Here is a 69870-nt window from a genome sequence, read left to right on the forward strand (position 1 = left end):
CTATGGGCCTTCTTTTTTGCTTCACCGGGGAAAACTTCCCATCCAAGCTGAGCTTGTGAGTTGCTATTTCCGGTGATATACCTGTCATATCTATATGCGACCATGCAAAGCAATTGGCGTTAGCTCGAAGAAACTCAATTAATTTGCGCCTGAGCTCCGGGGTAAGCCCCGTGCCCAGGTTTACCTTTATGTCCGGTAGGTACTCGAACAGGATGATCTGCTCCAGCTCCTCTACGGTTGACTTGGTTGCATCCGAGTCATCCGGCATGACGAATGATTTGGGTACCTCGAGATCATCCTCTTCATGCACTAGATCCGACCCGGTATACTTTGATTGCTATTGGGGGACCTCCCCTCCGGTTACATCCTTTTCCTCATGAGCCGGCTCCTTAGGCCGAGGCGTCGCTTCCTCTACCGCGAACATTTCCCTTGCTGTGGGCTGCTCACCTTGGATGGTTTTCACCCCCTCCGGGGTGGGGAATTTCAGCAATTGATGCAGTGTTGAGGGCACCGCCCTCATGCTATGTATCCAGGGTCTCTCCAATAGTGCATTATATTTCATGTCCCCTTCGATCACATAGAACACCGTTTGTTGAATGGTGCCATCCACGTTCACGGGCAACGAGATCTCCCCCTTCGTGGTTTCGCTCGCCATATTGAACCCGCTGAGTACCCGAGCCACCGGTACGATCCGATCGAGCAGTCCTAGCTGTTCGACCACTCTCCATCGGATGATATTGGCTGAGCCACCTGGGTCAATCAGAATACGTTTAACCTTAGTTTTAAAGATAAGTACAGAAATTACCAATGCATCATTGTGCGGTTGGATGATGCCCTTTGCGTCTTCGTCGTTGAAGAAAATAGAGCCCCCGGTTGAGTGATCTCGGATGCGCTTTTCACGAACAATAGAAACTTTTGTCTGTTTCATTATCGGCCCCCGAGGGGCGTCAATACCCCCAACTATCATGTTGATTGTATGCTGGGGTTCGACCGGCTCGGCCCTTTGATGAGCTTCTCTTTCCTTGTAATGACTTTTGGCTCGCTCGCTCAGCAGATCTCGGAGGTGACCGTTCTTCAATAACCGGGAACCTCTTCCCTCAACTGACGACAATCCTCGGTTCTATGGCCATGGGTTCCGTGATATTCACACACCATGCTCGGATCCCGTTGGCCCGGATCTGACCTCAGAGGTTTCGACCATCTTACATCCGGGACACGGTCGATGGCCGAGACGAGGCCCGAAGTACTAACGTTGAAGTTGTACTCCGAAATCTTTGGCGGACCCTTATTACCGGCAGAAATTCCGGCATCGCTCCTGAACGAGAGCCCCCGGCTGTTTGATGGGCGCTCGACCCGCTTGCTACCCCGTCCTGAGAAACGGCTTGGGCTCTCCCTTGACTTTTCCGACCTAAAATTTTGTCTCTCCAAATGGAAGTATGGCCGAAACCTTTCTCTCGATGATTCGGCCTTTGTTTCATAACCCTTCTTTGGCTTCTCCAAACTTCTATCCATTTTTACCGGGACTGGGGGGAGCTCGAACTGATCATCCTCCACCCGAATCTTCGATTCATACCGATTATGAACATCGACCCATGTCACAGCCTCGTATTCCAGCAAATTTTCTTTTAATTTGAACGAAGCAGCTGAACTTACACGTTGAGCCCCTTTGTGAAAGCTTGCGCGGCCCATTCTTCTGGAACCGGCGGGAGTTCCATCCGTTCCCTCTGGAACCGGTTGACGAACTCCACAGTAACTCATCATCCCTTTGGGTTATTCGGAAGATATCGGCCTTGCGGGCCTGTACCTTTTTGGCACCAGCATGAGCCTTTACGAAGGCATCAGCGAGCATTTCGAAAGAAGTGATCGAATGCTCGGGCAGGTGGTCGTACCACGTCAACGCTCCCTTTGACAGAGTTTCCCTAATTTTTTTCAACAACACTGACTCAATTTCATCTTCCTCCATATCATTGCCTTTTATGGCACAGGTGTATGAGGTCACATGCTCGTGCGGGTGCGTCGTGCCGTCATATTTCTGTATATCGGGCATTTTGAACCTCTTTGGGATCAGTTTCGGGGCTGCGCTCGGAGGAAAAGGCCTTTGGATGTACCTTATCGAATTCGGCCCCTTCAGTAAAGGCGGAGCCCCCGGGATCTGATCCACCCGAGAATTGTATGTCTCGACCCTCTTATCGGTTGAGTCTACCCGTTTCGCCAAAGTTTCGAGCATCTTTAGAACCTCGGTAGAAGAACCGGCTCCAGAGCCGTCGCTCTCAACCATTTGTGCCTCATTTCTTTCGGTTTAGGCAACACCCTTTGTCTTACCCGACTCTGCTTCATCTTTTCCGCTCTGCAACCGGGCAATCGCGATTCCTTGCTCGGCGATTGCCGCCCTTTGTTCCTGTAGCATTTCAAAAATTAAACGCAAGTTAACATTGTCATTCGGTACATCCGGTTCCCTCCGGCCCTGGGTCCGAGACAATGTAACGGAATTGTGAGTATTTAGAGGATCGGTGGCCGGTAGGGCGACATTCTCCTGGTCCACAGTATTTTTCCGGTTGAGTCCCTCCCTCGAATCGACGAGGTTCGGGTCAGCGGGATTTGGCAATCCCCGTAGTCCGCTGCCTTCATTTTCCGCCACAATCTCGGTGTTGTTGACATGGCCGGATTGTTCGATGTCGGCCATTTAGTCCGTTTTTCGCAGAGATGGGCAGGAGATGTTTTTGATTTTGATGAAAATGATAGAAATCGAGACCAAAGACCACTATTATCCTAGCCCCACAGTGGGCGCCAAACTGTTTACCCCGAATTTGGATAATCAATTGAATTTGTAAGTGGGTATAGGATATGTGTTTAAATCTCAATATATACCGTAGGGAATAGAGTGTATGGACGTTATGTAGCAATGCAATTGATGAAGAGTATTAATGCTTATTAAATGACATGCAACACTTATTTGAGGAGATACAATGAAAATGCAAATGGTCACTGTGGACCGAATCAGATCTTGGAGAGAGAGAGAGATTGTATATATGCTTTGATGTTACAAGTGTTCTTGAAAATGAATAAGCCAACCTCCTCAAAGGAGGGGGATGAGTTCTATTTATAGTGTTGCCTCCATGGGCCTCCTACCATACAAATTGTTAAAGTAATAATAATAAGTACAACTCTGAACGGAATTAGTGGGATTAGGTTGGCCGTACAGTCTGACACACGCATGGTTGGTTGTTGATCATGGCAGGACGCTACTGACGCGTGGCTTGTGTGCAACGGCTGTACCGGACAAACGGCTCGGATACTCGGGGTAACGACCTCGACCAACTCGGTGATGAAGGAACCGGACCAAATGGTTCCCCGATTAGCTCCGGACAAGCGCTCCTCCGGTTCAGAATGAGAGTCTTCATGTATGTTCTTGTTCCCTTCTCCCTCCGGTTTCTCGCTTCACCAGTTTGACTCACATCCGATTTTTACTGTATGCAAAATAGTTTTTATTCTTGAAAATATCTTTGTTGAACATAATGCAATGAAAATGACAAAATCCCATTTTCTAGCTACTGCCAGGTATTTGATAAGGATATATTAATTAAAATTAAAAGAAAAAAATTGCGTGCTTTAAGCTACAAAGACTTTTGAGTTGTCTTATGCAAAGTGAGCTCATATTATAGACCACACAAGAAGAAAGTGATTATTTGTCAAGCTGTAAACCAGAAGCTCTCTCAAAACTTTATTGGAGTATTGTTATAAAATTAGCACTTCCTTTAGGTGCAAGGCTAGAACAAGTAGAAAAATGGATGCACCCCAAGTTCAACAGGTGTCTTATGTCGATCATGTGAAACGCCGACACGAGGAAAAAGGATGCCTTTATGCTTGGTTTGTAACCTTTTTCTTAACTTTTTCACGTCTCTTTTTTTTTTTTTTTTTGGAGGGGAAGGAGGTGGGTTAAAAGTGTTTCCTAATTTGCTTATTCCTTTTGTTTATTAAGGGAGTTAAGTTTGCATTTCAAGATTAGAAATCAAATAATAGTACAAATTTTTTTAGCTCTTAGAAGGTTTCTTTTGACCTTATTTTACTTTGATCCTCCAATATTGCAGACAAGGAAGGGTCTTTTGTCTTTTTTTTTTTTTTTTTTTTTTTTTTGTGTTATTTTCCCTCTTTGATGGCATGATTATTCCTTGGTATCCAACTATTTAAATATATTGAAAATCCATCCTTTAACAGTTTCCAATATGTTGATATGGTCTACACGTTGATTTATATCCACTACAAAAGGGAAAAATGTACTAGTATTAAGCACGTAAGATGGTATAACTTTCTGGAAGCAAAAACAGAATAATCCACATGTATATGGGATTTAAAGTTGGAATAATAAGAAACTGACAAATTGGTCTAGGAGCTTAAATTTTCCATCACTTTTCTAATGTTGTAAAAATGGACTCACATAAACTTAAATGGAGCGACATAAATTAGTGGAGATTGCTATAACCGACTCTAACTTAGGGATTGAGGCGTTTTTTTTTAGGCCTTAACTTAGTATGTCTACTAAGATTTATTTCACTGAATGAATGCAGTTTGTTCGCAACGTGTTGCTGTTTCTGTTGCTACGAGACCTGTGAGTGCTGTTTGGACATGCTCTGCTGCTGCTGTTGATGACCCTCCTAGTCCTAGCCATGGCAACCCTATCTTACTATGTTAGCAACATAAGCTAAAGTGGAATATGTTCTCCTGTTTTGGCTCTATATTTTTGCCACTTCTTTATTGTTACTTCCTCCCTCTGTATATTGAAAACTGTGAAGTTGAATAAACCTGTTAGTAAGTAAAAACACCTTAGGAAATTTATTGGAATTCTTTTTTTCCTTTTTCTTTTGGTATATATTATTTAAAGTTACTACATTCTGTACCCGAGAAATTTAAAGTACTAAGTGTCATCAAAGTAGACCCTAAATTTAGCGGTGTGCAGAATTTGGTTTACCGAAAAAAAAGTTATTGATTTAGCAATCTATTTGGTTAATGATTTTTTAAGTTTTATGGACTACCAACTCAATTTTAAATTTTAAGTTGTATTAGTAGTTAAACCGATAATCCAATAAGGCATAAGATCTTACTAAAATTACCTTTAATAAGTATGTTTTAGTGATATTTTCTCTATAAAAAATGTAAGAGGCCAAACCAATTGTGTTCGAAGAAAATTGGTTTAACAGGTAAACTGAACCAGTAACGTGTTTTAGCCTATGTCCTCATTGGGTTATTGGTTTAACCGTTAATCAAACTTAAAAATTGAAATCAAGTTAGTAGTCCAATAAAAATTAAAAAATCATTAACCAACTAGATTGCTAGACCAATAACCCTTTTTTCTATTCAATTTATCGGTTGAACCGATTTTTGCACACCACTAAATTCGGAGTCTGGACACTTAATTTCTCGGGTACAGAATGTAGCAACTTTGAATAATATATACCAAAAGAAAAAAGGAAAAAAGAATTCCAATAAATTTCCTAAGGTATTTTTACTTTTAAAAGTATCCTACATTCATTTTTTACATTAAATTTTTTATTTGGAGTGCCAATTATTTTCCTTTAAACTTGTACGGAGTTTAACTAATTTTTTAAGAAAAAGTTGAAAAGTTAAATAATAAAGCGGAAGAATTTCTTAAAAAATTTGATCTGTGTATAATATAATTGGTTTTAAAATTGATGAAAAAATCAAAAATGAGAAAAAAGAGGAAAGAGGAGAGGGAAATGACTCAAGAGGAAGACAAAAACGTGGAAGAAGAAAGGAAGAGCATAAGGTGGTGGGGCCTACATTATAATTGTAATAAAATACCCTCCCACGCACCATATCATACTTATGCCTCACCTATTGTATACCATCAAATTGACTACTCCAGCATGAGAAGTATAGAGTAGTGTGTTTGGTAGGACGAAAGTCATTTTCTATTGAACTTTTTTTTTCATCCTAGAATATTTTATGGTATTTGGCTGGGGAGTGAAAAATTATTTCGAAAAAACATGTTAATTAATAATAATATTAGCAAATCCAATGAGTATTTCGATGAAATTTTTAGTACTAAAATTTTAGTTAGGCAAGTAATATGAAGTCAGAAGTTAAAAGACAATTGCAAAAAAAATGACTTCCGCTATCGAACAATCCGATTGCTATGAGCTAAATTGGCCTTGAAAATGTTATGGAAAACCAAAGCACCTGTCAAAGTTGCACTTTTGGAGAGCTGGCTAGGACAGAAGATAACAAAGGGTCAGAGCTGTTTTGGAGGACCATCCCTAATATGAATTTTTTGGACTACGTGGAGAGAGAAATAGAGCTTGTTTTTGAGAACAGGAAGAATCACATTCTAGAGTTAAGAACACCTGTTTACACAATCTGTTTTCCTGGTGTAAGAGGAGTTTATTAGAAAGTATGGATCAATATATGGACCGTTCTGGTTTTATTGGTACTGTTAAGTACCTTCTTGGTACCTTGTCTAATAAAATAATTACCTTATCAACGAAAAAGAAAAATGGCTTCCGCTCATAAGTGAGGGAAGTCGTCTTCTCCATTTTGAGGGAAAATATTTTCCGTGGAACATGATCTCCGTCACACCAGAGTTGCTCTCATGTTCTAAAATAGATATATAGCTAGAAAAAAAAATACAGCAACCACAGTCCCATATTGGATACTCACGGCTCGGAGGTAGGTCTTTGGCATATTTGATGGAAATATTAAGTCATTAACTGTGAAGGTTTATGCTCAAAGGATAGGCTCAATAAGCACCAAGTCAGAGAAAGTAACTAGAGCAAAACATAAAAATTGACATTTTTACCTACACATATGGTCTGATTTACAGTATTAAACTTGAAAATACAACTGAAGACACGCTCAGGAGGAAAGAACGCTTGCAAGGGTCTAATCTTGCACTAAAATCAATCAAGGATCTAAAATAGACCAAGTCACTTGAGCAAAAATTTGTTCAGACATTTTACCTTCACATGTGGCTTAATTTACAATAATACATTTGAATGTACAATTGAAGACACTCTCAGGAGCAGATGATGCTGGCAAGGGTCCCAATCTTTGCACAACATTCAATCGAGGATCAAAAGTAACTCCATAACTGCAGGTTTACCTTAGCAAGCGAGGATGGGATTTCTCCCTTCATCAATATCAATGAGAAGAACATGCTTAGGATCTGAGCCAGTAGGACCTTCCGAGTATAGCGTGGGAAGGTAGGCCTTGTATGCTGGCAAGTAGCGGGATACAAAGTCCTTCACCTGTGAAAAGCGGGAAAAAAATATATATTGGAAAACGTTCCTCTGAAGCGTTAAATGATGGATTCTCATTTCTTTTTTAAGAAAGAATACGCATAAATTTCCACCTCCTCATCAGACATCCCAGGCTTCCCGTCAGCTCTCATTGCAATCTCCGCCTGAGAACATCCCACTACACAAGTTAAAATAAATAGCCTTTGACTCTTTCTCGGGATCCCTCACAATTATTACTTCCCTCATATACAAATCTTTGACTCTTTTTCTTCCACAAAAAAGAAAAAAATAATAATAATCCATTTTGAGTCCAAACCAGATCTAACAGCGTTCTCACAAGGCATGTTTCAAGCTTGTTTTGAGTCATAATAATGCTCCAAGATTCGTTTTTTTAATTACCCAAATGCAACATTTTTCAAGATTCAAATAAGTTGTTTCCGTGGAGTTAAAACTTTCTTGATTTTCCAATTTGCAGGACGGTAATGTCGTCTGTGGTTAAAGATTTGCATTCAAATGGTGTGGATGTAAAGAAATCTGAGACCCCTTTAAGCAATGGCAATGTTCATTTAGCAAATGGTACAAATCCAAAGCCATTCAAGATTTTCATAGGTTATGATCCAAAAGAAGTTATTGCTTATGAGGTTTGTCGTTATTCCCTTTTGAAAAGATCATCAATCCCACTTGAGATCACACCAATTAAGCAATCTGAGTTAAGGCAAACAGGCGTTTACTGGCGTGAAAGAGGGAAGTTGGAAAGTACTGAGTTTTCATTTTCTCGTTTTTTGACACCCCATTTGGCAAATTATGAGGGTTGGGCTATGTTTGTTGATTGTGATTTCTTGTACTTAGGGGATATTAAAGAATTAATGGATATGGTTGATGATAAATATGCTTTAATGTGTGTACAACATGATTATACACCGAAAGAAACAACGAAAATGGATGGTGCTGTGCAAACTGTTTATCATAGGAAGAATTGGTCATCTATGGTTCTTTATAACTGTGGGCATCCGAAAAACAAGGCACTAACACCTGAAGTGGTGAATTCTGAGTCCGGGGCGTTTCTTCATCGATTTATGTGGTTGGAAGATGAGGAGATCGGGGAGGTTCCATTCGTGTGGAACTTCCTCATGGGGCATAATAAGGTTGTTGAGGGTGATCACGCTACATTTCCTAAGGCGATTCATTATACGCTTGGTGGACCCTGGTTTAAGGCTTGGAAAGATTGTGAATTTGGTGATTTGTGGTTGAAGGAATTGGAGGAGTGCAAGAAGGCAAAGGAGAAGGTGTAAATCACAACGTGTATTTTAAGGTAACCGGCTGGTGGTAATTGTTGTAAGAGTTATGTTCAGAGATTAGAAGGTTATGCCTTTAATGTAATCTTCCACATTATTCGTTTTATATTGTTCTCACTTCGAGATTCTTCCTAATTCAAGCCAATATTTTTATTCTGTATTGCCACATTTGTTAAGCAGACATTTAAGTCATCTAGAGTTGTTTTGTAATTGTAATAGATGTCTATTAGCATAGAAGGTAGTAGATTGTGTGATGATCTACAAATTTATTATTGATATCCATTCCTGATTTGTCATTTGGTTTTATATATGAGAAACCTTTATCCCCTCTCTACATGGGGGAGGTTTTGTTGCTTTTAATTGCTTCTGTAATTTGGTTTTAGGAAATGCCCTTTCTTCCCTCTCTTACTGCGAGATGTTTCTGTTCTTTCATTGATTCTATATTGAGCATTCGAGTGATTTTAAGGTGCTTTTTGAGCTTATCATAAGGTGTTGCGCAAAAAGTAATTCTTCTTAGTTTGAGTTACCTATCATTTTGACAGTGTTATTGTCATTTTTTCCCTGTTTGGATTTTCTTTTGAGAGGACGTTACAATATCTTTTTCTTTTATGTTGCTCAAGAAAATGCTTTGAAGAAGTGGGTTCATGTTTGTGCTTTAGCGTAGTGGCTAAATGAGAAGCAGTTGCCTTCATGTCCATTTGCCAATGGGGTTATTCTTTTCAGACAAATTACCTGTCCTACAAATTCTTTTTCCTTGTAAAAATGATAGTACCACCTAATCTTGTATTCTCCTAAACAAGGTGGGTGTGTGTGGGCGGGGGGCAGGGGTCTCATTGTGGGGTCCAGTCCCCTATCCCATATTTTAAGGAAGGAAGATTTTTCTTCCTTTGACAAAATCACATTTGTAGCAATTGTGGAATTGGCCAACAAGCCAATTCTTTTGTTCACATTTTCGTGATGTAAGCGCTTACCTCATCATAGTCGTGACGTAAGCGCTTACCTCATCATAGTCGTGACGTAAACGCTTACCTCATCATAGGAAATTCATTCCTATAAATAGGCAGCTTATGGTTCATTTGTAATACACCAAGATCATTTGCTATACACACCGAAAATCTCAGACAATACATCTGAGTGAGAGCAAAGTGAGGTATTCCATAGACTGTAAGAAAATAGTCTGTGAAGAAAAATAGAGTGTGAGTGATATTGTAGTGAGGTGGGAAAAATCAAAAGAGTGTTTTTCTTTTTGAGTGTGTAGTGGTCTTTGGAGTATTTATACTCGTGACTACACAGTGTAAAATTTCTTACTATAGTGATATCAGCTGCTCCTCTTGGCCGTGGTTTTTCCCTTATTCAGAAGGGTTTCCACGTAAAATCTTGGTGTCATTATTGCTGCATTTTATTCTTGTTGATTTAACCATAACTTAGTGTTCCACGTTTATTACTAATACCATGAATATTATTTTTGCGGGTCTATTTTATTCCCAACAAGTGGTATCAGAGCCAAGGTTCTGTCTGAGTATGCTCTGTGGTTGCAGCACAGTCTGAACTTCCACATCAGAAAAGAATTACTTTGGTCTTCGAATAAAATAGTATTTGTATTTGTGATAAACGATGGAAGCCAACACTAGTAGAATGGTTACTTTGAGTGGCGTAAATTATGCCATTTGGAAGGGCAAAATGGAAGATTTGCTCTATGTCAAGAATTTTCATCAACCTGTCTTTGGAAATAAAAAGCCTGATAATAAATCAGATGAAGAGTGGAATTTGTTGCATCGGCAGGTTTGCGGCTTTATTAGACAGTGGGTTGACGATAATGTGTTGAACCATATTTCTGGAGAGACACATGCTCGGACCCTATGGGAGCATCTTGAAAGTTTGTATGCTCCAAAAACTGGTAATAACAAGATGTTTCTGATAAAGCAAATGCTGGGTTTAAAATACCACGATGGTTCCGCAATGACAGATCATCTGAATATTTTTCAGGGGATCATGAACCAGTTATCTGCTATGGGTATTAATTTTGATGAAGAAATTCAAGGCTTGTTTCTACTTGGTTCCCTACCAGATTCTTGGGAAATTATTAGAACTTCATTATCAAATTCTGCTCCGGATGGTGTGATCTCTATGGATCTTGCCAAGAGCAGTCTTTTAAATGAAAAGATGAGAAGAAAATCTCAAGGCTCCTCCTCATCAGATGTCTTGGTGACTGACACTAGGGGGAGAGGCAAGAATCGTGGTTCTCAAAATAGAGAACATCATAGAAGCAAATCCAGAAGCATACTTAAAGATATTGACTGCTATCATTGCGGGAAAAAAGGGCACACAAAGAAGTTCTGCCGGATTTTGAAAAAAGAGAATAGAGAAAAGGAGGAAAAGAAAGAAGATGGCAATCGTGTTGCCGCTGTCACTACAGAAGATCTTGTTACTGTCCTTGATGCGGATATGATAAATATTGCTTGTGATGAGTCAAGCTGGGTTGTGGACAGTGGTGCCGCAACTCATGTGACATCAAGGAAGGAATTTTTCTCATCCTATACTCCGGGTGACTTTGGAACTTTGAGTATGGGTAATGAGACTGTATCCAGGGTGGCTGGTGTTGGAACGATTTGTTTGAAAACTAGTATTGGAACTAAACTAGTTTTAAACAATGTAAAGCATGCACCTGATGTTCGTTTGCACTTGATCTCTGTTGGTGTTTTGGATGATGAGGGATATGTCAGTACCAATGGTGCTGGAAAGTGGAAGCTTACTAAAGGTTCCATGATTGTGGCTCGTGGCGAAAAGAGTCGTGGTCTATACTGGACTACGGCCTCTACCTGTGTTGATATGGTGAATGCAGTTGAGAGCAATAGCTATTCAACGTTATGGCATAAGAGGCTTAGCCACATTAGCGAGAAAGGACTAAATGTTCTGGCCAAAAAGAAATTATTGTCAACTTTCGAAAGTGCTAAATTAGAAAAGTGTGAGCACTGCTTGGCTGGAAAACAAAATAGAGTTTCTTTCAAGTCTCATCCTCCTTCAAGAAAGACAGAGTTGCTTGAGTTGGTGCATTCAGATTTATGTGGTTCAATGAAGACAATGACTTTGGGTGGTGCACTTTATTTTGCTACCTTTATTGATGATTGCTCAAGGAAACTTTGGGTCTACGTCTTAAAGACTAAAGACCAAGTGTTGGGTGTCTTTAAGCAGTTTCAGGCCTCAGTTGAAAGAGAAACTGGAAAGAAGCTGAAGTGTATTCGTACTGATAACGGTGGTGAATATTATGGACCGTTTGACGAATACTGCAAGCAACAGGGTATCAGACACCAGAAGACTCCTCCTAAGACTCCTCAGCTTAATGGTTTAGCAGAGAGGATGAACAGGACCTTAATGGAAAGAGTCAGATGTTTGCTTTCTGAAGCAAAGTTGCCGAATTCCTTTTGGGGTGAGGCTTTATTGACCGCTGCACATGTTATTAATCTATCCCCTGCGGTTGCTTTGCAAAGTGATGTTCCAAACAGAGTTTGGTATGGAAAGGATGTTTCCTATGACCACTTGAAAGTGTTTGGTTGTAAAGCTTTTGTACATGTGCCTAAAGATGAAAGGTCGAAATTAACTACCAAGACAAGGCAGTGCATCTTCATTGGTTATGGCCTTGATGAGTTTGGTTACAGGCTATATGATCCAATTGAGAAGAAGGTTGTGAGAAGCCGTGATGTTATCTTCATAGAGGATCAAACCATTGAAGATATTAACAAAGCGGAGAAGATAAAATCTTCAAGTTCTGAAGGTTTAGTTAATCTTGATCAAGTTCCTCATACAAATGCTGATGAAGTTGGTGGGCTCGATGACGATGGTGATGCCCAGAATCATGTTCCAGATCAGCATGTTGATGATGATAACGATGCTGCTATTGATGAAGTAGATGCTCCTACTCATGAAGTCGTGGATGAGTCAGATATTCCACTTAGAAGGTCTACTAGACAGCATGTTCCTTCTTTCCGTTATTCACCTAATGAGTATGTATTACTCACTGATGGGGGAGAACCTGAATGTTATGAGGAGGCCATGGAAGATGAGCACAAGGATCAATGGATTGAAGCCATGCAAGATGAGATGAAATCTCTGCGTGAGAACCATACTTATGAGTTGGTGAACTTGCCTAAGGGCATGAGAGCTTTGAAGAACAAGTGGGTGTTCAAAGTTAAAGCCGAAGAACACAGCTTGAAGCCCAGATACAAAGCTAGATTGGTTGTTAAGGGATTTGGTCAAAGGAAAGGTATTGACTTTGACGAAATATTTTCTCCTGTCGTGAAAATGTCCTCCATTCGGACAGTTCTTGGTTTGACTGCTAGTCTTGATTTGGAGATTGAGCAGATGGATGTGAAGACTGATTTTCTTCACGGTGACTTAGAAGAGGAGATTTATATGGAACAACCTGAAGGCTTCAAGGCAAAAGGTAAAGAAAATCTTGTATGCAAACTCAAGAAGAGTCTATATGGATTGAAGCAAGCTCCCAGACATTGGTACAAGAAGTTTGAGTCTGTTATGGGGGAGCAAGGCTACAAGAAGACTTCTTCAGATCACTGTGTGTTTGTACAAAGATTTTCTTATGATGACTTTATCATCCTTCTGCTATATGTGGATGATATGTTGATTGTAGGCAAAAATGCTTCCAGGATTGACGAGTTGAAGAAACAATTGAGTAAGTCTTTTGCAATGAAAGACTTGGGTCATGCTAAGCAGATTTTGGGCATGAGAATTACTCGTTCGAGAGATGAAAAGAAGCTTTATTTGTCGCAGAAAAAGTACATAGAACGTGTACTAGAGCGCTTCAATATGAAGAGTGCTAAGTGGGTTAGCACACCTCTTCCTGGTCATCTGAAATTAAGCAAAATGATGTGTCGTACAACAACAGAGGAAAAAAAAAGAATGGCCAAGATTCCTTATTCCTCTGCCGTCGGAAGTTTAATGTATGCAATGGTATGCACTCGACCAGATATTGCTCATGCAGTCGGTGTTGTTAGCAGATTTCTCGAAAATCCAGGGAAAGAGCATTGGGAAGCTGTGAAGTGGATACTCAGGTATCTAAGAGGAAGCTCAGATGAATGCTTGTGTTTTGGAGGATCAAATCCAATTTTGAAGGGCTATACAGATTCTGATATGGCAGGTGACCTTGATAACAGAAAATCCACTACTGGATATTTGTTTACTTTTTCAGGGGGAGCTATATCATGGCAGTCGAAGTTGCAGAAGTGTGTCGCACTGTCTACAACGGAAGCGGAGTATATTGCGGCTACTGAAGCTGGCAAAGAGATGATATGGCTCAAGAGATTCCTTCAAGAACTCGGATTGCAGCAAATGGAGTATGTTGTCTATTGTGACAGTCAAAGTGCAATAGACTTGAGCAAGAACTCCATGTACCATGCGAGAACAAAACACATCGATGTCAGATATCATTGGATTCGTGAGCAATTGGAAAGCGAATTGTTCCAAGTCAAGAAGATTCACACGAATGAAAATCCTGCAGATATGCTGACCAAGGCGGTACCGAGAGACAAGTTCGAATTGTGCAAAGAACTTGTCGGCATGCACTCAAATTAGAAGCCAGTGTACCCTCCTTCAGGTGAATGGGACTGGAGGGGGAGATTTGTGGGGTCCAGTCCCCTATCCCATATTTTAAGGAAGGAAGATTTTTCTTCCTTTGACAAAATCACATTTGTAGCAATTGTGGAATTGGCCAACATGCCAATTCTTTTGTTCACATTTTCGTGATGTAAGCGCTTACCTCATCATAGTCGTGACGTAAGCGCTTACCTCATCATAGGAAATTCATTCCTATAAATAGGCAGCTTATGGTTCATTTGTAATACACCAAGATCATTTGCTATACACACCGAAAATCTCAGACAATACATCTGAGTGAGAGCAAAGTGAGGTATTCCATAGACTGTAAGAAAATAGTTTGTGAAGAAAAATAGAGTGTGAGTGATATTATAGTGAGGTGGGAAAAATCAAAAGAGTGTTTTTCTTTTTGAGTGTGTAGTGGTCTTTGGAGTATTTATACTCGTGACAACACAGTGTAAAATTCCTTACTATAGTGATATCAGCTGCTCCTCTTGGCCGTGGTTTTTCTCTTATTCAGAAGGGTTTCCACGTAAAATCTTGGTGTCATTATTGCTGCATTTTATTCTTGCTGATTTAACCATAACTTAGTGTTCCGCGTTTATTACTAATACCGTGAATATTATTTTTGCGGGTCTATTTTATTCCCAACACTCATTAATTTGGAGCACTAAATAAGCCGCCCCTGATAAAACCTATATCTGCCTTTGAACTTGCTCATTGAGTATCACATACCACAAATTCTTTTAACTGAACATGTATGCTGGTGCCATAAAGGGTATGAAGCTAGTTTGTCCACTTCTGGTACTCATCAACAGTCCCCTTATTATTATTGGATTGGGAACGATAATGTTTGTACAACCTGATGTGTGGATTCCCTGAGTGGACATAAAAAGTGATCTTGTTTCTCTGAGATATCCTTCACCTCATAGAGCATATTCCAGTGACCCCAGTAGAATAGGAGGACCCTTTCCAGCTTTTGCTAGACACCATATGATCCGTGTATCGAACATCAGTGATTAAACAACTTTTTTCCTATTATAAAGACAGGTTCCGGTGTATTAGCTGATAGCCTGCAATTTTCCAACTAATTATTCGTCCTTTATGGTGGTTTTTGTCCAAGAAAATTCGATAAACAACAGGAAGGAAGCATTAGCCCAAGCATATAACCGGGGCCCGTATGTCTCCTCAAAGTTCTGCCTGCCTAATACTGTAATCCCAATGAGTCATGTTTCCTAATTCAAGAGTCAATTTATTCACAATTCTTGAGTTCAATTGCTTCCTTTAAGACTAAAGAGTATGATCGCTCATATTATTACTGTTGTATTTATAACACAAATCAATGAGTTGAAGTGTTTGTTGGTGTTACCTGTTGTACTAACTTGTACCTGTTTCAAAACCCTCATAAGCAATAACATGTCAGGATTCCAAAAAATGTGCATATATACAAAGCCTGTAACTCTAATTTGTACCTGTTTCAAACTCCTCATAATCAATAACATGTCAACAATCCAAAAATGATACAGGCATACCTCTCCATAACATCCATCCTCTACAACAACATTTTACTATAACGCCAAATTTTCTTTGGAACTGATATTTCATTTTATGTTATAGTATATCTTCTCTATAAAAACATTTCACTATAGCAACCAAAGAGTATTCGGACAAGTGACACTGTTATAAAAAGGTCTGACTTTATCGTTTAATGTGTGTATATCATATTATACTAAAAGTGAGAAGCTTCCACCTTCAAAGTTAGTTTACCATTTTGCCCTTACACTAAATCAAAATCTAATTAAATAATAAATTTCTATTTAATTACATTATAATTTCTTAATTACATTAACAATGATCCGGTTCGGCTGCACTGAATTGGATAAGTTAAATGGGATGACTGTTTCATTTTCCAGTAGTCATTATAGGTTGTTACAGTTGTGTAAATATTCTTAATTATCATTTACATTGTGGCCTTTTGACATTTCAACTCCATTTGTTTTCTCCTTTGAGCTTCCACCGGTAATAACAATTTATGTAGCCTCTTCACATTTTCATTGCACTATATAATGTGCACAACAAAAGTCTTAGATCACTTTTCTTCTTCCCGGCACAAATTCACCTTTTTTCCATAAATTTCTATTGGTGTGTACTTTGCTCAACTTCATCTTGCGAGATCTTTTTACGAAATTGGCCTTTTAGTAACTTAATTAGCAACCATGATCATTTTAATATTCTAAAAAATTGCTTTATTCCTATTTTTGTTGTTTACTTTTGGCGTTATCAGATCTGACATGACAAATTCTTGAATGATTTATAATGGGAGTTTATTTTAAAATTATGTTGACAGATAATATGTTGTCTGAAAATGCTGTCATGAGGACCTAAAGTCAGTGATTCATTCATACTTAAAGCTCTCAACATCCAAATTGTGAGTATATCTGCTCGTGCTCCTATGCCATGTGAAGGAAAACAAATTTCTGCATCTGAAAAGCTAAGTTGTAAGTGGAAGGGTTTAAATTACGTATTATAGTCATGATTTAAATAAATTAAGTTGATCTTTTACTTTTTATGTATAATTGTTACTAGTGTCTTTATTTTTTTCTTTCATCCTATTGAATGATATCTTCCGAATGTTATTGTCAAAGTTTGCAAATGTTGTCGCACTATCCTACCCCTAAACCAAGTTCGTAATAATGTTATCAGCATAAAAATAATATGTTTCAACAACCAGAAATGATCTCTTCATAACAGATGTTCCACAAGAAAAGAGTACTTATGGTCTTCTCTGCTTCTTCTTCTTTTTATTTTATTTTGACCCTTTATCTCATTTGTCCTTAGTCTGCATTAAAGTTATAACCAAAGAATGAAAGTCGGGCATTAGCTGCTAATAAATTGGTATATATAAGCTCACCATTTGGTCATTTATTTTGATGTTCATTGTTTTACCTTAAATGAAAGAAATTTCATTCACCAAAATAAATACCATATTGCTGGTGTTTGCAAAGATTATTAACAAAAGAATGAAAGTTTAATCTTTTAATCATATATGTGCACACAATATAAATAAAGCACGTCGAGGCTCATTGAGTATGGAGTCGTCTTTGTTAGGGAGCGCTTTACCTCTATTGTGAGACTTCCCGTCACGAATCTGGATTTAATCGGGCCCCAATACGAGTACCACACGCCTGGTTGGAAACCAAAAACTATATGTACAAATATAGATGGTTGCAAGAGGATTAATAAAAGATTAGAATACATAGTCGGTGTCTCAAGAAGAAATAATATGGCGCGATTATGAAATCAACCTCAAGATTAGTGATTGACGTGAGATACCAATTAACATGGGAGACACGTGCAACGCACGTGATCAGAAACTAGTATATATATATATATACACACACAACGATTGTGGTGCTTATTAAAGAAGCGTTGGTGCTGTAACTTTATTAGCCTGATTGGATAGTATTTGTTGAACCTGAAGTTAGGGTAACTTTTCATGTTTTTGCGGGTAACTGCAACAGAGAACAAGGGAATCATTGATTGCTCAAATAATTGAGGTTTCAACGTGAATAATGAGTTGTGAAGATCAAGTAATGTCCATTAATGTAAGGTAGCTTGTGATGGAGCCTGCAACTATAACTACTCTGATGAAGTATTCTAGCTGATTCCACGTTTTGCAAAATATATTTTTTGTAAAACGTGGACTAGTCTACGTTTTACTTATAATTTTTTTTTCTTAATTTCGAAATCTGATAAAGTAATTTTTTTTTTTGGTATAACATAGGGTGCTCCACGATAAACATCTTTTGGTTTATCGTGGAAAGTAGGGGTGTCAATGGGACGGTTCGGTCGGTTATTTTAAAAAAATTATGTCATCTCAATTTTTTGGTTATTTTATTTTGTATAACCAAAATTAGACTTTTCAAAACCGTCCCATTATCTCGGTTTTTCTTCGATATAGGTACGGTTCGGTTAATTTTCGGTTATTTTAATTTTAAAGTGTCACCTAAAAATACACCATTATTAAAATGTAACGGCGCAGACCTCCACAAACCTATTTGTAGCACACCATCAAATAAAACTTCTATATATATCTTTTGAAATATTTAATGTAAAAGCTATTAAAAAACTACACAGTAATTAAACTGAAATGTGTTATATCAAGTAGCAAGACAACAACGATAGCATCATCATAACGTGAATTCCTCATTGATTGACCAAGGGGAAGAGTAACTTGCCAAAGACAACAATGTTGATCAATTGGGCCAAAACGAACATCATCTTATAGGCCACAGAAACCACAAGTTGAATGTGATACATATATGTCCAGTGGCCAAAATTCTTTTTTATATTTGAAACATAACTTATAAAATATATTTTATATATCCAATTTGACGTATTTGTAATATATAAAATATATTTCTTTCATGTAAAGCAATTCGGTTCGGTTTGGGATTTTGACCATCCTAATTGTTCGGGATGGTTTTAAGCTTAAATAAAAAATCATGGTTTTATTGATAAAACACTATAAATCGGTTCGGTATGATTAGGTTCGGTCGATTTTTCATATTTTTTTGACACCCCTAGTGGAAAGGGCAACCGCCTTTGATTTTTCTGGGGGCAAATTCATGCCCTTTAGACTCTGAATCTAATTTTTAATATGATTTTACGTAGAAAAATTCTTTAGCTTTCCTCCCACCTAATCCCTCACATCTCTGTCCTTTGAGATAACATGCATAGATTTTTCTAGGTTTTGTGGAAACAACTAATGTCACACGTTTCACGTTTTTCTACCCTACGATTGGGACTTGACCAATCTTTACGATCATAAGAGGTTTATCCAAATCTTTGAGTTTCAATGTATAGTAACCTCACACCGCATGAAAAAAGGGTCAAATTTACCTCTCCACTACTTAAATTTGCCCTCCCTTATACTATATCCGAAACAAAAGAAGACGTGATACTATTACCTAAAGGTCCAAATATACCATTTAGCTCCCCCATGCCCTTCCCTTGAGGATGAACAATACTACTATTTATCCAAAATTAGTTTTTGCCAATATTGAGTGTAAATTATTAAGCCTCACTCGTGATTTATGAGTAAGTAGAAACCATAAAAACGTCTACTTGAAGTGAGAAAATGATCTACATTGGCCAGTTATGAGAGGACAAGTAGTTTTTATTCTTGAAAATATCTTTGTTGAACATAATACAATGAAAATGACAAAATCCCATTTTCTAGCTACTGCCAGGTATTTGATAAGGATATATATTAATTAAAATTATAAGAAAGACATTACGTGTCTTCAGCTACAAGGACTTTTGAGTTGTCTTATGCAAAGTGAGCTTGTATTATAAACCACACAAGGAGAACGTAGTTATTTCTCAAACTATAAACCAAAAGCTCTCTCACACTTTAGTGGAGTATTTTTACAAAATTAGCACTTCCTATAGGTGCAAGGCCAGAAAAAGTAGAAAAATGGATGCACCCCAAGTTCAAGAGGTGTCTTATGAGGAGATGTCTTATGTTGATCATGTGAAACACCGACACGAGCAAAAAGGATGCCTTTATGCTTGGTTTGTAACATTTTTCTTAACTTTTTCACATCTCCTTTTTTTTTTTTTGTGGGGTAGGGTTGCGGGGGGGGGGGGGGGGGGGATGCGTACAAAATGTTTCCTAATCTGCTTTTATTGTTATTACCGGAGTTAAGTTTGCAATTCAAGAGTTAGAAATCAAATAGTAGTACAAAGTTTTTTAGTGGACCGCGCCTTTTAGTTTTGTTACTTCTCTTTCTTGCTTTGGCTAGGCTTCTAAATGATTTTTATGTAATTAGCTCTTAGAATGTTTCTTTGGACCTTATTTTACTTTGATCCTCCAATATTGCAGACAAGGGAAGGTTTTTTTCTTTCTTTCTTTTTTTGTTTTTCCTTTTTGTGGATATGTTATTTTCCCCTCTTTAATGGCATGATTATTCCTTTGTATCCAACTATATATATTGAAAATCCATTCGTTAACAATTTCCAATATTCTGATATAGTCTACACGTTGATTATATCCACTAGAAGAGGGAAAGATTGATTCTACTAGTATTAAGCACATAAGATGGTATAACTTTCTGGAAGCAAAAACAGAATAATCCACATGTTTATGGGATTTAAAGTTGGAATCATAAAAAGCTGACAAATTGGTCTAGCAGGCAGCAGCTTAAATATTTCATCACTTTTCTAATGTTGAAAAACTGACTCAGATAAGCTTGAATGAAGCGACATAAATTAGTGAAGATTGCCATAACTGACTGTAAATTACGGATTCAGGCGTAGTTTTTTTTTTTTTAACCTTAACTTAGTATGCCTACTAAGATTTATTTCACTGAATGAATGCAGTTTGTTCGCAATGTGTTGCTGCTTCTGTTGCTTCGAGACATGTGAGTGCTGTTTGGACATGATCTGCTGTTGTTGATGTTCCTCCTAGTCCTAGCCATGGCAACCCTATGTTCCTATGTTAGCAACATAAGCTAAAAAAGGAAATTTGTTCCTCCCTTTACTCTTATGTTTCTTCCACTTCTCTTTTTTGTACCTCCCTCTGTATATTTAAAACTTTAAGTTGAATAAACTTGTTATGTAATGAATTCTATTGGGCATTGGCCGTGGCAAATCGCTTTCATGATTTTTTCCTCTCCACTATGAGAGGGTGTTTGGATTTGCTAATTTTAAGTGTTTATTGGCTTTTAACTTCTTTTTTAATTTTTGCCGTGTTTGAAAAAGATAAAAAGTGATTTTAAGCATTTAGTTTTAGGCTTAAAAAGTACAAAAATAAGTCAAAAGTCAAAAGTTGGATATTTCCAACTTATCCGCCCCCTCGCGTACTTACATTCCATTTTTACATTATTTAAATTCGAAAACAAATGATTAAAGTTCGAAAATATCTCTTCTTTCTTATTTCAACGATATTCTTATTTCAAAGATAAGAATATGAAATCAAAATTAGATTTTTTTTAGAAATGAAATAAAAAAGATATAATAACATTAGCAACAAGAGGAACAAGTTATATTTTTACAATTTAAAATAAATACAAAATCAAAATAGAATACTCAATCATGAATAAATGCAGATAAATATTCTCTCCTTCTTTTTCTATTATGTAAACCAAAAAGTCTATATAAGTAAAATACTAGTAAATTAATAATATAAAAAGAAAAAAAGAAAGGAGCAATAGTACCTTCTTGATAGAACAAGAAAATGATTATTGCTCTTTTTTTATGACTTTTAGCTTTTAACTTATAAGCTACTTTTAAAAAGTCAATCCAAACACCCTAAGAATTTTAACATTATCAGCGCTTTGCGAGGTAAATTGTGATTGTCAGCGTTATAACTTCATTAAACTTTATACAATATAAATTATGATGGTCAGCATTATTACTTCATTAAACTTTATACAATATAAATTATGATTGTCAGCATTATGACGTCATTAAACTTTATAGTTTATACAGTACTTCGCTATTGTTCAAGAAAGTTATACTTTAAAAGCGGGCTAAACTAGAAGCGGAACCACTCCTGAAGTGTATAAACCATGTGTATCTGGCGGGACGAAAGTCATTTTCTATTGATTTTTTTTCATGTTGGAATGTTTGCGGTAAAGTCAAGACTTCTCTACCTACGCAGAATTTTTTATAAGCGGTATTGACATTTTGACAGAGGAGATACATCGTTGTCACACCGATTCATTTATACTCAATATTTTCGACATGAAACATAAATTTATATGTAAAAATTGCAATAATATATTTCATGTAGTATATTAGCACCCTCCTCATTTTTTTTTAATTTCCTTAAAGAATGAACTCATAAAATTTAAATCATGAATCCGCCTGTGTATTTTAAAGAAGTAAAAAAAGAAATGAGCAAATCATTAAATCCACCTGTGTATTTTAAAGAAGTAAAAAAGAAATGAACAAATCATTAAAATCACACGTATTTAAAAAAAAAAAAAAAAAAAAACACAACTCAAATCATATTGATTAAGCATAATGCAAATATATTACTATAAATCATTTAAACAAATCCTCATTTTTTAAAGATGTTTGCATAATAACTCATATTTATGATAAATAACCTCTTTTTTGGAATAGAGGATCACGACGATTTAGGCCAAATGATTTTGTTTGTAGTTACAGAAAGAGCTCAAGAGTTCAATTTCTATAAACCTCTACCTTTTAGAAAATTGAGGTCTAAGTTTAAACAAAAAAAGGGGGCTATTTATGCAAATATATTACTATAAATCATTTAAACAAATCCTCATTTTTTTGAGATGTTTGCATAATAACTCATTGTATTTTTGATAAATAACCTCTTTTTTGGAATAGAGGATCACGACGATTTAGGCCAAATGGAGCTCAAGAGTTCAATTTCTATAAACCTCTACCTTTTAGAAAATTGAGGTCTAAGTTTAAACAAAAAAAGGGGGCTATTTAGGCTCGATTTCACGACTTTGAATATGGAAGTGCAGTGCTCAGACCGCTGCACCAAGAAGTGAATAGACTATAGTTGTCATCTTTACTACATATAACATTTTTGTTTTGCATATTCTTTATAGGCATATTTAGTTTTAAAAAAATTCAACCATGCTGTGTCGGATGACACCCTTGGCCCTTCCTAAATCCACCCCTGTAACAGCTAGGTTTTTCTGGAATCGATTTTTTATGTTATATTTTACTTCTGTATAACAACATTTTACCTATAACAACAACAACTAACTTTATAACAGTACGATTTTTGTATAATTATCCCCACATAACAACTATCTTCTTTTTTGGTAATATAATAATTAATCACTTTATAAAAATAGAATATCTATGGTTGTTACCAATAATAAGTGTAGAGATTTTGACCAAATAGTTTGAAATTTTAATACACTATTTATGACAAAGAATATTATATGAATATATATATTTTCATCATTAAAAGATCTTCCTTCGTTATACAAAGTGTGATTAAGCTTAGGATTCGACAATTAAAAATGAAAAATTAGATTTTATACATCTTTTTTTGCCTATAACAGCGAAATATTATTTAAATGTCAATGTTGTTATACGTGTATAACAACAATTCGCTATAACAGCCAAAAAATTTCGGACCCAACGATGCTGTTACAGAGAGGTTTGACTGTATTTAGTTGTTTATGAGTTCGAAAAAACAATCTTAAAAATTAATATTATTAGCAAATTCAAGAGTGATATGATGAAATTTTTTAATACTAAATAATAATAGTGTCCAGGTGTTGGTTGGATCAAAGTAATATGAAGTTGAGTCATTTGCAAGAAAAATGACTTCCGCTCATGAGTGAGGAAACTTATTTTTCTCCACTTCGATGAAAAATGTTTTCCATGGAACATGAACTGTGTCATACCAAACAGACAGAGCTGCTCTTAAAATATATAAATAGCTAAAACAAAAAAGTTAAAAACACAGCAAATACAGTTCCATATAGGATACTCACGGCTTGGAGTTAGGTCTTTGGCATATTTGCATCAAATATAAGTCATTTGCAGTGAAGGTTTATGCTCAAAGGATAGGCTCAATAAACGCCAAGTCAGAGAATAACTCGAGCAACAACAAAAAAATCGACATTTTTACCTTCAATTATGGCTTTATTTACATTATTAAACTTGAAAATACAACAGAAGACACTCTTAGGTGGAAAGAACGCTTGCGAGGGTCTAATATTTGCACAAAAAGACAATAGAGGATCTAAATTAAACAAGAACTCGAGCAAAATTTTGTTCGGACATTTTACCTTCACATGTGACTTAAATTTACAATGATACATTTAATGAACAATTGAAGACACTCTCAGGTGGAGATGTTGCTTGCAAGGATCCAATCTTTGCACAATATTTAATCAAAAGGATCAAAGGTAACTCCATAACTGCAGATTTACCTTAGCAAGCAAGGATGGGATTTCTCCCTTCATCAATATCAATGAGAAGAACATGCTTTGGATCTGAGCCAGTAGGTCCTTCTGAGTATAGTGTGGGAAGGTAAGCCTTGTATGCTGGCAAGTAGCGGGATACAAAGTCCTTCACCTGTGAAAAGCAGGAAAAAAAGAAAGAAATATTGGAATACGTTCCTCTGAAGTGTTAAGTGATGGATTCTCATTTCTTTTTTGAGAAAGAATACACATAAATTTCCACCTCCTCATCGGACATCCCAGGCTTCCCGTCAGCCCTCATTGCAATCTCCGCCTGAGAACATCCCACTACACTAGTTAAATAAACAGCACAAGAATAAATATGGAGGAAAATGCAGATGATTATGACATAACGAACCTGCAAACGCCATTGGTAGACATAACTTGGGTCTTGAATCTTGATGACAATCCATGAGTTAACATACTTATGCCATGCATCATAATAAGCTTCTAAGTTCTTGTTGACCGTCTCGAGCTGCAATTTTGAAAGTTTCAATGATCCAAGAGGATAGTTTCAAAATAGAAAGCACAAGCATCCAGAGAGTGAGTGCAAATACCTGTGGGTCAACAGCTTTGACAACTTCAGGTGGCAGGGGTTTGAAACCAAGCATCCAACCTTCAAACAGAATTACCTAATATACAAAGTATTGACAATGACGTGAGGCAATCTTACCGTTTCCCCTTGAGTTGGATCTATGAGAAAGTTGTACTTTCACAAGAATAAGACCGTGATGCCGACATTCTCAAATTATAAGTCATTTTAGAACTTCAACTTTTACTTCTAAACATTAAACATTAGTTGAACAGAAACCCACTAAATTGCCAGTTTCAGATAAAAACAACATCCTACCGGTAGAGGCCCTTCAACCACTGGCCATGTGGTGGGATCAGCTCTGTCACCTCTACCATTGTAAGCAGACTGGAAATAAGGTTTCAGAATTAGTAATACATAATATCCAGAACCCACTGAAACGACTTAAATGTTTACTAATCGCTTTTACTTACTTTATCATATCTAGGAAGCTTCATTTTCACACCTGGATGGAGTTGAATATTAATTAAGCGTATAGATGCAGTGTCTAACTGAAAAGTAGCAAAAGCTAAAAAGGCGCATTCACCTTCTTTCGTCAATTTACTTAGCGCTGTCAGTGTCTCAGCAGACAATGGAAGATCATGGCTTCCAGCATTTCCACGAAACTGAAGTGAAAAATGAAAACTTTACATATCTTGCTTTTATTATTTTTGAGAAAAAAGAAGTGAAATTCTTCATTTTCTACCTCCAAAAGCAAGTTCCCTGGGTTGCTGTCTCTTAGTTTTGCCTAAAACCACAAAATGTGTCAGCATTGGTGATAATACACAGACAGAAACTAGCAAGCAGCAAACTCGTGATACATTTACCTGTTCTTCTGCTGTTAGGTAAAAATCATCAATGGATAATGTAGCAGCTTTCCTGATTAACATGTGTGAAGCATAGTTTTTGGTTATTTCTGTCTCACAGAGGAAGCAAAAAATCATGGAAGCAACTTACCTCCCAGTGATTTTAAAAAGATATTCTAATGCGAATACTAGTGTTGTCTTTCCACATCCTTGAGGCGCACTAAAGCCAATCTACATGCCAAGAATATACATTTCTTAGGTGTGTTTATGTCTACCTCAATGGAAATCAAACAAACAAGAACCAAGTGAATGATAAAGATGTGTCTACCACCAATGGCGGGATTTCTTCTTCTTCTTTGAACTTGGAACAATGCTGCGAAATTTCCTGTTCACACCACAAGAAGACTGGAATATAGTAGTGATAGATTCGAATTTTTTGGGCCTCGTTGAGAGCCAACTGGTTGAGCTGAAACAATCTACAGAGCAGTAATCCATACTCTATCCACTTGTCAATGGACTCAACCACCTTTTCTGGTGTCAGACCTATCTTATTGATGAGAGGGCCTGAGCATATGAAGTCATATAGATCGTCCACAGAAGAAACTTGTGCTTGTTCTGTTGGAGACACAGAATTCAATGGACCTTGCTTCCTTCCATTAGGGGAAAAATTATCACAAGAAGCAGAATTATCTTGCATCCATGAATATCCATTGCCTGGACAACCATGATCAGTCATGAACGCAAAAGGGCAAAAAAACATGGCACCATAGCATTTTAACGGAAGTAACAATAATGATCATCAACTGACATAAGAAATAAACCATACAGATTACAGGAAAAACAAAGCAAGATCCATGGCAGACAGTTCGCTGTCCATCTTTTCAGGATTAGCTATTTAGCAAAATTGCCCCATTACGAATAGTTCCAAGGGAAAAAATGGCTCTTTTCTCCTTGTTTTGGAGCAACGGTTAGTAGGAAGGCTAGTTTGAGGGCATTGTTGAGCTAGTTAACTAACGACGAGCGCATTTTGAGCCAAAAACGTAACAGAGGTATTTCAAATAGTTCACCAGCATTTTTGGCCCCTTTCCCAAAATTAAATTTCCAAAAACTAATAAGCTCAATTAGCATCTGAATTTGGGATAAGGATTTGAAATTAGAAGAATAACCTTGAGAATCTTATTTAACTCTAAAATTCTACACCCTACACGTTACACTCCAAAAATGCAATTTTTTTTTAAACTTGTTCATCCAAGTTAGAGTCAACTAACAATTAAGCACAATCAGGTATTTTTTTTGGCAGGAAGAGCAAGTTATCTGGCAATTACAAGAATCTTGAAAAAAGTAGGTAACACCCACTTCGAATTATGAATGTAGGAGTGAAAAATTGAAGGCATAAAAGCTTGTATCGATAGTTAATTAACTTGCTAAACAAATTACAGAGAGAAAACACAATTGATTCATTTATTTTCTATTGAAACTGAAATGAAGCGAAACCTGAAGAATTAGAAAGCATTTGAGAAGACAAAGGAGGACGCTTTGATTTTGGGTTTCCAGAAATGGAAAGAGTCGACGACCCGCATTTGATATCGCCGCAATTGGAAATATTATTATTAAAATCATAAAAATGTCGACAACGTAACGAATATGATGATGATGACGTGGAAGAAGCTGACAGCTGCCATGGCGATAATATATTCAATCCCGCCATTATCGGCTCTCTCTCTCTCTCTCTCTAACACACACAGAGAGTGAGAAGAGCGAGTGAGTGTGTGTTGCAGCTTTTTCGATATACGATGATCAAAGGAGTCGATATGTTAGTTAAGAAACGATCGGTTAAGGTTGGCCTAGACAAGTATATACCTCACCTTTCCTGCCATGCTGGATTTTTTATTTTTTTTATAGAATAGAGTATTTATGTCTGAAGAAAAAGTGAGGGAAAAAAAGAATTTAAGGAAACAGTGCTGGAAAACATTATTGTCCCAATTTATGTAACACGACTGGAAATTTAAATTTTGATCATGAATTCGGAGGTAGAAGATTTAAGGCTTTTGAAATAAAATACTACTATATATTTTTGAAAATTACGTAAAAAGTATTATAAATTACAATAATTAACAACTTAAAATATTTAAAAGACTTATAAAGAAATTTTTGTCTAAAAAAAATTTGACTGACTCTCGAAATTTCAACTGTGCCACGTATGTTATGACGGAGGGAGTACTCTCTAGAAAGTACAAGTAATAAAATTACTCCTCCTGTTTCAATATATTTGTAACACCTCATATCTTAAAATAAAGGTTAGACTCATATCGTTAGAGTTTCAGAGGAAATTTGAAGGTACGAACGTTTTGCGAAAGTAGTTGAGGGCCTACTTCGGGTAATCATAACACCTTGATTCGTTGGGAATTTGGAAAAGGTTCCTCAATGAAAGTTGTAGTACATAGATTTACCTTTCCAGGAATATAAGGATCATGCCAATCGGAGTCCGGATCAAGGAGATAAGATCGTCTCAAAATGGCTAATAGAGGGGTGCTCAGATTCGATAGAATCGGCTAAGTTTTCGGTAGGTCTGCCTTCCAGCCCGATTTAGTGAAAATATGTCAGGAATTTGAGAAAACGTAAAACATGAAAGTTGTAGCCCTTTGAAATACCTTTTCAACGGTATATTATGGAGGTCAATCGGACATCTGTACAAAAAGTTATGGCCGTTTTACTGAGAGCAGTCCGGGCTCGCCAAAATCCTCGCGAGGCGAGGAAGGCAGACGAGGCGAGAAAGTCAGGCTCGCCAAAATCCTCGCCTTTGGCCTCACTTTACTGGTTTGTGGAGCCCCCAGATGGCCTGGCGCGTCTAAATTCTCGCAAAGCAAGGCCTGGGGACGAGCCAGGACTTGTATAAATACAACACTTACCTTCTAAAAATCAGTTTTCACATTCTTCAAGCCCTAGTACAAAGTTCTTCTCTCCCTACCATTAGAATACACGAAGGTAAGTATATTCTAATCATTCCAAGTAAATTCCAACATATATTCATGAATATTAAATGAGAAATCATTGTTCTTAACCTAGGGTTTTCAAGAAAACTCATATTCAAGGTTTGAGACACAAGCTTTTGGGATTCTTCTCAAAGTTCAGAATTTTATTGTGCATTGTGAAGTAGTTAAGGTATGTGAGGCTAATTATTTACGTTAGGGAATGTTCATGATCCTCCCTACGCCGCATTCTTCATACTTGTCAGTAATTTGACTCAGAATACAGTTTAGCCCTAGTTTCATGATATGTTGTAGAACTGTTATCTTCTAGGGTTGCAGTTACAGAATTCGTTCATGGTTGTCAATTTGAATATCATGAACTCAACACGTAATCTTTATAGACTTATGTATTGTTACCACATGAGTCTCAGTCTAGAAATTCAATATGCTTAGAAACAGTCAATGTTTTTAGTTCAGTCCAGCATGTCTATTTCAGTTCAGTATTGTTCATTGTTGTTATGGTCTTAGTCTTTATTAATTAACTATAATTGAACATATGTGATTTTGCCCGAGGGCACAGTCTTATGTATACGTATACTTGGTCGAGGTCATTGACTGACGCACTACTAGGCCGAGGCCATAGCGTGCATTTATTATTGGGCCGAGGCCCCACATATACAAACACAGATAAAATAGATGATTCAGATACAGAGCAGGGAGTATTCATATCTCTACTTCCTTTGCTATCACAGTTTACAGTTATCAGTTATCAGTTTTAGTTTCAGTACTTTATTGCTTCAGTTGCTTTACATACCAGTACAATTCAAATGTGTTGATGTCCCTTTTTATTGCTTGGGGGCGATGCAGGCAACGATATTCAGGTGGACGATTCAACTAGTTAGGACTTGCACGTATCAGCTATTGGTGAGCCCCAGATTCCTTCGAGGCATTGTCACCTATCTAGTTATTTCAGTTTTTAGACAGTTATATTATTCAATATTCTTAGAGGCTTCATAGACACAGTCCAGACAGTCAGATATTTGTTATGCTAGCCTTGTTGGCAGTTATACTCAGTTGTTCAGTTGTTTTGGTTTAGCCATGTTGGCTACTTTCAGATATTTTCATATTGTCTAAGTATTTTCGCATTATGATATTTCAATCAGACTTTCAGTTAATCAGCATGTGTTAGTTTTATTTTATAAATCAGTTATGTTTTGGTATCACATGTTGATTCAACCAGCCAGTTGGTTCGCTCGGTCACATGCAGTCAGGCATCGGGTGCCGTGTTACGTCCAGGCCCAGATTCGGGGCGTGACAATATTTGTGTAACTTTTCTTTTTTATTTGTTTTAATAACTATCACCTTCTATAAAATTTTGATAAGTCATAAATTTTGATATTTTTTAGTTTACTCTTAATGACACTCTCTCACTAGAACTCAGAATGACAAAGCATATATACGTACACAAAACTTAATTTTTTTGTGTTGTTAAACACATCTTTAATTCAAGACATCAAAATTTAAAAAAAAAACTTTTCATTCTTATATTTCAGGTCCCTCGGTATAATTACAACACATAAAATCTAATGAAAAGAGTATTTTTTACTCCCGACATTCAGAGTATAAGGACAAATTACTTAATTTTTTATGTGGATCCAAACATAAATTTCAAGTTCTTTAAAATAAAATCAGCATATTTATCAATTACAATATTTAAAAGTTTTTGAAACTTTTCTAGTTAAAGAGAATTTTTTTGACTCTCCAATAATAATACTGCATATAAAATCGAAAACTCTTTCAACCCCAACCCTTAAAAAGAAGGAGAAATTAAAAGTACGCGGATCATAGCATAAAGATGATTCCACTTTTTCTTGCAACTTACATCTTTAAATTATGTTAAAATACTATAAATCATACATTAGCTTTTTAGCTACAAAATAATTTCAGAAGATTGTAGTAAGAAAAACATTTGACTCCTTGAAATAGCGTCATATATTGTGGGAAATGATTCAGTATTTTATAAACAAATGATTTAAGAGTTTATTTCTGAAGGGAAAATTTTCATAATGAAGTTGCATTTCAGTTTAAGACGGATCATTCTAAATTACAAAACCTGGCCAAAGTAACGGGCTGAAAAAAATAGCATGTACAAATTACCTGCAAGGTTTCTTCAATTACAACTGAGAGAGTTGCTACTTTTCTACCGGCTAAACTCGCAATTTAAGTATATTGCTAGTGTGTCAAAGAATGGACAAAAGGAACACTCAAAGTGAATTTGAATCAGTTAAAAAAGGCCTAGAGAGGAGCCAAGTTGCAAAAAAGTTCCCTTTATAGAAAGTCATGTGCTTCAGCATTGCTCCATTTGGTTAGTCTTATATCTTCAAATTTCATGTTTGGAACAGCTTCTCAAGTAGCTTCGGGGAAGACAAACACGCGACGGACTTGAACTGTTGGCATGGCAAAAAGAGACAGTTATTAGAACTTTGAGTATTAAGATGGAATCACTTGGATGGCTTAAATATACTAATTTTGAATAGTAACATACAAGTACCTTATCTTGTCGGTATTTAGCACGTATGGCATTTAGAGGGCAGTTTTTTGTATTCAACTGCAGATCTTGTAATACGAACACTATGGTTTTCAGATCCTGAGCCTTGTAATAGGTATAATGCTCCAGTGTTGGACTCTGTCAAAGTTGCAGGCATAAGTTCTACACATCAGAAGCAGGAAAAGCTAGTGAATTAAAGTAAAAGAAAACAAGAAGTTCAAGAAGCGAACCCATGGGTGGATTGACTGATCTAGTGTCCATCTCGCAAGGAATACAGATGATGCAGCAATAGCAGACGGGGCGAATTTCAAGAAACCATACTCGACCAATGTCAGTTCAGCTAGATAATTAGCCAAAAACTCTAGCTCCAGATTGGGATTCTGAAACCATGTGTTATATTTCAGTACAGAGAAAATATTTTTTATCATTTCAAGCATCCAGTTCTGCACATTAATTCATTACCTTGTAAGAAGCTTGTGCTGCTCTTATAGATCTCCTGCAAATAGCATCATACATAGGAAAATGAATTCTCAGTTTTCACGACGACAAAAGGAAAAGAAAAAATAAACATGCTGTTACATCCGAAAAATTAACCATGGCTGAAACAAAAGTACCTGAGAAAGGCCTTTGCAGTTGGAGCTGCGAGTCGGAAACCTAGAAAGTTCAGAACAAGACTCTCCATTGCCAGGACCTGTTCCACTTTACTATATTAGAACCTTCAGTTTGTCCAACTAGTACATAATATAATAATATCTGAAACCCAATTTTGTAAGATGATAGGAGGTGTCGACGTTCTTCTTTAGTAACTGAGAGTTTTCATGCAGATGTCGTATTTTTTCTGAACTCTACAACATAAATTCATTGTAGACAGTGCATTACGTAGAGTTGACCTGCTTGTAGGAATTCCGAGTTTCTTCACTATTAATGAAATGAAACAGAATACACAGATCTACTTCCGATATCTGCAAGCTTGAAAGAAGCATGGCGATTCATGTAGACCTAGAAGTTTTAGAACTATAGGAAAACCTTACAAGCTTACTATGTCGAAACTATGCTTGTCCTTCCCATTCTTTTCCTTCACCTAATTTAGAAATTTAAGAACTTGAAAGAGCAGTATTCTACCTCACTTTTCGTGTAAGCATTGTCAGTGATGAAACAGAACTCCTCAACACGTGGAGCACACATCTCTTCATATTTCCTTCAGAATTGAAACAAAAACCACATTCAGCCACCAGATAATATGTATTTATCTTTATTCAGATGTAAAAGGGAAAAGATTTTCAACTATAATGTGCAAAGTGATGGCAATAAATGTTTGATATCTTTTTTCTTTTAACAGGTGAAGGTCACACTGCAAATGTGGTTACATAGAAGAATTTCTTCATAAGCACACATATCTTCTGAAGCAGAATACTTTTGTTTAGTTTAGAAAGAAAGGATCCTGTATTTCTTCGACTTGAGTTTCTTTTTCTTCTAAATATTTCAAGAAAATGTTTTCCCAGAAAGCAATATAAGACCTATAGTAGTACAAACAGTTGTGTCAAGCTTACGAGGCAACTAGCACGCAAGTGATGCCAAGGAGCTGCAGGTTTTTCCTTTCCACATAGTTTTGAGAGAGAAATAGATCGATGAAGTGAACAGCAAGATAGAGTGTATCTGGCACAAACTTATATTCCTCGGACACCTGACACAAGATTACACAATGACCTCAGTAACCAGATTCTCATAAATTAGCATTTCTATAATCAGCAGACAATTATATGGACTTCACTAGCACCAAAGTTCACATGAATCATATGAATGAATTTATCTTAAGAAAATAGCCAATAAGATCTTTACAAGTTTTTGTCAAAACTGATCTAAGATGAGATTCAGCACCAGATGATGAAAATGTAAATTTGCTTGTCCAAGTTGATACTCTTGGAAATTAATCTACTTTACATTTATTTGACTATTCAGTTTGCTTGTCCAAGATGAATCATGTACTAATAATTAGAAAATGTCAGCACTGGAAGACATAACACAATATGCTTTGACTATTCAGTTTCTTTTTCTGAGATAAACACCAACTTACTTCCACAAGCCAGTCGACAAGGATTCCCCGCATACTTTGTGTGATATCTTGTTGGAGTGTTTCCATGAAATTTGATTGTGGCCTTTTAATTAGCTGGAGAAATACAAATTAGACTTGGAATTAGGATAAGGTTACAGTTCTCCACGGCAACTGATAAAGACTGCGGCTAATACTTGACATCATTATCCTAAAACAAGGAAATCTCAGAAGTTATACAAGCTGAGATTTGGATTCAGAAAATTAAGAAAATACTTATTAATATGCAGAGAAAAACATTCTAGAGCTAAAGTATCCAGCATTCTTTCATAAATGAACATACATCGAATATATGGAGGAGGATTAACAAAGAAAAGAAACAAAGTGGTCACAGCTAAAACTGAAATTATAATAAAAAAATTAAGCATTGATGCTGATTTGCCTAACTCGAATTTTGAACAAAACAGTGACAAAGCATCCTTAGTCGCTTGAGAAAATATGACCTTTGCCAGACTGCCAGTTACTTTTTCAACAAAGAAATCCACAAGAACAGTGCAAGAATGTCAATTCAACGAACCTCTGCAACCCGTAAATTGTTGTATATCTCATCAGCATATTGACTGCATTGTTGTGGATCCTTTTGATCAGAATCAATGTCTATGAAGTCCAACTTTGTTGATGTTGATGGTGCCGCATCACGAACAGCTTTCCCAACTGTGCCCGTTAAAAAGTTCAATTATTTTAGTATGCAAAAGGAAAAAAATTAACAGATGAGCAACATGGTCGCAATTACATGGAAATCACAGGAAACTAGTAGATACGTATCCATTTGTCCAGAGAAAAATTTCCAAGAACAAAAGTGATGGAGAATTCCTATCATGTTTAGCTTAGAAACTTGAAGATAAGACCAAGGCTTCCTCTATGATTTATAAATGTTACTACAGATATAATCACTTGTTATCATCATCTCGCTTTCTTTATTATCCTGTCCAATACAACCATAAGTTTGTCAAGAGTTGTAATGTTTCAATGAAACAAATTAAAAAGGAAACCAACCTTTTCTTGAAAAACTTCTGATTGCTGTTGGATTTTCTTGCTGTTGCTCATGGAACTTTCTGTCTGAGTAACTTTGATTAATGCTACACCCTGCAATTACACAAATCAGGTGAATATTCATAAAGCTGGCTCAAATAGTACTTCTCAGATTAGAAAGTTATTTTCTCAGCCTCTTGATCCATACTTTGTGGTAACTTGGCTGGAAATTGATAGACTTCAGAGTCGACTGAAGTTGTCACTTTAGTCGCATTCATTGAACTGTTTCCAACTCGCATGATCTTCTTCTTCTGACAATTATAATAAACTAAATCAGCTAATAACAGGGATAAAATGAACCAGCAGGAGAGTGTATACAATATCACCAAAGCTTTTATTAAGATGATATAGAAGCCATACATGATACAACACATGAATCCTTGAATTAGCTAATGCACCTTAGTATACCTACATGCAATATTTCTGATCCATGTTGCTCAGACTCTCCAAAAAATTTGACAAGTGAGTCGGATCCTCCAAAAGTAGTGCCTTTTGGAGGTTCCAACACAGGTGCGGCTGCATTCTTGGAGAGTCCGAGCAACATAGTTTCAGATCAATTCAAAATTCCTCCTGATATTTAAGAACCTCTACAGCAGTCAAACTAACTTGCTTCACATGGTGTCAATGACAATGTAGATATACAAGTAAAACAGAAGAACTACTAACTGGGACTTTGATAGCATTGAGGCAGTCTTCATTTGAAGTCTTGCGACATAGATTTGTAACATCTTTAAGCACAGGACGGCATTTCTGATCCACACGGGCAGCAAGTGGAACATTCTTGTTCCTCTCTCTGAGGATTGTCGTGTCAGAATTTATCTGCAGAGAACGTTTCTGTCCCCGCTGCTTTGGCAGTTCAGCAGCGCGTGGAAGCGTGGATTTTTCAGTGGCAGCAGCTCGAGATCTTGTAATTCGAACCATGGGCTCAGTTGCAGCAGAGACTACTGAATTATCTCTCTTCATAGTAAGTTTAGGGGGCATGGAATTAGGCAAGTCAATTTACTTTTAGTTGAACCCCCTCAACTACCTGCAAAACTTCTCATAGTTAGTACTAACATGTAATATCAATGAATTATGAAGCTCAACAAACATTGAAACTTAGAGTGAGTAAAGAACTTCTATTCATAGCTTTAAGTGTTCTGAGTCAGAAATTTTTGCTCTGCCAACTTTTCTTGCTGCACAAGAATTTGACTCCCTAATTCAAACTATCTTGGACATAACATTTCGTTAAGCAGATTTTGGAATTAGGGAATGTTAAAGGAAGAAAAGGAAAGGTAAAGCATCTCTTAGAAATTTAACACGATTTATCATGGAATCCAAGAATTATAATTTATACCCAACGAAAGCTTTTCTTTTTTGGTATTAAGCCAAGGAAAGCTTTAGCCTCATCTTGACTGAATGTATTAATCTTTTTTGTTAGGATTCCAATTCACAAGATAATACCATTCAAAATGAAATGCCCACAAGGAAAATCTAACATTAAACTATTTACCATCAAGAGAATTACAATAAGGCATTTGCATCTCCACTAAAGGCAAAAAAATTCAATTTAACAGAAAGGCACCTCTCATCAAGAATTCAAAATGTTGCTCAAAATCAAACGATACTCTCCTATTACATAACATTCAAAGTACTTCCTTTACCCAACATCAAGATACTTAAAACCCAAAAAGGAAATTCCCCTACATCTCTTCTTCTCTATTTAGTATTTACACAACCACGTCTTGAAAATCCAAGAATTCAACATTATTAGAAACCCCACTTCAATCAAATAGAAAAATAACAATGTAAGACTGGTGACTCAAGATGACTCAAGATTTCATTATTTCAAGAAATGGCAAAGACCCCATATCAGCAATGTCATTGAATAAAGAATGTAGATTAAAAAACTTGTTATTCTACAATCACAACCTACAAGAACTCTCTATTATTGATTTAAGATTTTCATTATTTCAAGAAAGACCATATCAGCAATGTAATTGAATATATATGTATATAGATTAAAAAGAACCTTTGTTCTGCAAACACAGCCTACAAGAACTCTCTATTATTGATCAAGAAACGATCTTGTTGAGAGAAAAATAATGGAGATTGAAAATGTGAGAGGCGGGATATTGAGTTCAAACTTCAAACTCAAGAAAATTGAATGAAGGATAAAAAAAAAATGGAAAGAATATAAAAGAAAGTGATATAATAGAAATGCAAAAGACAAATTTCTATTAGTAGTATTTTCTTTTTCTTGGGTTTACAGTAATGGCCTCTGACGAAACAGATGGAGGTTTGACTGGTTTGACTAAAACGGTTTTATAGAACAAATTGCTGTATTTTACATGTGTTTTTGTTATTTGGTTATTATAAGGTAACGCTGTCCTACAATGTAAAGTCTATGGCTATCCTAGTTGGCAGTTTTATTGCCATATTACCCCCACTCTAGGGAAATTATACACATTTGGTCCTTAATCTATTCTTAAATTTTAATATTGGTCTCATGATTTCGATTAACAACAACATTCAAGTTACAACTCATTGAAGATGGTGCTTTCCGAATGATTCCACCAATGGAATCTCAACTATTAAAATGAATTGTGCAACTAGTACTTGCTATGTTAAGTGAAGCTTAATTTGGTACTTGTACTCATGCTATGAGGAAATACATTATAGTACACTTATATTTTTGATAGAGCGAGAAAGAACACAGATTTCTCAATTAATATTCTCTAGCATTGTAACCTAACTACTGTTACATCTCATGAGAACAAAATTATACAATGAGCTACTTAGTGATAAGTACTTACTCGCATTAATTTCATGTAAATACTCAGCGCATGTAGAATTTTGCCACTTAGTAGCTCATTGTATAACTTTGGTCCCGTGAGGTGTAATAATAGCTATAGATTACAATGCAAGAGAGATTAATTGAGAAAAGTCATCATTCATCCTCCTAAAAGTGACCTTTATGGCATATTACTATCACTAGATACAAAATCGCAGGTGAAAATTGAGATTGATGGTTAGTTTTTTATATTTTAAATTGATACTATAAAATAACCTTTTCGAATGCGTGATTTTTAAATCATTTAACTAATATTTGCATATTATTGGTACTCCTACATATACTATTACTTTCAATTAATTAGTTATCCTTTGAAAATATTTTTACTGTATTAATATCTCCGGCTGTTTTAAAGATACTACAAATTTAAATATAAATAACTTTATCTAGAATATTACTACGTTGGAAAATGTTTTGTAACAGTATACTCGTACTTATGTTATTCCTTTTTAAATATGAAACATCCGAATATTTACTCATAATTATATTTGCAGACAGTAAATGACTAAATGAGGAGGAGAATAAAGGATGAGCATGAGAAAAAAAAAATCTTACTTCCGAGTTCCGTCCATCGATCAATGATGAAGTGACGTGCATCTATCTATCCAGTCCCGTTTGGACATGATTTGAAATCATGTTTGGATTGTAATTTGAATATTTTAAGGAGTATTTTCTCTTATAGACATAAAAACTCCACAAGTTGTGAAAACTATCAAAATATTCTCAATTCTTATACAATCTTACCAAATGAGCAAGTCATAGTTCATAACAAAATTAATACGCTAATCCATAACAAACGGCTCAAAATTAATACTAGAAGACCTTTCTAAAAATACAGCATCAATTGATTAAATTTTAGTTCAATAAATAAAATTAAACTATGGGTCTTTTTTTACAAAATTAAAAGGTTGGTAGACATAATTAAATTTGGTGGAAGTTAATAAGATTGGTAAATGATTGTTGAGGTAATTGTTAAAAATATCTACCAACTAATGGGTCTTTTTTACAAAATATAAACTCATTTTTTTTTATAAAATATAAACTTATGGGTTAAATTTTATATTTTAAAAAGTTGAAACCATGGGTTCAAACCCCAAATCATGCTTTTTTAGATGATTTGGGGACGCATGTCCAAACGCTGGTTTGAAACCATGGTTTCAAAAATCATGGCCAAATGCCTACTAAATATAAGCACTCTCATCAAGAAAGCCAAGTAAATTAATTAATAAATGAAAAAATTAAAAGGGCCAACAACCTCATAAAAGCTGCACACTTTTTGTCCAAGGTACAAGCATAAAGCAGTCTAATACAACACTTTAAGGCATGAAAATCACATAATACCGAAAATACCACCGAGAGCTGAAGCAGACATGTTGTTGAACATCGGCTTGCTCCTAGACTTACTAATACTACTAGCAGTAAGTAAAGTAATACTCGTGCATATCTCTTGCTAAGGTGTTTGTAACTAAGATTCCGACCTAATATTTCTGAATTACTGCAATACCTCAGCGACTAGGTCATCCCCTTGGAGACTAGAGCCATGTTTCAATTTATATATCATAGCATGTCCATTTAGTGGAATTACCCGTCCGTTAGAAGTCATCTTCTAAGCTTAGCTATACATCAGCCTGTAATTAAGTGGAGGAAGATAGAGCTGATCATTAGCCCTCGGGAATTTCTAACAACCTGGTAATCGACATGTAGGTATAATGGTTCCATGAGAAAGACTCAGATATAAATGACACACTTCCATCATGCATTTAAGAAAATTAGGTATCTGTGAATACTTCATTTAAAACTATACAGAATGGCAAGTTTTGGCTTGCATTTCCAATGATCAAGTTGCAAAACTTAAAACCCTTCAATTATTAAGGATAGAAAGTGTCTTTCACTGTATTGTTGAATGACTGGCGTCAAGGAGAACCGGCTGATGCTAAATTTTACTCTGATGAAACCATTCCACTATTTACCAGTTCTTCCAAACCTTTTCTGAGCCTTTCTGCAGCTACTCGACAGTCCTTTTCGATCAATCCTCCGAAGGAAATCCTAACATGACCTGGACAACCGCTGGAACTTCCAGGGATCAGGACTATTTTATGTTTCTTAGCTAGCCAGTGAACTACTTTGAAGTCGTCCATGTATTTCTCTGGCAGCTTTGCCCACAGGTAAATGGCACCTTCTCCACCTTTAACAGCTCCCTCTCCCAAAGGAGATAAAGCTTCAAGAAGCACCTCTCTGTTCTTGACAAGGTCTTTTACTTGATCAGTTACCCATTCTGGTCCCATTTCCATTGAGTAAAGAGCCAGTCGTTGTGAGATTATAGAAGCACAAATCGGTATGTTGTCCTGAACTTTAAGGAGTTGAGCTGCGAGCCCTTCCACTTCTGATGGGTATGCTATCTGCATCCATTAAGACATGAGTTTAGCTCACTCCAGCAGAATAGTAATCACTTTTGTGCGCAATATTTTATATTTCTATATGTAAATTAGGACAAGTATCACTTACATATCCAACTCTCCATCCCATCATCCCATACGCTTTAGAGAAGGAAAAGATGTTGACGATGTGGTTTGCTTCTATGCAAACATGTTTCCGATCATCATACATGAAATACCTGCAAATGACTTGCTACATATATATAAGAACATATCATTCAGGACAAATAAAAAACTACAAGCAAAGTGTACTGAACAAAGTTACAAGAAAAAGAAGGAACAGAGATGATGATTTTTGACACAATTAAGCTAAACACATAACTAGAGAAACAAACACTCAATAGCAACGTGTGTTAACTATTTCGCGAAGTCAACTCTCTAGGCTTATTTTTCATCAAGTAATTGAGGACAAACAGCAACAAGTGGGCCAAAATAAGGATGAATTCTAGACATGTACAGTGAAGTGCAATGACAATAGAAAAAGTCACTTACTCATATGTGTTATCAATTACGAGCCAACATCCCGCTTCCTTACAAATATCAGATATCCTCTACAAGACAAAAAAACAAAAAACTGTTAATGTTTCAATAAAGTAAAAATCACACAAGAATATCTACTGAAATTTGAATAACCAACGACTTCATTTCATCCATTGATATCTACTAAGATGAGATAGAGACCTTAAGAAGGGATTCAGGGATATATGTTCCTGATGGATTGCCGGGATTAACAACACTGACAAGCTTTGGAGTTGGTACAGTATTCTTTAGAGTACTCTCCAACCAGTCTGAAAATTGAGAAACCATGGAATACGTTAACGGATAGCCAATCAAATAACGAAGGCAGACAATGTTTTGAAACTCTCAAGTCTGTTATGCAAAACAGTGGTAATATTTAGGTTAACATTATGCATCAAAGTGTCAAACTATAAGATGTTCAATTTTGGCATCAAGAAGATGCAATAAGTACAAAAGAAAGTATGCTAGCTCCACTCCAGTACGTGATCCTAAGCTAAAACCGGGAAGCTAACAAATCAAAAACCAGGGGGCGGTTAACAAAAATACATGAGAGTATGCTAAAGTAAGGGAGCTAATAAAGTCCAAAAAAAGATCAGCATTATCTTTTTGATTGTTAAAAAATCAACATTATTTACACATGTTACCTTCTCAAAAAAAAAAAAATCAACATTATTTACAGGGGTGAGGTAGCAAGTTATGAACAATTAACTAGAAGAGATGGCAAGAAGAATATGCCATTTGTGGTCAGCAGAGTTCACTCTCACTTAACTGGATCATTGTCAAAGGGAGGACATTCAATACGAGAAAAAATACAGAAGGATTGCTTTCCAGACAACATTCTACAAATCAAGACCATTATGAATGATTTACACAACTTGCAACAGAAAGCAGAACCGCTACTTCTGCAGCAACTTTCTTAAGTTGATTTATACAAAGGTAGTGTTAGATTCAGAGAAGACGAAGTTTTTGAGAAAATTCAAGCAAAGACACTCCTAGTACATATGAGATGTATTTCATTACGATACATACCCAAGTGTTAGGACAACAAAGATAAAACGGTTGTTCACTAAAACTTGAACATACATGCTAGCATAAAAGAGATGTATAACATAACATCTAGTATAATCATTCTTAAGGAAAACTAATGGAAGGAAAAGTAGTCTTAATAATGGGGAGAATACCATGAAATGAACATCATATGAAAGTACTAACCTGCATCAGGATGGAGTGTCTTTGCATCACCAGGACCCACCAGAATATTGGTAACACCTGTCATCTGGAATGACATGTATGAATTGAAATAGTAGGGTGCAAACATAACGACTGAATCGCCAGCGTCACACAGTGTGAGAGCAACATTTACGAAAGCCTGAAATCAATTCAGTATGGCCCCGTCAGAGATTTCTAAGCAATAGGGATACAGCTAGCCCATTTAGCCACCAACAAAAAACATCTACTTATACACAAAATTAATTTACCCTTACATGTATCATCTCTATTACACTACAAATGGCTCTTTAACATAGCTATACTATCTTCATTCAGCTTAAGATAGCATCTAAATTTGTTTATTGTAGTAAATAGTGATATATTTTGATGGACAGGTACGTAATGATCTGTCTATAATCATACTTTTTGAGCCCCTTGGACCATGATTTACTCAATCATGGAAAGACTGCGCAATTAAATCTCAAATTGGTACCCAAAGTGATCTCAAGTTCCATTTTGCAGACAAAATTGTGAGGTTTGAGTGCTTGAGCATGTTAGGGATGTCAGTAAATTTTTTTCCCTGTACGTTTCTGACAGATGATGCTAGATAGCGAAGTTTTGTTGCTGCAGATGTTCCCATTGTAAGATTGCCATCTCATGAAAGCCACAACATACAAAAATGCAGTGATGGCGAATTATGCAAAAACTAAAAGAGGTCTTATAGAAAATAGACCGCATTTGACTTTTTTTATCAAGTTGTAGCATGGAGCTGAATAAGCCCACAACAGAAGAATAATCTTTAGATAGGTACAAACAGAAGAAAATAAAAACCACATCTCAAAAGCACGTCATCCTTTCAGCACGCATCATGATATAGAAAGAAAAACACTGTACGGAAGCCAGCATTTGTTGACTACATAAACTCTGACAAGTCCTGAAGAGAGGTAAAAAGAAAGGAAAAACCTTCACTCACAACCATTACTTGCTGGTTTTGGAGATGACATCTCTTAGTATTGTAGCAATGTAGACAATGGAAAATTGCACTTTCTTTGAGGAGATTTACCCCCTTTCTAGTATGACTAGCCAAATTTTAACATAAATGAAGAGAAAATGGGAAAAGGGGAACTGAGGAATAGCCCAGGAAGGTGAAGTAAATATGCACACCCATACTGGTCATCTGTCAAAGCAAATGATTCCTGTATGAAGGTGGAGTGGAATCAACCTCAACCCACTCAAACTCAAGCAAGCAAATCACCAAAATGTTGTTCCATTCCACACCAAGGCACCAACACCCTCAAATAACTGAACAGTAAAAAAGTAATATCTTACCTGATTCGCACCAGCAGTAACCATCACTGAGGATTTATGCAGGTTATTTTCACGACCCAACTGTAGAAGAGCACAAAGAAAGTATTAGATCGGAGGACATAAAAACCAAATCTTGTTGAGTGAAAGCTATATAGTTTGAAAACATGAAATGAAGCCAATGCATATGTGACAGTAACTACTGGTTCACTAGGAAAAAGTACCCTAAGCCACTCCAATGTTTGTTCCACTGCCGACCCTATAAGATGCAAACTAGAGTACCAGAGTAATCCAACTGATAAACCATACCTTTTGCATCAACGCCTCCCTAAGCTCAGGAAGGCCCTCATCGGCACCATAGCGACTGACTGAAGGTTCCCAGATAACTTCTTTCACCTTTTCAAGTGCTTGCTTAGGTGGTTGCCAGTACACTACACCCTATGACAAGGAGAAGAAAATAAGATGGTACTAAGATATATGGATGGATAACGAGGACAAATTATATTCAGGCAAAATCAATATAACTACTCAATCTCAATCTAACAGAAAGGTCCACCCACAACAGATAACCCAATTAAACTTGCAGATATTCTTCTGTATCACAGGATACTTGGTTAACTCAAATAAAAACAGATCAAAAGAAAAGTATTATAACTCTGTTTGCACAAGAAAAGGACAAACCGACCACGGAACATACCAGCAAAAACGTTTTGTAATGGGAGAAACCCCAAAAAAATTTCTTCATAAAACCAGAATCTCAGGCAATTTGAGTTATTTGCCATCACCAGAGAAACTTAAGGATAGAAAGAATGTCAACCTTATACCATTATCAGCTAAGTGGCCAGTCATAATCTCCATTTTCCACATTTAAAAAACCATCTGAAAATACATTCTTTACATGGGAAGGAAGTCCAATTGGAATTTTATTTTTCATTACTAGCTTAAATTTCTTGAGCCGAGGGTCTATCGGAAACAGCCTCCCTGCCTCCCTACCTCCCAAGGTAGGGGCAAGGTCTGCGTACACTCTTCCCTCCCCAGACCCCACTTAGTAGGAATATACTGGGTATGTTGTTGTTGTTGTTGTATTAGTGGCTTGAATATTAAGCTATTCATATTTCAACTGAAAAAAATTGAAATTGATAACCTCAAGAATGAATTAAACCAACTTCCCATTGCAGTTTGGCCAAAATTCCAACACAGTCAGACAAGTCAAATTAATCTAAATCAATCTAATCAAGATTTTGAAGTGCACAAATGATGATTTGTAGATGAGTCATCAAAGTTCTCAAATTTTTCGAACCTTTCAATGAAGAGTAGAATAATAAAACTAATAAAAACATTGGAGAAAGTAAACAAACCTGAGCTAGAGAAATACAATCTTTAACACCTCTGATCAGTTCTTGTATCTATCAATTGCAAAACACAAAAAACATCACACATATCTCATTAATACACAGAAACCTAAACCAAACAAAAAAACAACATATCAAATCCAATCTAGGATTACCTGAACCATAACTGGTGTTTCAGTAAGAACAGCTCTTCTAGCCAGCATTCCAAAAGAACCCATTTCCTCTATCTCTTAAAAAAAATAGTTTTGAATTTCAAGAAAAGAGTATTTATCCACCTAACCCACAAAGCAAACAAGACCTTTTCCTTTGTGAAAATCTTACAAAAGCTTGGAACTTATCAAAAGGGGTTGCACGAAATATAAAATCTGATCCTTTTGTTAAATTAATGAGTAAACTTGACTGCAAGAGAGATAACCCTTTAAGCTAACTGCTGTAAATAGTAGTAGCTGGCAAAAAGGCAAACTTTTTGTAATTTTCTGTTTAATTATATCCAAGTTAGAGCATACGTTATGAATCTCTTTGTTGACTGTTAGAAGTTGAAGTGTCCATAAATAGTGGTAGAGATAAAGGAGGACATTCTATTTGCCTCTCTCTCTGTTTCTGTTATCTTTCTTCTTCTTTTTTTACCTTCTTACCCAATCTCTCACCTACTGTCAAATTATTGGCACCTAGTATATCACTTACTAATTCTGTAGTCAAATTCAACCCCTAAAAAGTTTAAATATTACTCCCTCCTAAAAGCATTCGATTCTTCGATTCGATTTTAGCAAAATTTGATTTGGCTATTTCGGTTTCGGTTTTTTTGAAGATGGACACCGAACACCGAACCAAACTAGTTCGGTTCGGTTCTTTTGGTTTCGGTTTTTTAAAGTTTGGTTCGGTTCGGTTTCGGTTTTTTCAATTCGGTTTTTTGATATGATATTAGAAGCGATTCCATTTACACTAATTCATATTTTCAAAAACAACAAAACATAAAACTAACAAATTAAAATCAAAATCAAACAAACAGGATACACAAGAACAGAAAATCATAACCATAATATAGGATTATTAGGTGTTATATACATACAGTAAGAATAATTAAGAAAACACATAAAGGACATACATTAATCCTAAAGACACATCCTAGTCACCTTTCTTTGTTAAGGATATTTGATTTTCTCAACTGAAGTGGAAAATTAGGAATATAAAAGCAAAAGAGAGCTTATTACAATTGGGTTTTTTTGGGCTTAAACTTAATGGGTGGACTATTTTAATTTTTTTGGGTAATGTATAAATTTCGGTTTAAATTTCGGTTCTTCGGTTCGGTTTCATCAAAGTTCGGTTCGGCTATTTCGGTTTCGGTTTTTTGAAGGTGAACACCAAACACCGAACCCAACTAGTTCGGTTTGGTTCTTTCGGTTTCGGTTTCTTGAAGTTCGGTTCGGTTCGGTCCGATTTTTCGATTTTCGGTTTATGTCCAACCCTACCTCCATCTCAAATTATTTGACACTTTTTGTTTTACACTTCTTTAAGAAATACTCCTTTCGTTCCTGTATAATAAAAATAATGTCCAACTTTACTAGTCCAGTTTAGAATCAGGAGATAATTTATCATTTATATCTATTTTACCCTTATTATTAATTATTGAGTTGAAAATTTAAAGAAATTGTTAGTTGTTACACAACTTTTAAAATATGGTTGATTGGTTCCAACCATTAAATGACTAAATAAGGGGTGATACAGTAAAATTGTCACTCTATGTATGGCTCTTAAGGGTGTGCTAAGTTAATACATGACAAATAAAATGGACGGAGGGAGTATTAATTAGGAGGGGTATTTGAGTACTTTTACCCTTATTTATGTCTAAATTGTAATCTCTCTCCATTAAATGTTCACTTTATTTATGTGTCATTTTTATTGATGACAAAATTCTACTAAAGGTAAAATAAATAAAAAATTAATTATGTCTTGAATTCTAAAACAACAATAATTTGAGACAATTATTTTTAGTAATCATGATAGATAATTTGAGATGAGTACTATCTCTCTCCTCAAAATGGTTAAATGTTACTCCTTCCGAATAAAAAAGAATGTCCACTTAGTCATTTGCACACTCTTTAAGAAAATACTAACTTCTAAGAAAAAAAAAAGTAATTTGATTAAACTGCCCCTAATTAAATAGTTATTGGGATGTGATCACATAGCATTGAAGAGGGCAAATCTGAAAAAATAAGATTAATTATTTTTTGATTTAATAAGTGAACACTTTTTTTGACTCAAGAAGAAAAAGTTAAGTGGATACTCTTTTTAATCAGGAAGGAGTATACAATTTCAACTTTGCAAGTGATACAATTCCAACTTTGCAAGTGACCTAAATTTGTTAGTATCACATCACAGAGTAATAAGATCAGATAATGCATTCAAAGTCCGGAACCAAAATGACTCAATAAAAAATTAAGTGAACCAAAATACCCCAACAAAAAAAAAAGTTACAAAACTACCTTTAGCGCAGTATTTTACTGCGCTAAAGTTTTTTTTTTTTTTTGCATAGCGCAGTAAAATACTGCGCTATAGCGAGCAATAAAAAAAAAATTGGTAAACTTTTTTTTTTTTGCAACACTTAGTGTGTTTTTTCATACTTTGACCAATGATTAGTCGTGTGTCAAGACTCCGAAACGCCAATATTTTATATAGAACCTGATATTTTGTTCTGCGTACAATAATGTAGGTTCAATACATCAAGGATACGTAGACGTTCGGATCATCATTTTAGGGGTTGAAACGATGCCCGAAGTAAGTTTTGTTTGAAAAAACTTAGTGTTTGACTGTAAGGTTATTTTAGTCAACTTTATATGTCGAGAAAATTAGTCAGCTTTATTTTAAAAAATTGAAACCACATAAGTGAAATTGACATTCACAGCTACATTACTCCGGGATTTTTACGTTGAAATCTATTGCGTATCATCATATTATAAGTAAATAAAACTGAAAATTTCACGCTAATTTGGGGGAAAATTGAAATTGAATAGGATAAAAGGTGTTTTTTTAAAAATCGATTTGGCCAAACTGCCTGATGACGGTTTTGGTCGCATAGATCTCGAAAAAATACGCAAGTTAAAAAAAACGCATAAATTGGACGTCCGAGCACAAAGTTATGACCATCTAAAGTTTGACCACTTTACAACTATTTTTTCTCCCTATATTTTTTAAATACTTTTTTATCAAATTGAATTAGATTTATATTCAAAATAAAGTTATGTCTTGATTAAATAATAACACGCTTAAATCAAAATCTTAAAAAATAAAACACCCTAAAGTTTGCAAACAAAACTTACTTCGGGTACCTTTTCAACCCCTAAAATGACTATCCGAACGTCTACGTATCCTTAATGTATTGAGCCTACATTACTGTACGCAGAAAAAATATCAGGTTCTATATAAAATATTAACGTTTCGGAGTCTTGACACACGGTTAATCGTTGGTCAAAGTATGAAAAAAAAAAGTAAGTTTTTTCAAACAAAACTTGCTTCGGGCACCTTTTCAACCCCTAAAATAACTATCTGAACGTCTACGTATCCTTGATGTATTGGGCCTATATTATTGTACGCAGAAAAACATATCAGGTTCTATATAAAATATTGACGTTTGACGTTTCGGAGTCTTGACACACGACTAATCGTTGGTCAAAGTATGGAAAAAACACTAAGTTTTTTCAAACAAAACTTACTTCGGGCACCTTTTCAACCCCTAAAATGACTATCCGAACGTTTACGTATCCTTGATGTATTAGGCCTACATTATTGTTCGCAGAAAAAATATCAGGTTTTATATAAAATATTGACGTTTCGAAGTCTTGACACACGACTAATCATTGGTCAAAGTATGAAAAAACACACCAAGTGTTGCAAAAAAAAAAGTTTACCAAATATTTTTTTTAGTGCTAGCTATAGCGCAGTAAAATACTGTGCTAAAGCAGTTAACGGCTCCGTCTCCGTGAACTGCTTTAGCGCAGTATTTTACTGTGCTAAAGGTATTTTCGTAACATTTTTTTTTTGTTGGAGTATTTTGATTCAAAATGATTTTTTTGGTGGGATTTTGATTCAGGACTCATGCATTCATGACCAAACAAAAAGAGAAGAAAAAAAAGATAAAGACTATGTGCATTTATTTATTCTTGTTTAGGAAAGAAATAAAGATTCGGCAGTAATACTTGAAGTGCGAAACTTCCGGGGGACACCGCATTTATATATTTTTTTTTTTTACCTTTATTCTGTCATGGAGAATCTATGAACGTGTGAACCATGATAAAAAGTAAAAACGTCATAAATATGATTAAGATAAATATATACAGTATTAATTAATTTACAATTTACACTCATTTGGTGTTCTCGTCAAACAAGAAAAAACAAAAGAAGTCGGATTAGGTGTTAGTCTCGACTCCTACCAATCTCATTGAGCAGTACTCTTTGATTATACTCCCTCCATTCCAAAATAAATGTCCTTTTAGACTTTTTATTTTGTTCCAAATTAAGTGATACTTTAGGATTTCAAGAAGAAATTAATTTTATTCTTCCAAACTTACCCTTATTTATTATCAAAAATCATTAAATAACTTTTCTTTTTCTAAGCATTAATTAGGGGTAAGTTGGTAAAAACACTCCTAAGGGGTGTGCATGAGCTAAAAGAGACACTTATTTTGGAATGGAGGGAGTAGTTTAACTAAATGAGATTTTTACTCGGCTGGCCAGATTTAATATTTACTTTTCCTAACCGATATACATAAATTATATACTGATTATACACAGTTAAAACACATATTATACATATAGTGTATATCCGTGGTTGATTTTTAGTTTAAGTCGTCAGGTTGGTAGTTATTTAGATTAATTCTCAAAAAGAAAAAGTGCATAGTTCAAATAGGCTAATAATTTTCTGTAATAAGAAAGTACAATGTTGTCGATTAAGTCTTTCATTGAAGGTCTGAATTAAAAATCAGGAATTAATTTCAGTATACAATTAGTTGGGGTTAAGATGAGAGAAAGAGTGATTTGTTATGATTGAAATTAACATGTGACAAACTCAAGGGTCAGAATGAAATATTACAACTACTTTGTATTGTAGTTAGAGAAATGACAGATGCATGACTACCCAATAAATCTGCATAATATTGCTAAAATCCTAACTTTGCCCAATTTGAGGTAAATATTCAGAGCCTGTTCGGCCATGAAAATTGTGAAATTTGGAAAAGAATAGTTTTTGTTTTCAAAGTAAAATATGGTATTTAGAAATTGGAATTGTGTTTGATCATAAATATGAGTTGGAGTTCTATTTGAATTTTTGTGAGTAATTTGAAGTGAAAACAGTTATTTGATGTTTTTTTTTCAAATACTGAAAAATCCGAAATTTCATGACCAAACATGTTTTCAGAGAAAAAAGAAAAAAAGTAAAAAATATTCATGGTCAAATGGGCACTAAGCAAAGCATTTTCAATGGTCTTTTTCCTACCTTCCTAGAGGAGTTTTCCACGCAATTCATAAAATTGTTGGTGTTTCGTGCAATTTATATGAATATTTCATGATATTCACATGAGTTTGTTTTCCATGGTTGTCAACAAAGTGTTGTTTATTGTGGGGAAAGTACAATTAAAAAAAAAAAATCATGAAATTTTATGATTATATGGCTGAGTATGGTGTTGTAGAGTGTAGACCATCAAGTTGATAGTTACCAAAAGAATATGTGATAATTGTGACAGTAATTGGAAACAAAGCAGATTATGATGTAATATTACAGGAAACAGGTACAAAGCAGATTATGATGTAATATTACAGGAAACCAACCTGTTGGTATTATAGCGGCGGATTCAGGATTTTTCACTCAGAGAGTTCAGAAAAAATAACAAAAATTAAATAAAAAAATAATGTTGTCCCTGGGAATCGAACCTAGGATGTTAGAGATAATTTTGAACGCTCTGGACCACCTGAGCTAAGCTTTTGCATTTGTTCAGGGTATTCAAAAGTTAATATAATGAAGGGGAGCCTTGGCGTAACTGGTAAAGTTGGTGCCATGTGACCAGGAGGTCACGGGTTCGAATTGTGGAAACAGCCTCTTGCAGAAATGCAAGGTAAGGCTGCGTACAATAGACCCTTGTGGTCCGGCCCTTCCCCGGACCGCGCGCATAGCGGGAGCTTAGTGCACCGGGCTGCCCTTTTATTCAAAAGTTAATATAATGTACATAAACATAGAAAATCTACCCTATATATACACTGTAATTTTTTGCTGAAGGTGTTCACTCAGTACCCTCTAAATCCGCCCCCTGGTAAGTGCAACTAAAAGAAAATTCACGCACAGTGCTCTAACATTCAAACCTTGACTTGCCTAAATTTATTGGAACAGAAGATACATATATTGTAGCAGAAGTAGAAGATATATGATCCTTAAGGTCCTTCACTGCTCGTGTCTTCTTTTTTGATAACAAAGCACATTCTCCTTTTTTTAATAACCGTTGTGTCTGGGCCAGCTTGCATGCACCTCGACTACTTCCACGGGGTACATGTTACTCCCACCAGCACAGGTACCGATAAACTCTATCCACTAATGCTTGGATTGTTGCCTCCGCTAGGCTCTTTGGCCTAGTTTCTCAAGTTCATGAAGCCTTTCCTTGTCTAATACATTCACATTGATTGATATACTCAACTCCACCAGAAATGCTCCTTTGAAAGGAAGAGCTTCTTCTGCGCTCTGCCCAGATATGGAGTTTCTCATTCTTTTTTCATCAACCGAAATTCGTTGACTCACGAACTACACCAGATGGAATGGCAAACGTAGCTCTTATTTCCATTATACATGTCCAATTCAATTGAATGAAGATCAATTTCTGCTGAGTCTTCCCCACGGTCTGCAACATTCTCCACTTCTCCTCCATCATCTTCTTTTTCTTCATTCTGATGAAACGCCTAATAGAATTTTACTCAAATCTGAATTTTAGAGAACCATTTCCCCTACCTTTGGCCTTTTTCTTTTCTAGGAATGCTTCAAGTTGTTTCCTTAGCTTGTCAATAGCAAAAAATTTCTCCTCAAAACTGATTTTTGGCCTCTGATAGTTTCCTGTGGTTCATTTCCCCGCGCAATCTGTCAGCTAACTGGAGCATCTCTCCTTCATGTTCAATCTCCTCTAGAACTTATGGAGATTCCTTCTTTGATCTCTTTCTACTTCAGCTTTGTCCTCACCAATGTCTTTAGCTAATTCATCACATATCTGTTCAGAATCTCACAGGCTTCTTTTACATCCACATTCATGATTGTGAATGTCGTCCTCACATTAGGTGATGGTCCGAAATTCTTCATTGCTTCAAATAGAGTTACCTCATTCTCCCTGGCTTGCTTCTGCCAAGCATTTTAGTAAGATATTACATGAATAAATACTCAGTTCAAACCCAATTTTCTTGGCCTGTTTGACAATGTCAATAGCATGAGCTAGCAGTTTATTTACAGCAAACACCTCAATTAGTAAATCAGCAGCAAATTTTGCTTTTGTACCATTATTAGGTGAATGCAGAGCAAGACGGCTTATATTACGCAAGTCAATACCAGTGTTTTGAAAGTTGAAAACGATATCTTCATGCAAAGGATACACCTCTAATTATTTGAGAGCACAACTTCATTTCAAGTGAGGGGTTGAGCGCTAGCAAACTCTTTAAGGTTTTCAATAAACAGATTTGTCAGTTAACAAATCAACAACAAAAGGCAAAGATCTTGTGCTCAGCCAATAAGATGTCAGTTTGAGCCTTTGAGGTCTTCTTCTACAACAGAGATCCTTACTCAGATTTCTTCAAAAAACATACCATTACAACAACAACAACAACAACATACCAGTGTAATCCCACAAGTGGGGTCTGGGGAGGGTAGAATCAAGAGTGTACGCAGACCTTACCTCTAACTTGGTAGGTAAAGAGGCTGTTTCTGATAGACCCTCGGCTCAAGTTCTAAAACCTTACCATTGATCTCCACAATTGCAGCTACCATTCAAGAACCTATGATATCTGTTAACATCCCGCACTATAATCTCTCTCTCAACAAGTCGACTAAGATGTATAACACAATCAACCTTTATGCACATTTCCTTGGATTCTAAATTTACGCCAGGAGCAGTCGGATCAAATTATATAAACTCTTCCCCGCCTTAATAACTTCACATGAAGCTGGAAGAGAGAACTGCAAGCAAAAAAAAGAACTTCTCAATTAAACAAGCATACCCAAGATTAAGCCACTGTCCACAGTAAACTTATCTTGCATTCAAACATAATTCCACTATAATGTACCTCAATTGGGACCTTAGAGACTGAAGATAAGCTCTTCAACTGCGGAAGGGGCCAAACACCAGGGGAAGGAAAGAATTGAGGGGACAAGGAGTTAAGTCTTGAGGAGATTCTTGCACTCGATTTCAGAATTGGAATTTCAACATTTTTCCTGCGATTTGCACAAGAAAAAAATGTTACTCGGTATAAGCAGGAAATTTAGATAAACAGCAGAAAGCTGGATATCAGCCTGAAAAGAAGAGAACATTATAAGGTTACTCACTGCTGATGTCCTGCCATGATGTGCTGTGCCTCACCAAATCATGACAGCCATTGCTGATATTCAGTTGTACATGTTACTGAAGCAGGACTAAGATATATAACACAATCAACCTTTTTGCACATTTCCTTGGATTGTTCGGATGGATATGAGTAATATGGAGTGAAAGAATGTATAGACGACAATTCTTGCAGATGGGATGGTGTTGGACAGTCAACAACGAGTACAATAGGACCAGGAACAGAAGGCCCCAAATACTTCACTAAGGTGAACCTGCGCAATGCTCACTGAAACAAATGAGATAAGTACGAAGTGAAGTAACAGCAAAAGTTAATCCCTAAACTTTACCATGCTGTCTTGGCGATCTGACTACTGAATTCTCAAGTTGCAATTCACGGTATTTTGGCCACGCCCCAACCCAAGAGCAAGTCTTGTTTGGACCAATTTTTCCCTTAATTTCAGGCAACTCACAGATATAAACAACCGAAATATCCGCAGGCTTTAATGCAAACTCAGCTGTGGAATGCATCCTTTGTACTGAAATGTTTTTGCCAAATGATTGACAGCAACTAGTGGATCATCCAGCTCAGAGGATCCTTCCTTTGTCGTGTCACACACTTTTGAGTTACATGGTCGCACCAGAACAGCAGATATTTTGACAACCTCATCGCCAATAGGAACAAAGAGATCATCGCTAAAACTCTGTGCATGGACCATGGCAGCATTTGGGATGAATGATTTCATTGCATTTACCTTTACTTGAGATCAGAATGACCCATATGTTGACCTTCAAAATAAATATTGTAATTGGCATCATTTTGTAAAGACCGTGTATTTCAGTTAATTATCTGATCAAAATATTACAAGTAAACCAAGCTCATCTGACACTCACAGACATTCCTTCTTCTCCCATGGCAGCCAAAGTTAATAAAAGACCTGCAAGTAAAAGGATTTAACATATTTGGTGGTTCTTAAACAATCTCCGGTAATCATTAAGTCAGCACTTCTATCTTTCCAGCATTGATTGTTTTAGGCACTCAGTAGGGTAACAACCTTTATTCTACACCCTTAAAAAGCTACTAGTATCTAAACACGCGCGATGCGCGGCCGATATTAAATCCAACTGTTTAAGCATGTTTCATATCACTTTGTTGGAATATCAACTGACGACTTTTTTTCTTTGTAGTATTTTTTTTATATAGTAGAATTGAAAATTATAGTAATGTACTTCTTTATATAGTTTGGTCTTTATAGGAAATATATTACCTTTACAATCATTGGAAAAAGATTATGGAATATAAGATGGTGAATTAACATATAATATGAAGTTATCGAAAAGATTCAAATTGCAACAGCCATGCTTGATAAATGGTCAGCAACCAGCCTCATTTCCTTTATTCTATATGTGCTAATATCTGCATTACCAACTTCAAGCAACACTAACTTGCAAGTGTCTATTAGTATTGGGTTAAGTATGTTATTCATTACTACAAATGTTGATACTTTTGCTAATGCTGTAGCAACGTTTGGATATTTAATTTCATTCTTAAATATATTACAATGTCATTTGTTGCTCATTTCAATGTATGCAATACCAAAATTATTATGAAATTAAAAGAAACGAACCATAAAATATTTTTATTAGCTTGTCAATTGGTTTAATATCCTTGTTAGTAACTCACATTTTACAATATATATTTTTACCCAGAATCTTATTCTTTTATTCACATTTCTCAGTTGTCTAAATTTATGAATAATATCTTTGTCAATTACTAATTTTTTTAAAAATATTTTTCTTACCTTAATTTTTAATTTTTTTTTAATTTTTAGAATCTTATTTTTTTTTATTCACATTCCTCAGTTGTTTAAATTTATGAATAACACTTCTGTATATTTTCTTTATTTTATATTATTTTTAAAATTACTTAAAATGTAAATATCAACACTTTAGCATTATCTCAATTTTTGTACGTTATATTCTTCTATGAAATTATAATTCGTTTTCTTACATTAGCATTGTACCTATAATCAACCTAATTCATAGTTAAAGCTAAATTGTAATTTTGAATTCATCCAAAGCTATGATAGTTGTAATAATAATTATTGTATATTACGTGCAATAAAAAAAAATAAAGTGTAATTTAATTATATTAGCAATGAAATGTTCATATTACAAAAAGAATCAAATGTTAAGAGCATGCATGTAATCTTGTGAGATATCTAAGACCACCTACACCTTTAATGTTTAAACAGTCTTGTCAAAATACACGAGATGATACAACTATCGCATGAACAAAACTAAGAACTTTGAATTAATAATGCAAGCCATGGATATTTATATGAACAGATCCTTCTAAGCACAAAAGGTCTTTCGGAAACAGCCGTCCTACCTTGGTAGGAGTCAAGTCTGCGTACACTCTACCCTCCCCAGACCTCACGTTGTGGGATTTCACTGGGTTGTTGTTGTTGTATCCTTCTAAGCACAAAACGATTGAAAATTGTAAACTCTAGGAAAGACAATTCTCTTTATTAACTGAAAAATGTACATCACACGTAAATAGATTAAAGTAGATCAACGTAGTACCACTCTTCAAGTTTTATGCTCTTCATATTTTCTTACCTACGTAAGTGTAAAATATGAATTTTTTAAACCCGACAATAACTGATAATCCTTCGGTTAAACAAAGTGGAAAAAAGGACATATGCAAAGATAAAAAATATCCCGAATATAAATTAAAAAGCGTATCTGACCTCTTTTTATGTTTTTATTGAGTCGAGGGTCTCTCGGAAACAGCCATCCTACCTTAGTAGGAGTAAGGTCTGCGTACACTCTACCCTCCCCAGACCCCACGTTGTGGGATTTCACTGGGTTGTTGTTGTTGTTGTTGTATAAATTAAAAAGCGTCGGAGCATAAACTTTATCACAAACATCAAAACATGGCTTAACATATTTCAATCTAATGAGTATGGAAAAATATTTTCCTGGAGTGATAGATAATTATATGTATCAGTGGAGAGATGATTAAACAAAGGTTAGAGATAATAAATATGCACATACATACATGAAGAACTTTACCATACCTTTTCATCCTGTAAACCCTATTTTAAGCAAAAAATTAATGTATGAGTATTCACTACATCTTGATAACATTCATCCCGATGGTGGCATGAATTTCCTGTCATCTTTTACACATAATATTCTATACTCAACTTATAACAATACCACAAACAGATAAAATTAAAACAAACGGGACAGAGGGATTATAAATTCAAGTAATAAAGCAATAATAACCAAAGCACAAAAGAGGAAATTAAAAAAAAAAAAAAAAAAAAAAAAAAAAAAGAATAACCCACCTTATATATCAAACCATCATTTTGTAAGATGTTTCTTAAAGAACTTGTACAATGCTTTCACTTCTGGTTCATTGTTTGTGTTTTTAAGATGCAAAAAACGTCCTTTATCCGTGAATATAAGATGTGTCTAGTGCAGTTGAGATAATTGGGGAAGTGGGAGTATAGTTGGTGGTTTCTACTTGACAGTTTTAGTATCAGTGGCAGTTTTTAGTTTTTTTCATTTACTTATTTCCAGATTATTTGTTTCTTTAAAAAAACTGCAAACGTGGGTTTTTCTTCTTATTATTATTTGTTTACAAAATTGCACTTTTAATATTTTAAAATAGAAATTTTGTGGTGATGACACTTGTCATCCTATCATGCTTTTGCCTCTCCTATTATATATAGATAGATTAGAAACAAACCTGGGAGTCCACCTGCAACTTCTGAACAGACTCGCGAGAGAAATATGTGATCAATCTGGGAAAGAAGAATGGGAATAAAAGCGTATATGAACCTTTCACTACAAGATCAGCATCATACTTAGAAAAGAACAGTTGGGAACTATAACCCTGATTTTAGTGCAAATAATTATACATCTCCATACCTTTGACAGCTTAATTTTCTGCTCTGTACAGAAGCGTTGCAATCCCTGGAGTAGAAGAAAATTTTTAATTTTTTTTTATTTTTTTTGAGATGAGGAGTAGAAGAAAGGTTTTAGGTGCAAAGAATTAAGTCTTATTGTACTTTTTCTGTTTCTTCCAATTTGTCTACCTAAAAGCTCTTCACAAAGGAAATAAGAACCAAAAAGAAGAGCGACCAATGCATATGGACGAAAAACCCACTAGGATAATAGTGATGCATGAAGTAGATGACCTATTAACCATCATTTAAAAGCACAGCTCCTCATTAGGATTATACACTAACCAAAAACATTATAAATACCAAAAGAAAAGTATGACTTGCTATTCATCATATCTTGGAAATTGCAGCATGTGGTCTTATCATCTGTTCTTGTACAAAATCTAATAGCCAGTTGGTCGTTAAGGATCTTCTCTGATGCAGTAATTTAGTCATGAGAATAATAGGATTAAAAAAATTCAAGGAAACCCTTGCGAGTAATTAAAGTAACTTAATGAGGTAATTCCTCTTTCAAGTTCAGATTGGTATTCACCTAAAACTCCAATGTATCTGAATTATGAAATGTACAGCTCGACTAACAACACAACACCAAATAGGATTTGATCTTGTACCATTATTGGTTGAATGCAGAGCAAGACGTCAGTTTAGGTCTTCTTCTACAACAAATCTCCTTACTCAGATTTCTTCTCAATAAGTATTGATCAAGTTTGAGGTCTTCTTCTACAACAGATCTCCTTACTCAGATTTCTTCTCAATAACTTACCATTGATCTCCTTTATCAAAACTTACCACTGATCTCCACAATTGCAGCTTCCATTCAAGAACCTATGGTATCTGTTAACATCCCGCACTATAATCTCTCTCTCAACAAGTCTACTAATATACTTAAATGCCTCATGACAATCCCTGCAAATTCTCAAATTCTTCACAATCCGTAAAGCTTTACCGGGTGGTGCTGTCCCATTCAACAAGCCAAATGCCAATGCCAACTTCTCACTGTGATACCAAAGTGCTTTCTTCTTCTCCTTCTCTTCTACCTCATGCAACATTTCAGTCCATACAGGCACATAACCCAGTTTCTCAATCTCCTCCATTAACTCTGCTAACTTAGCATAAATCTCATCGGTCCTCTCATGCCTCCTATCACCAGCTAAAAACACATGAACCTCTCCCAGCGCTTCAATCCAACTCTTCCCACCTTCCTTCCTCACTTTCTTATCCTTCATTCTCTTCCACACCTCCCTCACTTCATCCCACCTCCCTGCACTCGCATAAGCATTTGCCAGAATCACATAAGCCGAATCATCCATTTGGTTAATCTCCAACAACCTATCACTCATCCTCCATGCAATATCCATATTCACATGATGCACACATTTAGACAATAATACTCGCCATAACGCAGCATCCGGCTTAAAAGGCATGGTTAAAGCAATTCGCTCTGCCTCCTCTAGACGCCCTGCTTTTCCCAATGCACCCACCAAACACGTATAGTGTTCAATGCACGGCTCCAAACTGTACTCTTCCGTCATCCTCCTGAACCATATCTCAGTCTCTTCAACTAAACCAGCATTGTAAAATGCCGTCAAAATAGCTAAGAAACTATACTCATCCGGCACCATTCCCCGTTCTTCCATTAAAGTGAAAAGCTTTATGACATTGTCATGCTCCCCTTGTTGAGCATGTGCTGCCATCATCGCATTCCACCCGACAATATTGAGTTCCATTTCTATCTCATCAAACACTCCACGAGCGTCCCCGATAAGCCCACATTTCCCGTACCCATCAATCAATGCACTGCCCACAATCGCATTCAAATTAAGCCCCGTTATCATCGCGTGCCCATGAATAATCCTACATTGTTCAAGCATCGCCATATCAGAAGCCGCCCGCAGAGCTCCAGAAACACTAACCATAGTAGATGCCATACCACTCCTCCTCATTTCAACGAAACACGACAAAGCATCAATAGGCTTAGAATTCTGAGCAAACCCAACAATAACCGACGAGAAACTAACCGCATCTCTGACAGACATTTCATCGAACACCTTCTTGGCATTACTCGACAACCCAGTTTTAAAATACAACGAAACAAGAGATGACGCCGTAAACAACTCCGAAGAGAAACCCAACTTCACAGCTACAGAATGGAGTTGTAACCCAAAGGTAAGTGCAGTAAGAGAAGCGCATGTTTTGAGAAGAGACGTTAAAGTATGGGAATTGGGAAGGATTCTTGAAGGGTGACGAAGCATGGCAATAAAATGATGAAAGGAGAGTGGGGAATTGGAGAACGCTGATGTGAGAGCTGTCCATGAGACGACATTGGGTGATGGGATTGACTGGAATACACGGGCGGCTTGTGAAGGGAGATTGGATTTAGAGTAGAGAGTAATGAGGTTGTTTAGGACTGCACGGTTAGATTTTGCGGCGCCTGTTGTAATGGCTTGTGCATGTATGCAACGCGGGTCTATCGAATCCATTTCACTTGTACTTTTGACACCTTTCTTCAAAATATCAATACCCCATCTAACAAAAAGAAACTATCTAATCCCTAGACAAGCTCAAGCTCTAATGCGAAATTCAAGCAATCTTGAAACAGGGAAGCACAAGAATGAATACTAGATTTAACAGCACACCCAAACTGAAAAAGATTGGAACAGTTCACCTTGGCAATTTCAGTTTAAAAGCCTGTAACAATACCTACGCTTGTGAGCAGCAAACAGCTAAAAAAAAAAAAAAAATTGTAATCTAACTTATAATTTAACTTATTTTTTTTTTGCTTATAAATTATTTTATAAGGTGTTTTAGATAAGCTAAATTAAATGAGTCCAATTATTTTTTTGAGCTTATTTTAAGCACAAAATGACTTTAAGTTGACCAGTCAAACACTCAAAAAAATTAAAAACAGCTTATAAGCAACTTATAAGTCAATTCAAACGGGCTCTAAGTGAGGGGTTGATTTCAGTGGCGAACCAAGATTTTAAAAATAAGTTATCTTCTGCAAGAGAAAGCCAAGACACCAGTTTGAGGTCTTCTGGCTTTTCTTCTACTCACGGCGGTATAAACCTTAAGCCAGTCTTTTTTTAAAAAAAAAAAAAATTAATTTCTTTTTTAAGCGTAAGACAGTTGAATCCTTAAACTTTTTCGGGGCCCAAAATAGTACAAGTAGTAGGCTATGGGTTAATTTTCCTGGAAATTTTCGTCCATTCATATACCACGTTGACAAGTAAACTAGACGGAGGGAATACTAAGGGTAATTAAATAACTAAGTGATAAATTATGTCTTTATTTTTTAAGCTGAATAAGTAAAAATGGATATTTATTTTTAGTATAGTAAATAAATAAAAGTAGATGGAGGATGTATATATTATTATAATCTTTTCGATTATATTAAATAGATAGGAGTAAGGAAATTAAGTCAGTGGTAACTATAAGAAATTTATCTGCTGCATGTTACTTTGGCAAGTATATTTGTCGAAAACTCCAAAACTAATAAATAAAGGATGCTTGCGTTGTGGTTTTGGCTTTCTCGACTTGTGCTCTAATAGTAATCACAGGAAGAAAGCAGGGAGTATGGTCCCTAATCTCGTTTTTGCGGAGCCTGATCCTCTATGGCCTGGACATCTCTGAATGGACGGAGACGTATATGTAGATAGTGTGAAAGAATGCAAATAGAGGAATAAGTTAAATGAACATAAGGACTAAGAGACTAATCGTCCATAATACTAGCAAGAAATTATTCTAAACGTTTTTATAATTTTGAAGAAAATATTGTCACGACGCTGAATTACCAGTATATCATGGATGATAGTGATCAAATGGAGAAATTTCTTGCATCTTGTCTTCACAGAGTTCAAATCATCAAAGTCTTGTTCCTCTATCACATCTTGTAAGTTGTAACTAATAACTAAATTTGTTAAACCAAGGAATAAAATATTCAGTGTTGTGAAAGAGGAACAAGCCTATGATTTGAACTCTGTGAAGACAAAATGAAAGAAATTTCTCCATGTTGATCACTATTATCCAGGATATACGGGTAATTCATGTTTCAACTTTCAACTGTAAAATTGTAATATCAACAAGTGCAGTCAGTTTGAAGAAGACAGAGAAACAAACTATCTGGACGATATTATTTGGTGTTTTGCCATAAAGATACAAGAATACCGGAAATCATAATCTATATGCATATATAACAGTTACAAACTTGTGCAATCTATGGAACAACAGAAAAATTTAAATAAGGACGTCATCTCATATTTATCCAAGGTGCTCACGGCTCTTGAAGCTGACTGAAAGTTCACTATGGGGTTTGAACTGACAAAAGAGTAACAGAGATACGTTCTCTAATTCAGATCACTCAAGAAAACATTCTATATAAACGACAAAACAAATATACAAAATTAATTACCTGTACAAGCTTGTCAAGAAAGCAAAATTTCCGTTTAACTTAAACAATACCACTAGTCCACTACGCATCAGTCCCGAACAAGTTGGGATCAACTATATGAATTTTCATTGACCATATTTAACTTTAACAACACAACAACAATATACCCAGTGAAATTCCACAAAGTAGGGTCTGGGGAGGGTAGAGTGTACGTAGACCTTACCCCCAACTTGGGTGGTAGAGAGGCTGTTTCCGGTAGACCCTCGGCATAAGGAAAAATAATGTCAAATACTATTGTCAGGAATGTTAAAAACTTGCCGCATCTCATCAGTCATCTCATAAGCTAGATCAGAATTTCCAACTATTTCATATCCCTTGATCATTATTTTATAAGTGACAACATCAGGAGAGATGTTCTCTTTTCTCATTCTATCAAACAACATCTCGGCCTCATCCATCCGATGTAACTTGCAAAATTTATCAATGAAGCAACTATAAGTCTTGACATCAGGAGAGATGTTCTGTCTTACCATCATTTTTAACAATTTCTTGGCCTCGTCCATCTGATCTAACTTGCAAAATATATCAATGAGGCAAGTATAAGTAACAACAGTAGGCAAGAGTTCTCCTTTTTGCATTTCACGGAACAAAGCACAAGCCTTGTTCACATCTTCAATTCCACAAAGACCAGCAATCATGGAGGTGTAACAGATCTTATCAGGATTTATACCCTCCCTGATCATTTTCCTAAATAGTGTATACGCTTTTTTCACTTTTCTCCGTCTGTAGACATCTTTCACTTTCTTCCGCTCGCATAACATGCCAATAAGAATTGTGTACGTGGTGACGTTAGGAGTAATCTCAAGTTTTAGCATTCCCCTATAAAACATGTTAGCCTTCTTAAAATAGGACTGTTTAATAAATCCATCAATAAGAGTATTAAGAATTATAACATTGGGAAACATGTCCCTCTTAAGCATCACCGTGATTACCTCCAACGCCTTCTGTGCATTTATATCTTTGCACAACTTGTGAACGACTACATTATAGGTATACAAGTCCGGGACGATGCCTTGGTCCACCATTTCATCAATCAGATGCAAAGCTTCCAACACACGCCCTTCTCTCTCTTCGGTGTTTTCATCTTTGCACAACTGGTTAATGACTACGTTATAGGTATACAAGTTGGGGACGATGCCTTGATCCATCATTTCATCAATCAGGTTCAAAGCTCCCATCACATGCCCATCAGTACAGTACTGCTTAACAATAAAATTGCAGGTAACGGTATCAGGCAGGTAACCTCCTTGTACCATCATATTTCTGTACTTCATCGCTGTATCAGCGGACCCCGCATGGCAGGAAGCACGAATTAATCTCTCATAAATTGAAGCATCAGGAGCCAAGTGATTGTTTATCATCTCCTCCAGTAGCTCGTGCGCTGAACTCAGATCTCCTTGAGCACAAAATCCAGTAATTAAGATGTCGTAAGCTGTTTGGTCAACTTTGCACCCAGAATTCGTAAGGTCATGAAAACAATCGTTTGCAATTTTCGCTGCTCCGATTTCGCACAAACCCTTAAGAATTGAGCTATAGCTAATTGGGGTAGGCTTGATGTTGTTTTCTTGCATACCCTGAATAAGACATAAACCTCCATCAATACTCTCGAATTTGCAGAATCCATCGACAAGAATGCTATAGCTACATATATCTGGTGTTATTCCAGAATTACTCATCTCTTCAAAAACACTAATAGCTTTCTTTACTTCGCCTTCAGCACAAAATCCATGAATAATAGCATTGTAGCAGTAAGAATTCAGAGGTTGGTTCTCATACCTCAGCATCCGAATGAATTTCAAAGCAACATCAGGGCATCCAACTCTACAGAGTCCGCGGACCCATACACTATACGTTGCAGCAGAAGGACTGATATGAATTTCCCACATTTCTTTCAGAATCTTATAGGCTTCTTTTATATCTACCTTCGGTTGCTGCCCTGAATGATTTGTGCAGTAGAAGTTCATCATGATTGTGTATGTCCTCACATTAGGCGAAGGTCCAAAGGTCTTCATTGCTTCAAATAATGTTACAAGATTCTCCCCCCGACTTGCTTCTGCCAAGCATTTTAATAAGTAATTACATGAATAAATACTTGGTTCAAGCCCCATTTTCTTAACCTGATTAACAACGTCAATAGCATGATCAAGCAGTTTATTTGCAGCAAACACCTTGATTAGTGCATCAGCTACAAGAGTTGAACCTGTAGTATTATTAAGATATGTTACCTTAAGTAAGTCAACACCAGCCTTCTGCAAGTCGAAAATCATTTGTTTAAGAAGTGTGTGCACTTCCATATCCATTCCAGCAAAGGCAAATGTATCTATCATCATGCTATAAGCATTTATTGAATGAGACAAGCCATACTTTTTCAGAGTTCTTTTAAAAGGGATCTCTTTTGCAACTTCCCAACTCAAAGACTTGCATACTCTAACTACAACTGAATACAGCTTGCGACCTTTGCAGCTATGTGATTTTCTTATTGGTAAAACAACAGCTTTATCAGGATCATACAACAAAGGTACTGAAGAAGCACCATAATAGTACTTTCTACAAAGGCTTTTTTCTTTTATCATAATTTGACCCTTGAATAACAGGTTGAAGGAAGATTTTCTTGGTAACATACCTGGACCCATAGAAGAAAAACTTGACTACCCGAACAATTATACAGAGACAACACTATCACAAACAAACCAGGAAAAATCTTCCATTTTTTCTTTCTTTGAGTAAAGTTGACAACTTTCTTCAAAATCTCAACACCCATCTAACAAGAAAATCTCCAATGGTTAAAGTGTAAGCTCTAATCTGAAATTCAAGCAATCTTGAAAGAGGAAAGCACAAGAATGAGTATTAGGGGTAAAATTGATTTAAAAGTATACCCAAACTGAAAAAAGATTGGAACAGTTTGAGGTCATCTGTTTGTTATTCTTCTCAAGGCGGCTCAAAGCATAAGCCAGTGAAGTTCTTAAAATTTTCGAGGCCCAAAATAGTACTTGTACTTGTAGGCTATGGGTTAATTTTCCCTTCAGGAAATTTTCCTTAAGTAGAATGATGAATAGTACTCCATTGTTCAAAAGTGGAATGATAAATCTTACCTCTGATTCAAATTATTTATCGTGATTAGTAAAAAAAATTATCTCAAATTATTTTATCATTTTAGAAATTCAAGACACAATTAATTATTTTTTCCTCATTTTACCCTTAGTAAAATCTTGTCATTAATAAAGATAATACATAAATATAATAACATTTAATGAAGAGAATATAATTTAGATATAAATAAAGATAAAATAATCAAATAGCTCTCCTAAATAATATTTCTCAAGGGCGTATAAAATAAAAAAAAGGACAAATAATTGGAGACGGAGGAAGCAGTACTCCATTGTTCAGATATTTTATCAAAATCTATCAAACTAAGAAACTCTTTCTTTTTATCACTACATGTTATTTAACTTACGAGGAAACATAACAAATATTTAGTAAAAAAGATCAAAATATTGTTTTGAGTGTGCATTGTTATAATTTTTTGGTTAGTTTTTCAAGATAAATTTTTCTATTCAAGTGTAATTTTTTTTCCCACTCGAAATTTCAATTTATTTTCAAGTGAAATACATGTTCAATACAAATTTCAACTTTAAACATTTTTCTTTTAAATATTACTCAATTTATGTCCAAACGCCTACTTAATATCTCGGCTTTCATGCATTGATAACTTTAAAGAGAATAAAAACACATTTAGCACCATTGCATAGGATTCTCCTTTAGCAGTCGTTATAATTTTGCAAGAAGTAGAACAAATACTGATTGACTATGAGACGAGCAGGTGATTGTCAACACAAAAATACAAATTGTACAGTTCTAAAAATCAACAAATCCACTATGATGCAACTCCTAATAATTGTGAGTCGTGTGTGTTAATAATTCAAACAGCTGCTGCTGTAGCAACATTGACATCATCTGATTCATCAACTATCATTTCATCACGAAATAGCATTTTAAGGTATGGAAGAACTCTGGGAAGCATGGGTAAGTCTGCTAAGTTAACACTCATCATATCAAAAGCAATGCTTGTTTTGTGCATGTGTGATTCGTCAAAAACTGGGATTTTAGGGTATCTTTGACTGAAATGAGTCAGGATGATTCGATATGCTCCAGCAGAGTCCCCTACTTCGATGGCTTCCTGTGTTGTGCTATGATTTCTTGCTATGGCTTCTTCCACCATGCCATCTTCAAAGGTAGCCTGCATTAAACACCCGAATATTAAACTAATAAAATTTCTTGAGGTTGAAAGATCTAGGTGAAGAAAGGAGAAACATGATGCAAAGCCAACTTGACACGAGGCCACCCATAAGAAGGTGACTCCATGACTCGCAACACAAGAAAACATGTACTAACGGGAAAGGAAGAAAAAAGATGATGGACGTTAAGTTCGTACAAAGCACAATATAAAACTCACACTGACAACATCATGAACTATGAGGGAGATTGCACTTCAAGAAGGAAAGATATTCATAGATGCAAGCTATTCATAGATTCCACATTTAGAGAGTCGCATCAATATTACACCAACAACAACAACAACCCAGTGAAATCCCACATCGTGAGGTCTAGGGAGGGTAGAGTGTACGCAGACCTTACTCCTATCAAGATAGGACGGTTGTTTCCGAAAGACCCTCGGCTCAATAAAAGCATAAAAAGAAGTCAGATAAGGTTAAGAGATTCAAAGCGATATGAAATGAAATAATGCAAGCGACACAGATAACACATGATAATCAAAGCACAGGAAATAACAGATAATAGCAGAAGTCTGAGCACAAGCAATTATACTGCGATAATGCGACTACTAATAAGAACGGAAAACGAGACTATCTACTAGCCTTCTACCCTAATTTGAATCCTCCAAACCCTCCTATCTAAGGTCATGTCCTCGGTAAGCTGTAATTGCGCCATGTCGTGTCTAATTACCTCTCCCCAATACTTCTTCGGCCTACCCCTACCTCGTCTGAAACCATCCATGGCCAACCTCTCACACCTCCGCACTGGGGCATCTGTGTCTCTCCTCTTCACATGCCCAAGCCATCTCAATCTCGCTTCTCGCATCTTGTCTTCCACCGAGGCCACCCCCACCTTATCCCGAATATGCTCATTCCTAATCCTGTCACTCCTGGTGTGGCCACACATCCATCTCAACATTCTCATCTCGGCAACTTTCATCTTTTGAAAGTGAGAGATCTTAACTGGCCAACCCTCCACCCCATACAACATAGTCGGTCTAACCACCACTTTGTAGAACTTGCTCTTAAGTTTTGGTGACACCTTCTTGTCACATAGCACTCCGGAAGCAAGCCTCCATTTCATCCACCCTGCCCCAATACGATGTGTGACATCATCGTCAATCTCCCCGCTGCCTTGCACAATAGACCCAAGGTACTTGAAACTACCTTTCTTCTGGATGGCCTGGGTACCAAGCCTCACTTACAAGCAAGCCTCCTGAGCTGCTTCACTGAACTTCCACTCCAAGTACTCTGTCTTGGTCCTACTCAACTTAAACCCTTTAGACTCCAGAGTATGTCTCCAACCCTCCAACTTAGCGTTAACTCCGCTACGAGTCTCGTCGATCAGGACTATGTCGTCCGCGAAAAGCATACACCATGGCACCTCACCTTGAATTTGACGTGTCAATCCATCCATCACCAAGGCAAATAAAAACGGACTAAGAGCTGATCCTTGATAAAACCCCATCACAACTGGGAAGTGCTCTGAGTCTCCTACTGTCCTTACCCTGATTTTGGCTCCCTCATACATGTCCTTGATCACCCTAATGTACGCCACAGGGACACTTTTAGCCTCCAAGCATTTCCATAGGATCTGTCTTGAAACTTTGTCATAAGTCTTTTCTAGGTCGATGAATACCATATGTAAGTCCCTCTTCCTCTCCCTATACTGCTCCACCAACCTTCTCACAAGATGGATGGCTTCTGTAGTTGAGCGTACCCGCATGAATCTGAATTGGTTCTCTGAAATAGACACACCTCTCCTCACCCTATCTCCACCACCCTTTCTCACACTTTCATAGTATGGCTTAACAGCTTGATACCTCTATAGTTGTTGCAACTCTGGATATCTCTCTTATTCTTGTATAGAGGGATCATTACACTCGCCCTCCATTCTTTGAGCATCAATGCCGTCTTAAAGATGACATCAAACAACCTAGTCAGCCACTCCAAACCTGTCGGGCCCGCGCTCTTCCAAAATTCCCCAGGAATCTCATCAGGTCCGGTCGCTCTTCCCCTGCGCATCCTACGAACAGCACCCTTAACCTCGTCAACCTTAATACTCCTGCAATATACAAAATCGTGACGCCTTCCTGTATGTTCTAAATCTCCCAACACAATGTCTCTGTCCCCTTCTTCATTCAAGAGTTTGTAGAAGTATGACTGCCATCTCCGTCTAATGGGAGTCTCCTCTACCAATACTTTGTCATGCTCGTCCTTGATGCACTTTACTTGATCCACATCACGTGCCTTTCTCTCCCTCGCCTTCGCTAGCCTGAACAATTTTTGGTCCCCTCCTTTCTCTTCTAGTTCAACATACATGCGTTCAAAAGCTGCCGTTTTTGCCGTCGAAACCGCCAACTTCGCCTCCTTCCTCGCCATCTTATAAAGTTCTGTATTCGTCCACTTCTCCACCTCATCCTTGCTTTCTATCAACTTCGCATACGCCACCTTCTTTGCTTCCACCTTCCCTTGAATTTCTCCGTTCCACCACCAGTCCCCTCGATGCTGACCACGACTACCTGTCGAGACCCCCAACACTTCCCTTGCTACCACCCTAATGCAACTAGCCGTCTTATCCCACATACTGGTTGCATCCCCACTACTATCCCAGGCCCCCATATCCTTCAATTTCTCTCCCATCTCCAGGACACTAATCGTGGTTAAACTCCCCCACTAATCAATATTACACCACAACACAGAAAATAAATGAGTATGCTTTTAGACTTTGCATGAAGGGACTTAACAACCATTTCGTCAATATAAACTTTTATTGTTTTTCCTATTTGTTCTTCGAACATCCCATTAACTAGGCGTTGGTAAGTTGCACCGGCATTTTTTAATCCAAAAGGCATGACATTGTAACAGTAAGTCCCATATCGGATAATGAAGGATGTTTTCTCTTGATCCTCCGAGTGCATCCGAATTTGGTTATACCCAGAGTAGGCGCAAAACAAAAGTTTGAGATCTTGTATAATGCTAAAATGGGGAACATGTGGCAGCTAAAAATTTTATGAGAATTGCTAAGCCAAGAGTATATAGTATGGGGTAAGCTTCTATTACTATTAGGAAAGTAAACAAGTAATTGGGACAGACGAAAACATAAAAAATAATGGTATTGAATTTGGCAGGAATATTTGTAATCAAAGGAGAAAAACCATAAAGACATTTAACAACTTGCCTCATGAATAAGAACTGTGGCCCCACGGGAAGCTTCAACTAGTTCTGGGCAAGGCCTAGTGTCGCCAGAGTAAACAATTTTCCACCCTGGTATCTTCTTCCCAGTGCTATTAGTCCTATCCGCAGCCTTCAGGACAACGCCATATGCTTGTGGACAATGAACAACAGGAAAGCTAATCAATTCCTCTAATCCTGCTTCTCTGAGAATTTTCTTTAACGTTGTCAGCAATGGGAATGCCAACGAAGCATCAACTGGACTGCCTGGCCTCTTCCAATGACTCTCCATACGGCTCCCTTTAGCAAATAAGTTAGAACTGTTCTTTTGGTAATTTTTTACACATGCACTCCCATTTACATCCTTGTTCTCACTTGACTCAAAAGTCTTCAATGAAGCTTCTGTGGTATGCCTACAATCGAGGAACTGCATATCTAGATCCTCAAGTTTTTGGTATGCATCAAGGTATGTCTTAAGCTGCCGTGGGCCCACAACAAGTAAAGGTTGATGAGGAGTTCCACTGAGCAAATCGCGTCGGAGAGCAAGTATTCTTGCAAGACCAGTATGATGATCAGCATGAATATGAGAAATCCAAATGCACGTCAAACCCTTTACAGCTTCATCAGCACCCTCAACGCCAAATCTGTTGACCAAGCATCACATTATCCCCCTAACTGAGGTTAGACAAAAACCATATGTAAATAGAAAGTTGATATTTAATAAATTTATAAGTACCTTCTTTTTAGCTGTCCCAACGTTCCTTCACCACAATCTAACAGAATACTTCCTTTCAAGAAAAGATTGATAAAAATAGAAGTAACATTTCGATATTTTGAAGGCTGGGAAGAACCAGTTCCAAGAAGAACAATCTCCATATCCTCTCTTGTTATACCTTCCAAACAACTAGGTAGTGCAGTTTCATCCAGCCAGGGCTCTTCCGTCATAGCACTGTTGCCCTGCAAAGTCATGCTGCCACCATTTGCAATGTTGTTGCCGTGCAACAGTTGGGTAATATGCTTGGAAGCATCCACAATTTCAGGAATTTCTGAAATTAAGTCTTCTATGATTTTTGGCCGAGAAGTAATTTCAGGAATAACAGATCTGTCTAATCCAAGCTGCGCATACGGGCGAAGACAAAACTGTTTCACGAAAAGAAGTTCATTTTGAATGGCGTCCAACCCAGCATCAAAGTCAAACAACGCATGAGGTAAATTGCAGTCAATTCACGGAAAAGTTCAAACACGTTCCTAACCAAATAAAACCAAAACTTGGCATTACAGTTTCTAGATTCTAATTTTACGCCAGAAGCAATCGGGTCAAATAATATAAACTCTCACCTTGAGGAGGTTCTCTGCCGTAATAACTTCACATGAAGCTGGAAGAGAGAACTGCCAAAAAATAAAATAACGATAACTTCTCAATTATACAAGCATACCCAAGATTAAGTCACTGTCCAAAGTAAATTTATCTTTTCATTCAAACATAATTCCAGTATAATTTACCTCACTTGGGGCCTTAGAGACTGAAGGTAAGCTCTTCAACTGCGGAAGGGACCAAAAACCAGGCGACGGAAAGAATTGAGGGCACAAATAGTTAAGTCTTGTGGCGATTCTTGCACTCGACTTCAGAATTG

The 69870-nt window shown here is 36.3% G+C and overlaps 7 protein-coding genes and 1 long non-coding RNA gene across 32 annotated transcripts in view; 2 read left to right on the plus strand and 6 right to left on the minus strand.

Moving 5' to 3' along the window:
• The first annotated feature begins 3612 nt into the window (after positions 1-3612).
• On the plus strand, positions 3613-8984 carry LOC132633361 (protein CDI-like). Of its 2 annotated transcripts, XM_060349716.1 has the most exons (3): positions 3613-3867; positions 4566-7214; positions 7726-8984. In XM_060349716.1, exons 2-3 carry the CDS (start codon positions 7129-7131, stop codon positions 8540-8542), a joined length of 903 nt encoding a protein of 300 aa, XP_060205699.1. In that variant the 5' UTR covers positions 3613-3867; positions 4566-7128; the 3' UTR covers positions 8543-8984. The 2 variants fall into 2 exon arrangements, with proteins under 2 accessions (XP_060205699.1, XP_060205700.1); XM_060349717.1 differs by lacking the exons at positions 3613-3867; positions 4566-7214 and adding an exon at positions 7253-7590.
• A 9880-nt stretch (positions 8985-18864) lies between these two features.
• Positions 18865-20807, plus strand: LOC132633362 (uncharacterized). The gene is made up of 2 exons (XR_009579644.1): positions 18865-19729; positions 20537-20807. It is a non-coding gene; the product is annotated as an uncharacterized LOC132633362 (long non-coding RNA).
• Positions 20808-23782: 2975 nt separating this feature from the next.
• LOC132633363 (D-glycerate 3-kinase, chloroplastic) lies at positions 23783-27327 on the minus strand. Its single transcript, XM_060349719.1, has 12 exons — positions 26995-27327; positions 25829-26214; positions 25652-25731; positions 25522-25573; positions 25401-25442; positions 25242-25320; positions 25129-25160; positions 24974-25042; positions 24681-24755; positions 24482-24598; positions 24347-24397; positions 23783-24238 (listed from the first exon to the last, which is right to left on the minus strand). Exons 1-12 carry the CDS (start codon positions 27206-27208, stop codon positions 24095-24097), a joined length of 1341 nt encoding a protein of 446 aa, XP_060205702.1. The 5' UTR covers positions 27209-27327; the 3' UTR covers positions 23783-24094.
• A 3166-nt stretch (positions 27328-30493) lies between these two features.
• On the minus strand, positions 30494-36474 carry LOC132634361 (cyclin-A2-3-like). Its single transcript, XM_060350621.1, has 13 exons — positions 36171-36474; positions 34826-35186; positions 34308-34410; positions 34124-34213; positions 33645-33781; positions 33092-33184; positions 32568-32701; positions 32140-32215; positions 31632-31708; positions 31480-31513; positions 31248-31397; positions 31021-31155; positions 30494-30916 (listed from the first exon to the last, which is right to left on the minus strand). Exons 2-13 carry the CDS (start codon positions 35138-35140, stop codon positions 30857-30859), a joined length of 1404 nt encoding a protein of 467 aa, XP_060206604.1. The 5' UTR covers positions 35141-35186; positions 36171-36474; the 3' UTR covers positions 30494-30856.
• A 2246-nt stretch (positions 36475-38720) lies between these two features.
• Positions 38721-44426, minus strand: LOC132633364 (aromatic aminotransferase ISS1). Its single transcript, XM_060349720.1, has 9 exons — positions 43968-44426; positions 43819-43866; positions 42770-42898; positions 42485-42544; positions 41159-41315; positions 40109-40215; positions 39920-39978; positions 39498-39606; positions 38721-39391 (listed from the first exon to the last, which is right to left on the minus strand). The coding sequence occupies exons 1-9, from the start codon at positions 44028-44030 to the stop codon at positions 38933-38935; spliced, it is 1191 nt and encodes a 396-aa protein (XP_060205703.1). The 5' UTR covers positions 44031-44426; the 3' UTR covers positions 38721-38932.
• A 5497-nt stretch (positions 44427-49923) lies between these two features.
• On the minus strand, positions 49924-59300 carry LOC132633366 (putative pentatricopeptide repeat-containing protein At5g52630). Of its 22 annotated transcripts, none has more exons than XM_060349744.1 (8): positions 56956-59300; positions 56310-56354; positions 56128-56182; positions 53234-53305; positions 52718-53156; positions 52373-52642; positions 52114-52261; positions 49924-52006 (listed from the first exon to the last, which is right to left on the minus strand). In XM_060349744.1, exon 1 carries the CDS (start codon positions 58822-58824, stop codon positions 57130-57132), a length of 1695 nt encoding a protein of 564 aa, XP_060205727.1. In that variant the 5' UTR covers positions 58825-59300; the 3' UTR covers positions 49924-52006; positions 52114-52261; positions 52373-52642; positions 52718-53156; positions 53234-53305; positions 56128-56182; positions 56310-56354; positions 56956-57129. The 22 variants fall into 22 exon arrangements, with proteins under 22 accessions (XP_060205727.1, XP_060205725.1, XP_060205729.1 ...); XM_060349742.1 differs by having other exon boundaries at positions 56877-59300; XM_060349746.1 differs by lacking the exon at positions 56310-56354 and having other exon boundaries at positions 53262-53305.
• Positions 59301-59440: 140 nt separating this feature from the next.
• On the minus strand, positions 59441-63831 carry LOC132633365 (pentatricopeptide repeat-containing protein At1g64100-like). Of its 3 annotated transcripts, none has more exons than XM_060349721.1 (2): positions 63415-63823; positions 59441-62991 (listed from the first exon to the last, which is right to left on the minus strand). In XM_060349721.1, the coding sequence occupies exons 1-2, from the start codon at positions 63422-63424 to the stop codon at positions 61016-61018; spliced, it is 1986 nt and encodes a 661-aa protein (XP_060205704.1). In that variant the 5' UTR covers positions 63425-63823; the 3' UTR covers positions 59441-61015. The 3 variants fall into 3 exon arrangements, with proteins under 3 accessions (XP_060205704.1, XP_060205705.1, XP_060205706.1); XM_060349722.1 differs by lacking the exon at positions 63415-63823 and adding an exon at positions 63017-63156 and having other exon boundaries at positions 59441-62844; XM_060349723.1 differs by having other exon boundaries at positions 61446-61610; positions 61724-63831.
• Positions 63832-64577: 746 nt separating this feature from the next.
• LOC132633369 (tRNase Z TRZ3, mitochondrial-like) overlaps positions 64578-69870 on the minus strand; it is a 9550-nt gene continuing 4257 nt past the window's right edge. The window contains exons 8-12 of the mRNA XM_060349748.1: positions 69740-69870; positions 69575-69625; positions 68973-69376; positions 68244-68880; positions 64578-65028 (exon numbers count right to left, since the gene is read on the minus strand). The exon at positions 69740-69870 is cut by the window's right edge and continues 17 nt beyond it. Coding sequence (XP_060205731.1) covers positions 64711-65028; positions 68244-68880; positions 68973-69376; positions 69575-69625; positions 69740-69870 — 1541 coding nt within the window. The 3' untranslated portion in view covers positions 64578-64710. The remainder of the gene's footprint in view (positions 65029-68243; positions 68881-68972; positions 69377-69574; positions 69626-69739) is intronic.

The sequence above is a fragment of the Lycium barbarum genome, chromosome 3 (genome assembly GCF_019175385.1).
Source record: "Lycium barbarum isolate Lr01 chromosome 3, ASM1917538v2, whole genome shotgun sequence".
NCBI classification, from domain to species: domain Eukaryota; kingdom Viridiplantae; phylum Streptophyta; class Magnoliopsida; order Solanales; family Solanaceae; genus Lycium; species Lycium barbarum.

Excerpts from the sequence above, each read along its gene's own strand:
- LOC132633363 (XM_060349719.1), bottom strand. The coding sequence starts at position 27,208 with ATGGCGGGATTGAATATATTATCGCCATGGCAGCTGTCAGCTTCTTCC. Across the intron at positions 25,161-25,241 it reads AAGTAAATTGACGAAAGAAG|GTGTGAAAATGAAGCTTCCT; the intron begins GTGAATGCGCCT and ends AACTCCATCCAG. Across the intron at positions 24,599-24,680 it reads TCAAAGCTGTTGACCCACAG|CTCGAGACGGTCAACAAGAA; the intron begins GTATTTGCACTC and ends TCAAAATTGCAG.
- LOC132633364 (XM_060349720.1), bottom strand. The coding sequence starts at position 44,030 with ATGGGTTCTTTTGGAATGCTGGCTAGAAGAGCTGTTCTTACTGAAACA. Across the intron at positions 42,899-43,818 it reads ATTGTATTTCTCTAGCTCAG|GGTGTAGTGTACTGGCAACC; the intron begins GTTTGTTTACTT and ends TCCTTGTCATAG. Across the intron at positions 39,979-40,108 it reads TCCCTGAATCCCTTCTTAAG|AGGATATCTGATATTTGTAA; the intron begins GTCTCTATCTCA and ends TTTGTCTTGTAG.
- LOC132633366 (XM_060349746.1), bottom strand. The coding sequence starts at position 58,824 with ATGGATTCGATAGACCCGCGTTGCATACATGCACAAGCCATTACAACA.
- LOC132633361 (XM_060349716.1), top strand. The coding sequence starts at position 7,129 with ATGGGATTTCTCCCTTCATCAATATCAATGAGAAGAACATGCTTAGGA. Across the intron at positions 7,215-7,725 it reads TCCGAGTATAGCGTGGGAAG|GACGGTAATGTCGTCTGTGG; the intron begins GTAGGCCTTGTA and ends TCCAATTTGCAG.
- LOC132634361 (XM_060350621.1), bottom strand. The coding sequence starts at position 35,140 with ATGCCCCCTAAACTTACTATGAAGAGAGATAATTCAGTAGTCTCTGCT. Across the intron at positions 32,216-32,567 it reads ACTTGCGTGCTAGTTGCCTC|GAAATATGAAGAGATGTGTG; the intron begins GTAAGCTTGACA and ends TCAATTCTGAAG. Across the intron at positions 30,917-31,020 it reads CTAAATACCGACAAGATAAG|TTCAAGTCCGTCGCGTGTTT; the intron begins GTACTTGTATGT and ends CCATGCCAACAG.